Source organism: Streptopelia decaocto, assembly GCF_964273445.1.
Source record: "Streptopelia decaocto genome assembly, chromosome: 7".
NCBI lineage: Eukaryota > Metazoa > Chordata > Aves > Columbiformes > Columbidae > Streptopelia > Streptopelia decaocto.
Window position 1 is genome coordinate 15,670,665 of NC_138661.1, and position 72,089 is coordinate 15,742,753.

The 72,089-nt window shown below is 40.5% G+C and overlaps 1 protein-coding gene across 1 annotated transcript; it reads right to left on the reverse strand.

Moving 5' to 3' along the window:
• Positions 1-29,640: 29,640 nt before the first annotated feature.
• On the reverse strand, positions 29,641-58,182 carry TUNAR (transmembrane neural differentiation associated intracellular calcium regulator). The gene is made up of 2 exons (XM_082058128.1): positions 58,065-58,182; positions 29,641-30,371 (listed from the first exon to the last, which is right to left on the reverse strand). Exons 1-2 carry the CDS (start codon positions 58,101-58,103, stop codon positions 30,186-30,188), a joined length of 225 nt encoding a protein of 74 aa, XP_081914254.1. The 5' UTR covers positions 58,104-58,182; the 3' UTR covers positions 29,641-30,185.
• Between the last annotated feature and the right edge of the window lie 13,907 nt (positions 58,183-72,089).

Here is a 72,089-nt window from a genome sequence, read left to right on the forward strand (position 1 = left end):
GCACAGAACTCTAAATTAAAGAGTTATTGTCTAGTGCAGAAGTTCTGGATCAGTTTGGAATGGCTGTATCCAGTCCAAGGGGGCCTGTGCTGGCTCCTCCACTCTGTTGGAAGCCACCAGCCAGCAGAGCAGGAGCTCAGAAGCCCATGGCTACATGGCACTGGGGGGATGCTGTGTACCCACCAGATCCAGAGCTACCAGCAGGAAGGACCAGGGTCTGATTTGGATTTCAGCTTAAAACCCACAAATTTATATAACTTGATGCAAAATTTCATGATGCTTCTTTGAAGTAATTTGAAATTATTTTTGAGCTAACTTTTTTGTACAAAGCTGTACCGAGGACTTCCGGCTATACAAGCTCAGGTGTTATCTGTACATTAGAAGATTACACTATAGGTCCATGATCCTGAAAAATCTTGTATCTTTGCTCTACTCTTATGGCTTCACTGGACTTAGTAAGGATATTGATATAGTTAGAGTTGAATGCATGCAAGTAACCTCTTGATATCAGACCCAAAAGATGAACGTACAAAGGGAGACAAGGGGAGATAATGATGTTTTAGGTGTAATGCACCCAAGGAAGTTAGTATATTTTCTGCATTTTCTCTAGTGACAGAACATGTCTTGCCACTGTGTTTTAAGAGAGCAGTGAGAGAGTGAGTAAGGATGCTGTTAGAAACCTGGTGCCTCTGAAGACACTTGTTCCCAAGATTCAGCTCCCAAGAAAGCTGATCTCTTCATCGGACTATAAAGAAAAATCTTTTCAGACTTTGTTTGTGTGTTTGTTTCAGGACTGAGCTAATAATACAGCTGGGCATAACTGTATTAATTTGTGTGCTTACATTTTTGTTCAAAGAGGATTTTATGATTTTGAATGTAAAATAAAGAATCCAGGGTAGGGGAAGCAGCCTTTGGGCAGCAGACCTTATCTTGGGCTGCTTCTGCCCCCTTGCGACCACTGTGACATGCATCTCTTTTCTGTGCGAATGTATCAAATTAATTCTCCTCAGCCCTTCTCAATGTGCCAGGAGGTGACCGTGGCTACACAAGCTGATACTCCCCACTGCCTGGGCTCTCTGCCCAGAGTTAGGCGGAACACTTCGGCCCTTTAGTTCTGCTTACAGAGGAAGGGGATAAAAAGCAAAGCAAAACAAAACAAACCACCACATAAAACAGATTTCTGACTTAACCTGAAAATCTTTTTCGCCAGCTGCAAAATGGAGGTTTTGCAGTATAGTAAAGAAAATAATAATGGACAGTTTGTAATTTAATGTAATATAATAAAATACAATCTAATAACTCTCTCCACAGACACTCTGGGAACAGGGTGCTGCACAAAGTCTCATTTCTAATGTTGCTCATATTTATAGCAACTTTGAAAATCAGTAAAGTTTAACAGACATGCCCTTAAATACCACAAAGCTTGCATAAAAACAGAGCCCAGCTAACCCACCCTGTTGTGACTCATTCCAGAGAGCTTCCATTACCATTTTTGAATGTGTGACTGCTCAACAAACGTCAGGGAGCTCCTGCTTACACCATCTTTCTCCCCAGGACTTCTAGGGTAAGGCTATTTTCCTCCTCGGGCTCCGGGCCAAAGCCCTCAGGCTCCATATGGAGATGCTGAAGGGAGCCAGACTGCAGGGCTATGCCATAACAGCAGCAGAACATTGTATACACACACACACACACACACACACACACACACACACACATCAGTTTTCCTCCCTTCTACAGCTGCTTTCACATATGTAAATATACACCAAAACTCAGACTATTTAAAAAAATATCAGTGATTCCCTCTGCACAGAAAGTGGGAAACTAAAAAGTGGGCATTTTTTCTCCAGTAGAATTTAATAATTTTTTCTTGATTACTGTTGGAGATGAGTATCATTTCTCTTGCCCTAATTTATGATGGTATAGATTTTAAAATGCAAGAAAGGCTTTTGAAGTTGAAAGTTAGTATTCTCAGGGTCCTTAGGTAAGCTGATTCCCTCCAAGCCCCCATTCAAATTTTAAATACATGGTCCAAAAATCAATAATGGTAATATTTCACAATAATTGTTTTATTATAATATAATCTTCTCCAGAGCCACTGCAAACATGGAACTAGTTATTGCTATGCAAGTCCTATTACCGAAATCCCTTCTGCTTGATAAAACCCCAGAGAGTGAGGATGGAGATAGGGAAGAGGAAAGCTCAGCCACCCCAGCACCATAACCAGCAACATTCAGCAGTGTGAAAATCCTTCACAGGGACCATTTAAAAAGCTGTGTTTGGCAAGAACAGATACTGTGATGTGCATTAGACATGCTCATCGCATATGGCAAACAGCCATCCTTTTGGGACTCCTGCAGGTACCTGAACACTAATCTTGTTCCATTTTTCCTCCTACTGTAATTAATCATAACAGACATTAATGCAAACTATTTTGCTTTGAGGCTGAAATACCAGCATTATTGTCCTGACTGTCCATACAAGTATTGTGTACTGATTTTATTATTCACATAGCATAATACATTCCAGCTGGATAAGTGTACAATTTATATCCTGGTGCTGCCTTAAAACAAGTAGGATTATGGATTTCTAGTGAGATTTCTTAATGAATAAAATTTTAAATTCATCTTCCTAACAAATTGTACTCCAAAGTAGAATTATTATGCCTCTCTGCAAACAAAGAGAGGGCAGCAGAGAGGCTGGACATCAGCTCCCTGTCATTTGTGTCCCTTCTTTCCAGCACCCCAGGGTGACTCTGGGGTAGGGCTGGGTGCTCTGCAGGATGACTGTGGCACCAGCAGATGTCCCTGCCACGTAAGAAATCACCATCTGGAATATCACCTTGGAGTAAAAAGAATACTTTTTTGGATCAGTTTGAGCACTTTTTCCAGAATAGGCACTAATATGAAGAGCATCCTTCATCCCCTCCTCCTCCCTCCTCCACCCCCCCGCCCCGAGTACAACCTGTAACAGAACCAAGATATTTTGTGTGCACAAGAGCATAGGTTTCCAGAATTTATGTACTACAGCTTACTACCACTGTTTTCGTCATGTGTATTTGAACAGAAATATATGGGAAAATACTCTGACAGGATCTTAGAATATGACAGTGACTGCGAGATACTTTTCAAAGTGGAGTAACCTGTCTCTCATCTGCCAACCTTCCACGGTGGCTCTGGAAGCATGTGTTGCTGGTCCACTGGGAATTCCCATGGCAGCACCCGGCACAGCATTTTCCCTTGGTCCTTGTCCTTGGTAATATACCTTCCAGCCCAGACACATGAGAGCAGAGCAGAGGTCCCTCCAGCCCTGTGGCTTCTCTCGGAGTGGTAGCTTAAGGAACGAATATAGTAACAGAGAAATACAAAGTAATATTTTCTTCTTCCTATCCTCCTAGCTTCCAGTTCCCAGGCAAGTTTTTCCCATACATTCAGAGGTGCCCTTTCTGTGCCCTTTTATGCTTTTCTGTGAAACAAAGAAACAAACAAAAACAACAGCAACTAACCAAACAAAAACCCAGAAACCTGCTGTCTTTAACTGACCTGCACAGTGCTACACCAGAGAAAGCAACAGATTTTGTGAAATAACATATATTCACTTCACGATTTATTAAGTTTCCTGTTCTCAGTTCTGCTCCTCTTTTCCATTCCTTGTGAGAGCATGTGACACGTACATCCAGCACAACACAGTTCAGGTAAAAGCCTCCAGAACAGGGTGAAAAGAAAACAGTGGGAACAACCAGGATTCTCCTACCTGGAACAGGTGCTGCATCAAACAGTGACTCTCTGTCAGAGGTGGATTTTCCTCCCACCCGCCCATCTCCCAGCATCCAGCCCAGACCCCTCCTGCTTATCCCCTCTCCCTCCTGGAGGACTGTGGCTCAACTGTTAAAATGGCCACATTCTAAGTGATAGTGCAGAAACATCAGCCTTTTCTAGCACTAAAAAAAAGCAGACTGTTGAAGCAGTAAGATGTCTGTTAATAGGAGTTCTTGTGCAGGTTCCTTCAAATGTTAATCTCTCTATTGCTGATTTCCTTATTAATTTATTTCTAGATGCCTATCTTACAGCCTTTCTTTCAAAACCATTGATATAACTCATTGCTAACACACCCTATACATCCACAGAGATACGTTTTAAAATTTGGATGTAATTTAGCCCCTCATGTTGTGAAAATAAATATTACTATTATTAAATTAATATTTTATTACAAGAGCTTTCTTTAGTGTATATACCAAAATATTTATAGTTGGAAAGACCCTTGTGCAGAATTGCTGTTAATAGATCCTGTTTCAATTTTTATAGATGTGAAAGATGCATTAGATCACTGAATCTAGCAGCAAAAATGTAGCTTCACTCATGAGAGCTTAGAAGGAAAGCCATTTCTAACAACAGCACACAAGTGAAGCAGAGATGTTTAGAATTAAATAATAATAAAAAATTGTATTATCTGAAATGATAATTCAAATTTCTATATCATTTTGTGCCTGAGGATTTCATAGTGAAGAACAGCCATAGCTCTGTGCAAATTCTGACCAATGTCAACTAGAGGCATCTCTTGGTGCTGCACACTCTGTTTCCTTTCTTTGTCAAACAAGTCAAGAGGCAAATGGATGTGCACAGCCTATGGATGCACTTATCATCATGTGGCCATCTGAATGTCACCCAGCTGTCCCCCCCCCCCCCCCGGTAAGCAGGCAATAATTCATTGGCCAAACGACATGCCTTATGGTAAGCACAGCATTGCTTCCCTTGACTAAGCCAGAGTCACTCTGAGAGATGAAACTGGGCCATGAACTCCTCAAGAGCACCTCATCTTGTTTGCAGCCCTTTGCACAGCTCCAAGAGAAGAATGAGTCAATCAAGTTTAAAATTCAGTTGGAACTCATGTCCCAGTGGTAAACGTTTGAAAAAAGAGACAGAAAAGAAAGAGAGAATGGGGAATGCATTCATTAATTCCTACCTCGTCAAGATCTAACATATTTCTTCTGTCGTTAGGCTTTTAGAAGGGCTTTCAGGCCATAATATTCCTTTGAGTGCTGTAATGGCATTTATGGAGGCCAGAAGGAAGCTCCAATGTATAAAACTTTCAGCAAGGGTGTTTTAAAACACAGAGTAATTTCATGCTGTTTGAAAACAGTATCATAGGAAAGATCAAGACATTTCACTAAGCAGGACTAAACTGGTATATCAGAAAATGTCAGCTTTGTTTCTTTACATCTATATATTGCAAAACATCACCAGAATCAAAGTATCTGTAAACTGGCTTTTCCAATAATTCCAAGATACAGTTGCTGTTTAGTATTAATTTCGACACGTAGCAAATCCCCAGACAGAGAAAGCCTCAGCAACGAGACACTTTGGAAACGACATTCCCTTAAATGTTTTAAGCATGTCCTCAATATCCACTCTATAAAGGAATCAGACAGGCATGTTTGTGCTCCAATAATGCAGCTAAGCTGGTATCCAGAATTTTTTCTTTTTGTAGCTGATTTGATAGCATGCCACTTAGGCAGGAAAATTAAAAAGCATCACAAGGAGCAAACATGAAAACAAGGGGCTTTTTAGCTGAAATCATTTCAGAAAAAAATTCCCTGCAGATTCCCCCGGTAGACACACAGAAAAATGCACACAACAGCATGTGAATCACAGCAGCACCAGGAAGGCAAGTCATATAACAGAAAAAGCCCTCCACTCACATCAAAGGGAATGGAGATGTTAGGAATTCTTGCTGAGCAAGTAACAGCCTTTTGCGAAGTCTTTCAAATTTAGTTAAATTTTTAGTTATGGTAATTTGGTTATATAGCACCAAATCTTGCTCTTAATCACAGGCAGGCACCTCAGTGAAACTTGGAGATCCCTCAAACACAAATGCAAATTTTAAAAAAATATTTTTTTAAAAAAAAGGTGATGTGTTTAAAATATATATTAATACATCATAAAGACAAGTTTTGCAAGGGCAGTCTACCAAATGAAGGTCCCCACTGTAGTAAGATCTTGGCCATAGAAGAAGTAAAGAGAATCCACGTGAGAGAGACATTATTAATGCCATAGCTACAGGAAATGTTTCTGTCAGAGAGGGCATCTTGTTAGGTATCCCTAATCCTATCATGAAACAGGAATCCATAGTGTTCATGCAACTACTTGTTTTGTGTTGCTGTGGCTAAGGGAAAAGGGAAAGCGTGGGTGGATTGCCTGGTGGATGCATAAGCGCAAGCGATATAAAAATTCTGATTAAATATTTAGACTTAGGGAAAACAAAGGTGATTTGGGACATAAACTGAGCTGTGTTCATGATTAACAAGAAAGTGCTGATGCTTCCTTCAACGAGTAGATGGCAGCAGTACCACTCTGCATAAATATTCTCCTGTAGACTATGCTTTTGTAATGAGTGGACAAAGAAGAATGGAAGGAAGTCCTGTTCTGAAACAGGCAGCTGGAGGCAAAGGAAAGAAGAAAAGAAAACAAGTGTAGTTCCTCTAGCAAATTCAGCCTGAGGAACTCAGAATATTGCCATCCAGTATGTAATCAAACATCCATAAAAAACCTGTTGTTTTTTCTTCCAGATAGGACTTCATTATTTTCTGGGCATGAAAAGAATGAATTTTGCCTCAGGTCTGTTAAAAATATTCTCACCATTAAGAATCCAGTCAAGAAGAACACATACAATGTTTGCATATAATGTAGAGGCAATAATCAGGCTGCAGTGCATGTGGTCTTTCATTTCCATTACTGTGCATAGTTTTTCTTACCAGGGATAAGCATACTGCTGGCAAGCATGAGTCTGTGCATGGCACAGCAACATTTCTTCAGGTTTCTGTGGAATTATATTTATTCATTTGATATTTAACCAGATTTGAGAATTTGTCCTGCCATTCTGTCCCCAAAAGTTGGCCCTGCTCTCTGTATGTGAATGTCTTTTCTGCTTTAACAATCAGGAAATTAGTAGCCTTCAGGGGCTGGAAGCCTGATTGAATTTGGAGAACTGAAGCCCTGACTCCTGTCCCCAGCTGTCATCCCTGTTACACACAGCAGAGAGGAACAGATGATAGCCAAGAACTCAGAACAGCCAAATAACAACTGGAAGGATCTGCCTGTATTAATCTGGCAGAAAGCAGTGAGTTTTTTGGTTGTATAGCAAGCTTGGGTAACATGGTTTATAAAATGCATCTGGATGCAATAACACAATGGCTCAATATTGAGGCTAACTATATTTACTGCCACCTACAAAGCAGCAAAGGTTGGAAACTCTATGCCAAAGAGGGCCTTCCCATTGAAAAGGTACTTCGGTGAGTTACCAACACACAGCAGCTCAGTTTGCTTTCTCCCACTGTGTGTAAAAATACTGGTGTGGAGGCAAATGGAGATGTGACACAATTTCCAAAGCTCACATGGGAGGTTCAAGATCATGGAACTCCATGACTGTAGCTTACCTTTGATACCTCGTCTATGGGGTCAAATATAGCTAATCATTTCCTTCCTTTAATGTACATCACGAGCAACTTCCTGGAACACAGACACAACAGCTTTTGGGAAAACTGCTTGGGAGAGAGAGCCATCTGGAAGAGTAGGAGCTGAATGTGGAAGGAGAAATAGTCATATATTGGGAGGTGAGGAACATGCAGCTGCTTGCCAGCCAGCTAACCCAGGACAAAAATATATGGACGTGCATTTCACAAGGGAAGAGATGTGTACTGGAAAACAGTGAGGCGTGGAGGAGAACAAGAGTTTTTGAGGAAACCTGCAGAGGTAACTGGAGGGAAGGCATTATTACAATTGCCACAAGAAGAGTATGGTTGTATACCAGCCTTAATGTGCTTTAACAATAAGAATTTTGCTCAAGAGAGCATGCATTTCATTTGAAGATGAATCAATATTGTTTTGGGTGACTCATTTCTGCCTGTGCTGGTTTGGGTTTGACAGGAGACATTTTCAGCAAGTTTTGTATTTAATTCTCCCAACAGAAAGACGAAGAAAACTGTAATTGCAAAAAGTGGCATTTTCTTATAGAGAATCTGGTGAGTGAGAAAATGCCCAGGCCAAGCCCTTGACTGAGCACACCTGCCTGTTTTCTTTACCTAGAGCAACTGAAAGCAAACCAAGGACTACTTTGACTACTTTGGACTGTGTAAGGCTTAGGAAAAGGCTTCTGTGGTTCTTTCACTTGAAGCTCTTATATCCCACACCTCATTTTGCATCCTTAAATACAAAATCAGGCAACTTTTAACCTCTATTATCCAGACAGAGACAAGAAAATTTCCATGACGTTAATGTTGCTGATATCTTGAATATTTAGCTAAAGAAATAAGTGCTACAAGAAGTGTCCTTTGAAAAATAAGAATAAATTGAAAGGCAGAAAGCCAAGATAAAGCACAAAGACTGGAAGACTGCTTGAACAGACTGAGGTGGAATGGTATGTATGAGAGAAAATCAGGAAGGAGAGCTGCAGACTGCCTGGATTCCTTTTCATTTTTTAAAAGGTATTTACTGTTGCATCTTTTGACTCAGCTACTCTAATGTATGTGCACCAAGTCTTTATATAGGTTGATATACTGCTAGAGGCTTATAGGTCACCTAGAGTTAGCCAATATGAGTATATGGACAGGCTGTGGGTTGGCTGAGTGGAGAACGATACTGATACACCCACTGAGAACAAGAATGACTCGCTATACGAACAGGGGGATAAGGGGATTTGAGGCAGAAGGCACTTCACACTTGTTTCCTTTCTTTTTTTATCTAGTAAAGAAGGACTAAGTGTGGTTAATCAGGACTGTTCTGAGATTAGCATATGGCATTTTCCTACATTAACACTATGTCATCCCCATTAAATTTTTCTCCACATTTTTCTTGAGAAATTTCTGCTGAGTGAAACTAAGTTTCCCGAAGGCTTAGCACGTGGACAGCCCAGACACACCAAAGCATAGAATTGGGTGGTTTGTTCATAAATAAGTAGGAAGATTCCCATTCTTTTTTTTTCATATTTTGCGTATCTTTTTCCTTCCTATGTCTGTAAAGTATGTGGGGAAATACCCACCACTACTTGAATTAAGCCACTGCCTTAGAACACATGAGCATGGTCAATTTTATCAGTCATGTATATGTATAACCTGAGTCATACACAAGGTAGGTAGTTGGCCCAGGATGAACACAGGATATCATATTTGAGCTGGACAGAGTTCTTTCCTAATACTAGAATACTAAACTAGAATTTATGTTGTAGGCGTAGCAGTGACAACTGCAAGAACTGCAGTCATTTATGGCTGACCAATGTCTTGTGGTAATCATTTGGTCGTAAACTTCTGGACTGTATGGTGTTATTTAAGTCACAGAGATTTTAGTGGATTAAGGAAGATAACAACAGTCAAAAGGGTAAGAGACTCACAGCTTCCCTCCTACTCACAACTTTGACATCAGATCAGAAATCACAAAGACGGAAGTTTTCTGTCATTACATCTTTCCCAGAATTTTAATTTCTGTTTGAATAACCTCACTGCATCATTTATCTCATTTCAGTAGAAAAAACAACAGCAATGCATGACATGCTTACAAACTGGAGCCATGCATTTGGCAGGGCATGAAGAGATTAAACATATGCTAAGTTAAATTAATGCTGAAAGGATACCTACCATGTTTACAGAACAGCCTGATCACTGCAGGCATCACTATGACCTTCAAGAAAACAGAGAAATAAATGGAAAGATGCTCAGTGAGTTTCAGATGAGTGCCACTGAAAACAAATGGGTGCAGCAGAAGAGGTATATGTTAGGGAGGGGAAGAGCATGGCTTCTGGAGGGAGCATTACTTGATATTCAGAAATGCAAACTGTTGGAAAATTTGCTACAGTCTTTAAGTTCATAACCGTCCACTTAACAAACACGTAATAAAGACAGATCCTGCAGGCCTGCCTGAAGCATTACAGCTCTTTGGTACCAGCCATCTGTAAATTATCACCTCCTCTTTAGGTGTAGAAGATACTTCTGTTCCTTTCAACCTCTGCCCCTAAACCCCAGGTGTGCTCACTCCTTCCTCCCCTCTTCCACACACTCTTTATATATCTGTATTTACTTCCCTCTGCATTAACCCATAGTATTTAAGTACTATTTGCAGTACTCAGAGATTTGAAACACAATGATGGTAAATTATTTAGCAAACAATTAGAGGAAGAAGTGCAAACAAAACCACTAATTTCCAAAAGTATCTTTAATCATTTGGTGCAGGCTCAGAACCCCAAGCAAATATTAAGATAATTAATTGCTGTCAACATGTCAGTCACATGAAAAGCACCTTCAGTCAATTATGCAAGGTGTGAGCACAGCTACCTGCTGTTTCTGTCAAGGTCACACTTTGAATTCTCAATGCTCTTTCCACAGTGTAGAAGTTCAAATCTATTCTGATGGTTCCTTTAGGATTTTCAAGCCTTTGTTCAGCAACCATTACCAATGAATGAAATGTTCGCTTTGTATCTCAAATGAGTACTTCAAATATAACCTTTTAATAACCTCCGGTAATTGGTTGACAGATGACATACATATGAGGTTGGATGTAAAAATTGTTCTAACAAAATCCAGACAAGCACAGAGATGCAGAAATCCATGATCAAAAAGGCAAACCAAGGCACCATTCCAGAAGCCAGCTGTTCACGTTTTGTTTTGCAGAAGAGATTTTAGCATATAGAATTTAAGAGTACCTCATCACATGATGACAACATATTCATGCCTTCAATAACTACTTAAGGTATTAAATATAATAGTAATGTAATACTTAAGGTATTAAATATAATTGCAAATTGCTAGTCTTAAGGGATTCCTAACATCCACATATAAATATATATATGAGACAACCTTAAGGGTTGTTGCTGGAGGTACATCAACACTCCCACCAAGAGAGCATTCTCTGGGAGGAATGCAACTCCACAGACCCATATTTGTTTTGGTAGATCCTTATAAACCTTCTAGGGGTCAGCAAGTATCTAAACCTTCTTGTCCCATTACTGTCTGTCTTACTAACTTAAAGCTATAACCCCACTGCAGTTCTTTTGCTGTTGAGCATCACAAATTTTTAGTCATCTATTACAGAATCATAGAATGTCCTGAGTTGGAAAGGACCCACAGGGATCATTGAGTTCAACTCCTGTCCCTGCATATGAAAACTCCACAGTTCACACCATGTGTCTGAGGGTGTTGTCCAGTCTCTTCTTGAACACTGTCAGGCTTGGGGCTGTGACACCTCCCTGGGGAGCCTGTTCCAGGGCTCCACCACCCTCTGGGTGAAGAACCTTTTCCTAATGTCCAACCTGAACCTCCCCTGGCACATCTTCCTGCCATTCCCTGGGGTTCTGTCATTGGTCACGAAAGAGAAGAAAGGTTCATGAGGGTTTTAAAAAAGTTTCAACATCATAGGGCCCGTGTACAATACCCTCTTTGAATGCTTATTTTTGAGAGTCTTGCTAGATTACTTTGTGGTTGCATCCTCAGAGTCTGGAGGCCACTCAAACGAAACCAGCATTTAACCTAAATGCATATTGGACTCCGGAGCTGATACTACATTTCAGGAGCTAGATCATGCCATATGCAATGAATGGCAATTTTATGCCCCAGAGCAGATTTTCTGCAGGATCCCTTTCTTAGAGTGAAAACTATCCATGGTTTTAACAAGGGAACACAGCTTTCCAGCATCTGTATGCTTGTAACTTCAAGAATTGTGAGGGCTCTCTAGAGACAGGTTTCACTGTACATTAACTTCTGCATTGTGTCAGCTTTCCATTCTAGCTGGAGAAATCCTTATCAGAGCTCATCGTATTAGGATAAAGCACAATAATAAGACAATAAAATTCTCTAACTAACTAATGTGAGACAGAAATGTTTCTGGTTGATTCTTTTCTGCTAAAGCCATTCTCCTTCTTCACAGTTCACAACAACTTAAAAGGGGTTGGTGACCACTCACACAGGCATGAAAAGCACATTTGGCACAGAGGCAAGTGGGCAGCTCCCTGTGGAAGTTCACCACTGGGCAGCAGCAGAGGCAGCAGCTGGTACAGATGGGAAGCCATGCTATGAGGTCAGTGCTGATCTGTGAGAAATTATTTTGTACATACTACAGCATAATGAAGTACTTTTTAAACTTTGTAAGGGATCAGAGAAGAGACCAAGAAAAAATCTGAGTCTCCAACACAGGATCGACGGTGGTCTTGCTTCAGATGCTCAATGAAGAGATCTGCTTCACTCTCCTATGTAACAACAGCACGCAGTTTTGGAAACAGTGGTTTTTCCACACTGAAACTGCACATCTAGCCTACAAGTTATTCAATACAAAGCAGGCAACCCTCTCATTGCTGGTAGGGAAGGACTAAACAGGAGCTTCAAGAGAGAAAGACCCTGAGCCAAGTCCTGCTACTTAAAGAACAGATACCGCAGGAAAGGAGCTCAACTGCCTGAAAAGCTAAAGTGGAAGCAGCATTTCCCAAATGATCACAGAAAACAGAAAAAAGGGACTTGAGGCTTCCTGTGACTGGTACAGCAAGGAGGTGATCTTTTAGTTCCTTAGCCTTTGTAGAAGCAAGAAAGCTGTTACCACTGTAGAACCAGGCTACAGACTTGGAGTCTCACCATTCTAGCAGATAAAGAGCATTATAAGCTAAACATTGTATAATCTGTTCCACTAGTAGAAAGATGACCTCCAGTGAGAAGGAGTTATTGCCAGATCACAGTTTAGTAAGACTTCATTCTTTATATGTGCTCTAAGATGTCTTTTCTATTCACTATGAAAGTTGCTGCAGTAGGATATGTGCTGGGAAAAAAAAAAAGAAAAAGTCTTCATGTCTTTCATTGTCCAGAGAAGTGGACATCTTTAAAACAAATGGAAGTCAGAAGGTGTTTAACATAGGCCATTACTCTCCAACAGTGCACATGCATCACTATGTGGTATTGAAGTGACTACTTACCACTCTTGCACACAGACTTCAACACTCATTTGTGTTTAGGTCTTGCACTTAAATTACATTTACATCATCCTTCTGAGGAGAAGGGACTTCATAAGGGAACTAGTCTCTGCTTGTGCCTGCTCTTACTTCCCTAATGCAGCCAGAACGGTATAAAGAACATCAGTGTACACTAAGTTTAATCTGTGTTAAGATGTCCATCTTTCTCAGAGGGGAAGATAGATTACTCTAATATGCAAGGTTTTGTAATAACAAAATGTCTCACACAAAATTGCAGCTTAGTTGGTAGATTGGGTAGAAAGAATGATTCCCATGTAGATTCTAACGTTGTATTTTAATAAATGTTTTAAATAAAGGGAAGGCTACTTCCCATGCAGTTTTTCTTTGTTCTAATGAAATATTTACCATGGTGTAATTGCAGACCATCCCTCAGGCAGAAGGATACTGACAGCCGTGTAATAAATATTCTACTATGTCTCATCTGGGCTTTTTGAAAAGGAAACTTCTCTTGGTAAGTAATAGTTGTTTGATAATGACCTGTTCTGAGATGACCACTAGGGTTTTTGTTCACTAAATGGATTTTAGAAACAGCAGTGGTGTAAGATGCAGCACATATCATCACATTTTGCTAATCATTTATACATTCAAAAACCATTACTAACAGAGGGAAAAAAAAAGCCACATCAGTCAAGTCATCAAGTTACTTCTCAACTGTAAAAGCACTTCATAAAACTATTTAAAAAAAAAAAATCCCACAAGAAACTCTTTTGAAATTAAACAGGAAAGCTAGAGACAGGTAACTAGCAAGAGCAATGTGCAGAACTAGATCTTCCCCCACTGCCATAGCTCTGCTGTTCCACTTAAATAAACTGTGAGCCTCGATCTTCCTTCAGGCAGAGTGCTTTTTCTTTCCTTTCAAATCTCTTTGAAAGGCACAAAATTCAATCATAGAAAAGGACATCCAAACAGGCCTGGATTTATTTTTGCACTTGAAAGCCTGTAGTCAATGTCCAACGACACCTACAGCACATTTTTTCTTTAATCACTTCCACAGGTCATTCTCTTCCACTACTGCTGATATGGGCCTAACATCTTTAGGCTCATGTCAACTGTCACTCTCAGTTTCCACAAACTAACTGTGAGTATTCCTGCAAAACCAAATTACTTAGAATGGTGGAAGTTCATGTAATGCTCTAGAGAAGACAGAAAACCTCAAAGGAACTCCCGTACTGTTTTCTATCTCCATTACTGATCACAGCTTCTCTGTCATGGGAAAGAATGTGGTGGGGATATCAGGGAGAGAATGAGAAGCAACAGCAAGAGCATAGTTATTCAATTTCTCAGTTCCCTCATTCAGTCCCTGCCTTTCTTTACTGGGCTTTCATCTAATACTTCCATCTGAGAAATGGAAAAAAAAAACAGAGGATAGCCAGGAGGCAGCAATAAATATGCAGCAGTACTTTTCTGCCTTTAGTTTCCACCTTCATTCATAGCAGCAAAATTGCCTCAACATATTCCTCCTTACAGAATGGGGAGGAGGACACTTTATGCCAAACAGAGATGTATTTCTTTCCTCTTAAAAGAAAAGATCAGACTCTCACTTCTGCATTCAGAACCACATATTTACAGAGTTGTTACATTGCCTACAACCAGGCTTTAAATATTTATTACTTGTGTGGTTGAAAAATAATGCAATCGGATGACAAGCAATCCTCCACGGATTCTCCCTCTGACAATATTTCAAGCCATGGGGGAAAGCACACTATGACTGGCTGGCACGTCACTCCACAAATAGCTCTATGGGGACAGATCCTGCTTGGATACTGCATTCCTCCATGTTTGGGCAGAGGAACACAGACATGAGGAAGGAGTTCAGTGTTTCACATCTCACAGAAAAGACCCACAGGATCCCAGGCCAAAGCAGTGAGAAAGGAAGGAGCAACACAATAGTAATTTCAACTTTTGAATACTCTCTATGAGCCCCACAGAGGGCTATGTTGGCTGGGTCTAGTAGGGCTCTTTGACTGTGGAGTCTGTACCAGCCAGTCTGCCAGCCTAGGACCAGGCCTCCCTCCTCTGCATTGTCTCCATTAAGGAGATGTCCTGACCAACAGTGAAGACAGAGGCAAAAACAATGGGAAACATTCAGCTGGTCTGACTCATCCCACAACTTGACAAACATTTTTCTGTCCAGGAACAACCATCAGTGTTGCTGAAATAGGAAGCAACACCACAGGAAGTAGGAGAAGGTCTCAAAAGGGCCATACAACATTTTCAAATGATGTCATCAGTGCTCACTATACCACCTCTGAGAAACCACTGATGTATTCATTTGAATTAGAAGAACCACTGCCATAAACAGACTGAGTTTAAAGGACTAGTCAAACCTTTCCTCATTAAACATAAGCTGGCTGTGCAGTGTGGGGTCCCTCCACGGTCAAGTATGTTCTGGGAACTGTGGAACAATTTCTGCTCGTTTGGTTAAATGTATGGAAATGGAGTCAAATGCAAAATGTGACACCTTAACTTCCCCTCTTCCACCATTTGGGGTGATTCAGATACACGCCAAGCTTAGCTCTATAAGGTTGTCCAGTCTCCGCTGAACTGTCTACTGTGCATGATGCATTGTACAAGCATCTTATAGAAATGGGGGCTCTGAACCAAAGACTGTTAAACACAGGAAATTTATCTTTTTTTTAAAAGATACCTGGAGAAAAGTGCAGATGCATAAGTAACATCTTAATACATATGACAAGTCAGGAAGCTTTCCTGGTACTAAGTTGATAATTTCTCTTGTGGTTATAGGAAGGAGACGATTTTTTAATTTTTTGTTTTATATCTTGGCAAGTTCAACACTATTTCCAATATTTCTTGTCTGGGTCCTGCAGTTATGAAACTCCGGATTTACTTTCATGTAGGGTGAGAGTAAGGATCTTTTTGTGCAGAGCACAGGGTGCCAGAGGCTTATTGGCTTCTTCTAGGAAAGATGAAGTCATTACCTTTGATACTCTGTAAATACAAAGAGATGGGATCCAAGCACACCATTCGTCTCACAAATAAGTGGAGATGGGCCAGCTGAAGTCACTATGAAAAGAGTATAAATAGCTCTGTTAGCAGTGATGCAGCACCCACAACTCGGCTCCCTAGCTGTACAGGAATACTGAAATAAGTGATAGAATTGCTCCATGCTTCTCCTGCCCTGTCACAGGACAGGAAAAATGAATTTTCCTGATGCATTTTTACTCTGAGAAAATATACAAGAAGGCAGAAGTGTTATTTCTGGCTTTTAAAAGGCTAGAATAAGCAAAATGTTGGCAAGGGCTTTACACATAAAGGGTCAAACCCATGTTATGAGATAGCCATAGAGAATGGAAATAAAGGTGTCATGGGTAAAGAAAGGTACAATACCTAAACTTCTTAACTTCCTGCATATTGCAAAAGAAAAAATCATAGAAGAAAAACTTAATATGCCCCCAAGCACATAGTTGAAATACACACCAAAATCAAGAAAACTCAATAGGAAGGCAAATTTTCACATTAGTTGTAAATAAAAGGTTACATCAGCCAGCAAACAGAGGTTGAGAACAGCAAAGGAAAACTTGAAATGAGACCAGTTTGATGGCAGAGAGAGAGGACAAAAGGAGGTGACCAGTGGTGAGCATCCTATGCTCAGAAAACATGCTGGGAAAATGCCAGAAACAAGTGGCAGACAGGAGTTTGCTTCTGCTTAAACTAGCTTCTTTCCTTGAGACTCTGCTCTGCTTAACTGGGTTATTTCAGTTTTACTCCTGAGAGCAGAGGCATTCTCAAAGTATTTTTGTACATCTGACAGAAAGCTGGTGTTACTTAACTCTTTTTTTTTTTTTTCCCAGATTTTTTACTTGTTTAATGCCGCTGGGTTGAACTATATTATCCAGGTGAGCTGGGGGGTTTCATACACTTGGTGGGAGATGCACTCATGCCCAGGTATCCTAACCTGGGCAGAGCAGTCCCCTTCCATTTGCCACCTACCACATGCTTGCGGGGCAGCAGCCAGAGGATACTCCAGGGGCACATGCTCATTTAAATGAGAAAAAGACACAGATTTTCATAAGTTAAGCTCAAATGCAACAGCAGTAAGTATATTAACAGCTGAAAGTAATGCTGTGTTTTACTGCAGGAAGATTTCCTCACTCCGTTGTGTCCCAGGCTCTACTACACAGGACAGCTGTGGGCTGCTTTCACCTTGCGTAAGCAAACCACAGCTTCAGGAAACAGCTTTAACAACTTACCTTTCCAGAAGAGTCAGAGGCCTCTTCTGATGAGTAAAGGGGAAAAACAAACCCAACGAATAATCCAGTGGCCCAAGATACGACATTTCTCCTCATGACAAAGGTAAATTCTGTCAACTTTTTCTTCTCCTTGGAAAAATACTTCGCTTTCTTCCTAACCCAAACAGCTTGATAGTCCTTCATCTCAGGTTTACCTCTGTGGAGTTAGAAGAGCAAGGAAATTGCCTTTGCCCCATCCTCAGCTGCCACCAGGGACCTCCAGCTGCAAACCCCACACCACACTTCCAACCCTGCTGCTCTGAGACCACTTCTCTGTGTTTGTACATTGTAGAAGCTGGCTTTGTACACCTTGTTTTCCCCAGAACTCCTTGCTACCTCAGTGTACGGCTTTCAACAGCACCTTAGCTCTGCCCCAAACATAACAACTTTTTCCTGGGAGCCCCTTTCCAGGCAGGGTGTCTATGGGGACAGGCTCCCATTTCAGCAGGTGTCTTTCAGCAGCTAGGAGAGGGCCAGAACCAGCACAGCAGGTCTCAAAGCTGAAACATCTCTGCCCTGAGCAGGAGCTTTGGCCTCAGATATGGGCACAGGAGGAAGCTATGTTATGGGACATATCATTTTCATTGCAGAAAACCTTCAGACTGTTGCCTCCAACTCAGACCACTTTTCAGAGCAGCCGTATTGCTGCAGTGTTCTTCAAAGTCCTCCCACTGCTAAACCAGTCATTGACGTTACAACAGCGTGACACTATACCCAGCAAGGAGAATGAGAAACAAACATAGCCCCAGATGAAATACAAAGAAAAATTAATTAAACATGTGTATAAAAGTAATTACTTAGTGCTTAAAGACACATGCAAACTGACATTCTACAGATGACTCATACTTGCCTGCTTTTTTATAGCATTTCTTTGAAGCCTGCTCTTAGTCATGTTGAGGAGAGTGTATTTGCTCACAGAACCTCACTGCCTTCATTAAAAGGACTCACCCTGATCACAAATCCCTTTCACCACTGGCATGGCCACATCGACTGTGATGCAGTATGTAAGATCTCAAGATCAGCTCATTGGATCTCTCTGCATCTTCCAGAGCTTTTCCAATATCCTGGAACATAAAACAGAATCACAAATAGTCAGATTTACTGGACATCAGCTTTTTTTACAGACTACTGAAAATGTTCCATTAGACTAGCTGTGACCTTGAAAACATTATATCAGCTTGATCACCATCACTAGTTCTGCACATGAAGACTAACGCCGTGGGAAGAATAGGATCATACTAGAAAATAAGCTCAATGGATTTCTTTTTTCTAAACAGCTATATCAAGAACCTCAGAGACCTCTTTATAATAGATACTGACAACCCCATCCCTCAGCCCTTTCTCTGTTGATCGAAGAACACAAAAAAAAGGAATTTTAGACAGTCCTTACATTGCAACGCTCATTACAGTCACAAATCCGCATACGCTGCCCTTCCTTTAGGGCTCATAGCATTTCACTCAGGGGCTCTGATGGTTGCACTTCGTTCCAAGAAGTCCTGGTAGCTCATACCACCCTGCAAAGAGCCCCCTCTATAGCTGACCTGTACTAAGTATCCCTCACTAGCCTTTTTTTTTTGTTCCCAGGCAGGAAAGAGGTGCCAATGAGTAGCAGTATTATCACTGTGTGATGTGGATGTATTTCTGGCAAGCTTCAAATAAGGGAAAGAGTGGGGCTGATAGAAAGGGAAAGACACACCAGATATGCAATAGAAAACACCCCACAGCTGCTTTGGCTGTGAGAAATTATGATGGTCAACAGCTGGTGCCATTGGGGGCTAAAATTGGATCAGAAGATAAAATAGGACCCTGGGCAAGGAAGAGGTTTTCCATTTAAACCTGAGATACATAAAGCAGGGAGAGCTAGCAGTGTTAAGCAAGAGTTTTTAGCAGTGATGTTTTATAAGGAATTGATAGTGCTGATGTTATGAGCCAGGAAACCAAGAGTAGAGAGTTGCAGAAAGGAGGAAAGGGACTTAGAGGGAAATGAATGTGTGCTCTGGGACATTTGTTCCCCTTTTCCCTTTGAGGGAAATGCTTCTTTCAAGCAGTAATAACCTCTCTGAAAAGCAAATTGGACTGAATGCTTTAGTGCGGCTACAGGACACTGCCCTGCTCCAGCGAAGCACTGAAGAACATGCTTACTTTCAGGCTTATCATCGGCCCAGAAAGCCAAGATGACCACACACTTTCTTGGATGGAAATACAAATATAAATGCTCTGCTGGATTCAGACCTAGGAGCTAGATTCTGCCTTCAGCTCCAGTCACGCAACTTTAGTATGGGCTGGAGTGACAGCTGGGAAACTCCACCCTACGTGGGCATCAATGTAATAAAAAGAATCGTACCAAAGAAAAGCCACTGAAGTGAACTGATGCATTTAACTTTTAAATAATAAATATTTTTTTTCCAAGATAATTTTCAGTGGTACATGCTGTATATCCTTTCATCTCCACCACTCCTTAGGAAACCTCAGTTTCTAAAAAGTGCTTATTGCTTACAGGGTTCTACACATTTAGTTCCATGTAGCTTGAATTGATTGATATAAACTGACATATATTTTACTTTTATGTCTGGACTATTTAATTTCTTAAAACTGTTTCTCTGCAATGACATATCAACAACAATATTATCGTGTAGAACTTGATGAATAAAATGCACAGATGCACAGAAGGAAGAAACTATCTGGTTGAAAAGAAGAATATCTATCTTCTGTATACAAGACAGGAACTATAAATAAAAAGTTACTGATCTGAAAGGATATTGTGAAGTACTAGTCAGACTGTTTTACTGTTAGCCACACTTCAGTACATCCTCCTGCAAATACAGCATGGGCTGATGGAGAAACAACCTGCATGCTTATTGATTTCTTTATTTAGTTTCCAGGCAGTGGAATTACAGCACAAGGATCATTGTTTTTGGATCCTTTGCTATGTTCTGCAAAGGGACAATCAGTTATAAGGAAATTTTGAGCTCATTTGGTAACTGCAGATATGTCTGTCTCTGAAACAGAATTATTAGCTGCATCCCTGATTTTCAAAGTCAGAAAAATTGTGGTATTTTAATAACATGGCATTTTGATTCTCTTCAGGTTTTGTGGCATCAAAGCAACCCTACTTTTGCCATTGATTATGCTGGGACCTTCTGTTTTCATTACAAGCAACAATATTTAAATCAATTTAATGACTAATCTCTTCTATTCTGATTCCTCTTTTCATATCTCATTATGTGTCTGAGATGAGGGGAGTATTCTAGCATTTACACCAAGGATTTGTGAGCACTCCTGGCACTGTGGATGAAACACACTACTATAAAATTCTTATAATACCATGTCATTAAAGTGCTCAGAAGTCAAATAAGGCTCATATAAGTGACTCATAAAAGCTGACTTGGATTTACAAATTATCCCTAAATGATCTGAGAACCCAAAGCCAGACAGAAACAAATTTCTCAGCTGGATTCCCAGACCTTCCCCCCATGGTCCTTCCACCCGCCCTGCCACACAGAGGTGACAGGAGTCTGGGGAACACAGGGATGCAGAAACCTGTTCCCTTTTCAAACTCTACCAAGGAGAGAAACAACATGTGTAGGAAAATATACCTACACGAAAATATAAAGAGTGGGGGATTGCAGCATCATTCAGCATCCTCAGAGAGACAGGCATAGTCCTGTTCAGGAAGACACCATTTCCACTTGATTCAGAGCAGCGGTGGCTGCTGGGGATAAGGGTGACACCAGATGCTGCCAAGGGCCCTTAAAAGCTCCTTAGAGCCACTTCTCAAAAAAAAAGGGGAGGGACATTCAGGGGCACCTTAGCACTCTCTGGCTTTTTTTCTGTTTTATATTAGGCATTGGGGTTTCTTTGCTTCTTTAGTGTAGCATTTAAAAACCACTGACAAAGAAAGATGTCACACCCTTTCCCTCTGAAATCATAACCTGCACAGCATGAAATGTGGGCCTCTGGTACCAATGGCTGTCAGATAAGCTCTACAGAAGTATGAGGCGGCCACTGATCACGGCAGGACCTTGATGCTGAACAGAAACCTTTTGAAGACCAGAGACACCCCAGCTGTGGTCCCCCAATGTCCTGGCCTTTGCCATCGTCACTCTCACCACAGCAAAGCCAGCAGAGCACATAACTGGATTTGGATGGGAAAAATGTGCACACTCCCCCCGCTCCCCTGAGAGCACGAGGAACAATGAGGCCAAGAGCCAGGCGCGGGGAGGAGGCAGCTGCAGGCTTGCAGGCTGAATTTCGGACCTCTGAAGAATTGTCACAGGGTTGTCAACAACAAGCAGGCACCTCACCACCTCTCGCTTTCCACCTCACTTTAGTGCTCCTGAACTCGTGGGAGAAGCAGTCTGACGCACAAGAGTTATGCAGTGAGGGGTGGTCTCAGCTTATGAAATATTTATGAGTGGAAGGAAAAAAAAAATGACATTCCAGGCTGAATACTCTGCAAATTTTATAAGCTGAGTCTCTGCCTCCTGCAGCCAGTGCTCCCTCTTGCTGAGTAGTTTTGTTTGTTGGTGGGACGGCATCCCCAGGGAGGGTGGCAGGGCTGGGGGCTCCAGCTGCCTGGACACAGGCTCTGGTTTGGGCTCCGTATGCAGGAGACAGCCGCGTCATGGGTGAAACCATGATGCTGAGGTTAAAGCACAAGAGTTGCAGGGTTTGTTGCTGGTGCCGAGAGGTATTGTCTATCTTTGTGAAAGTAAGTGGAGAAATGCGAAAACAGAAGTGAAGAAATGAAAGAATGTCAGGAATCTTTATTTGATACCTTCTACCACATACACAAGGACTACTGACAACTGAGAGAATGAGTCCGAACAGTGTAATCCAGGTAGTTTTCAGTGAGAAGGTGATAACTCAACAAAAAGTTTGCATTTTTTTTCCTCCACAGTATTTCATTTCCAATGAAAATTTATGCAGGAAAAAATGTGGGCAAAGTATTATAGCTTTTTGGAACCTTCAGTTTTTATTTTAATCTGAAACAAATTTTCAGTTTGAAATTATTTTTCTATTAAGAAAAAGAAAACATCCAAAACAAAATATGTTTAAAACAAATAAAAACAAATTTCAACAAATTTCAACAAACAATTGTTTCTGAATCCCATTCTGTGACAATCTGCAAATTACTGAAGGTTTTGCTTCAGCTCAGGTCAAAAACTATTTCAAAAAATAGCTAATATTCAATAGGTAGAAAAAGCATTTTCTCAGCATCTCTGATGATGAGAGGTCATCACAGAGGGAGGAAAGCCCCAAGTTTGGGCGTTTTAACACCCAAACAGAACAGTAAGGGTTCTGTGTTGAGTCATGCTAGTGTTTGGCTACTGCCTTGGTAATAGCTGTGGTGTTATTTTATGTCTTTGCACCAATGGAACCAGGCACATTAGTAATGGTGATATTTCAAATTTTGGAAAGTTATTTGCTGACTATGGTTGCCTTTCATCAAGTATAAAGGGCACCGGGCACTTGGTCTGTCAGGGTGCACCGAGGGCTGCTGCACCATGGGGGAAGGTCAGCCAGGAGCTGAGCACCATCTACGGTCATCAGATTTTTTGGCTTGCTCTGTAAATCACAAAGATGGTGCAATGCACCGCTTCAAGGAGTTTGACAGCTAAACTCTCTTTTCTAAAATTGGAAGAACATAATCTTGTAGGACTGTCATACTCAGCACAGTATTAGGGTCACTTGGGGCTGGCCATGTGAAGAGGCTCAAGAAATAAGACCCCCTGTTTTGTGTAAAAGGCCATATATTTTCTACCTAAACTTGTAGTGAGGTGTGCAAAATTGTATGTTGCTCTAAGGATGTGGTTATATTTCTCTTCCTGACCTTTAAAACAGGAGATCAGTATGTATGAGAAAGTGAAAAAGGATGCAAAATCCATTTGCTAGTGTTTGCACAGCTCAGTGAAAACTATACATAAATATTATCACACAATCAAATAGAAATATGATAAAACCACTAATGAGTTAGTGAGTTGGTTGGTGGTGATTCATAGAAAGGAATGTAAATGTAAAATATTCAGCACTAGTTTCTAGTGGAAGATGTAGATTGAATATTCCATTGTCTTGATTCTTTCATTGGTTATGTTAGACAGGCTTTAGCATCATTCTCATCAACGATATAGACTCAAACAGATCAACTGAAAATAAGGTAAATGAGGCAAAGAGAAATAGCTCATTTGACAGGAAATGTAGTATTTTTCCCTGTCTGATTACTTGCCTTGTTTCTATAGCTGAATTATCAGCTAATGCCCCAAACCTGTAAATACCTGTTCATATGCGTATTGACTGTAAAGGAACTTAGTACTTTAGTCTGAGTTATGTACATGCATAGTCTCAGCAGAGTGAGCATCTAAATTATGTCCTGGTGTGTATTATGCAATGTCAGCAGCAGTGTAAGAATGATAGTTTTGTGATCTCAGTTTTGAGTTTGAATCTACTAAAAATACGTATGTCTGACATTGTCTTCTTTTAGCTAACGCAAACACTTCATATTCTTCTCTGTTTGCTGACATTTGTTTGAAAATGCACAGCTCTAAATGCTGAATCGTTGTCCCACAGAATTCCTTTAGGCTCCAGAAATAATGGTATCAAATTGTTATAAAAATACTGCTGACAGTGTGCACTGGATGCAAAGAAAACCACTGACTATCTTTTCTTGCCCACAATATCAAATTAACAAAACATCTACAACACTGTCTTCATTCTTTCCTTATGGATCCAATACCAACATTTTTGCATTAGCCATCATTATTACAGAAATAAGAATAGCACCTGCAAAACTAAAATTGAATGGATTAGTAGCAGGAAAAAAAGGCAGCACATTAAAATTTGAAAACATATATAGTAAATTTTAATTCATATCTTAAATTGACAAAGCCAGAATTATTTATAAATCTTTTCTCATTAAGTTTGCTGCACAAACATTTTATTACATTTACCCACCACCAATATCAATCCACCATAATACCATTGCTCCTCAAGAAGGTAAGTAAGTAGTGTGGAAAGCTTACTCTGCATGAATCCTGCCATGGTGGTTCCCATCTGGTGTCCCAAGGTCATGCTGGTCCATTGACACTGCTGTCGGAGACTGACAATGTCTGAGGCTCTTTTTATTGTGAGAGCTTCATGGTATCAAGGCCAGATTAAGATATCTGGGCCTTTAATCTATTCCTGGAGACCTGGCTCCAGAAGACATTTGAGTATAACAAAGTCTAAGCATCATAAAACAAGTCCGCCTGAGTCTAACTGGTGACTGAGCCTGCGGAGAACCCAGAGACCACATAATAAACTTGCATTTCCCAGGCTGTGTAGGATGATAGTAGGAAAAAGTGTCTCTGCCAGCACTCCAGGCAAATGACCTAATTTTTGTCACCAAACAATGGATACTCCTGCTGCTATCTCTTGTGGGAGGGACTTTGTTCCTTATTCTAGGAAATTAGGGAAGTCCAAAGCTGTTTCCCTCACCCACATGGAAGGAAGCTCTGCTGCTCTCAAGGAGTGAGCCAGGGTGGTGCATGGATCATCTTAAACTGAACTTGTACTGGTTGCAGAAGAAGGGACCTCAGTGCTGTGAACAAAGCTAAGTAGCTTCTATGGTGGGATATCCTTTCGCTGTACAGAGCTTGACTTGGCATCCAGGCTTTGGTACAAAATCCTGCTGTAGGGGCCAGTTACAGCCCAAATCTACACCCTTTGCAATCATGGACACTCTGTCAGTGAGAGGCTACACATGGAGGACTGTGTGCCACGTACATGACAACAGGCATATTTCAGGATGAGCAGGCACCTTTCTAGGCAACAGCTGGATTATGTAAAGTTGTATCACTGGGAACAGTTGGGTGCTTTCAACCCTACAAATCGCCTTTCACAGAGTCCCCTGGTGAAATGAAAACAAGCAAACATAATGCTTAAGACAAGGAGGGTCTTATTGGATACCAGATGGTTCATGTGTAGATAAATATGTACGGATGCATCTGGGATTTCAGCCTGGCATGGAGGTTTCCATGGTGAACAGGTTTTGTTTCTCATGGATCGGTGGTGGGGAAGGAAATCTATACTGAGTTTGTAAGAACCTTTGGAAAGAGCCTCCAAAATGCACAATCAGGCACAGAAGCAATGCTGGTTCTGCAGGGTGTCCACAGGGGATCTGCTGGAAATAAGGGTGAACAGCTTTTTTGTGTTGTGTTGTGTTTTGTTTTGTTTTGTTTTTCCTTTTTTTAAGACTGCATAATGTACTATTCCTTATATTTGTTAATTTTTGTAGACCTCTGCATTCTGCTCCAAAGAAGAAAAAGCCTCTCAGTAAACTAGAAGTGATTACATATATGTGCAGTGTGTTCCTGGGCTGCCAGAAGTACTCTTGGGAACAGAGCCAGAGCCACTTGGAGGCCTGGTTGGTGTTTTCTTTGGGAGGTTGTTGCTGGAAATTGCTGCTGAAACATTTTCAATGAGGTTCTTTCTTTCAGTTAGACATATTTCTTTCAGAAACTTTCCAAGGAACAATATTTTTTTTCTTCCTCCAAAATACTGGCTAGCCAGAAACAAAGTACTCCAGCCAAGCTTCAAACTATTTAATTAGCAAATTCTGCAGTGCTGCCTCTCTGGGGGTTTAACTCAGTTACTTCTGATCCCTGTTCCCCTCTCTGGGCCAAGTTCTCTGCTTTTACCACAATGCACTCTCAAACGCCAATTCTCACTCAGAAACTATGAGACCTCCTGACATGCATGGATTAAAAGGAAATGTAAGACACTTGGACTTAAGCAATGCTTCTTACTAAAGTTTCATTATGAAGTAACTGAAGCTTTTTAATTTGATGTCTACTGAATCAAAATTTTACCTGTGGTCCAGGGGAGGGATGGGTCTGGGAATTCAACCAGTAGAGCATGCCCTAGTTATCAGACAATAATGCGAAGATGATTACTGACTATCCTTAAAATAATAAAACTCTGCCCCATAGAAGACATTTATGCCACAGTAAATCAAATCAGCAGTTTCCAGAGTCTTCCAGAGGCTCCCAAGCTGCGTATGCATAAAAACTGTCCTAAGGTGCGAAGAGCTGCGCACTGCTGGAGATACAGGCAGAAGGAGCAAAAGACTGCCCTGTTGGCTGGTACATAAGAAGATATATTCCTGTATGAAAACATGACTCCTGAAATTATGAATTTTCAGTGGCAGTTTTAGGAACCAGAGATGACGGAGGTAGTCTTTCTTCTTTCTCTTCACTTTGTTGTGTGCATAATGTGACTTAAATAGTTATATCTTCTTCTTTCTTAAAGTATTCTGTATCCACCAGACAACACACCAGGCACTAGTGGGGAGAATGTCACCTTCCTGTCACCTCAGGAAAAATTTTTCCTTCCGATAACACAAACAGTCAAACTACGTAGGATAATTTAAAAATGAAATGGTATTCTTAGTTGACAGAAACAAAAGGTGATTTTTTCGTATCTTATTAAGATATTGGATATTAATTTCCTTCTACTCAAATGCAAACATGAAAGTTCCTGTCACTATTGGACTAATATTTTATTTTTAAAAATGTACTTTGGAAACTATCTCCATTACCCACAAGTCAAGCCAAAAATGAGACTATTGGCTTTTTCCTTGCCAAAGCAGATTTACCATTCAGCATCTGAAATAAGAAGTTTTATTCAACTATTTATACTGTAGTTACTGACTATAAGGTATATATGATATATATGTTACCTAGTTGAATATTACTTATAGGTGCATGCTGAAAATGGCTCATATAAAAAGCACAAGGGTAATTTAGGTAATTTGGCTCCAGCTGGTATTCAGGCCTGCGTGTGGCTGCCTGGGTAGGTATACTTCAGATCTTTGTATGAAGCATTTTCCTCCCACAGTCATTCTTGCAAACACACTTTTCTCATATCATGAATACCAAATAAAAGGTAAAGGAATTGCCCTCGAAAGAAACTATTCATTTTTAGTTAAATGAATACTTAATGAATCTACTTAAGAGGTACTTGCCCCAGGATATTTCTAGAACTATCTGTGAAGAGAAGCCTGTAAAACTAAAATATTAAGTGTTAAACTTTTAATGGAATGGGATAAAGCTTTCTTCCTATTTCAGGGTGCAACAAAAACCCTGTGGCAAAGCGTGGAGCACACGGCTGCTGACGGTGCAGGGTGGTAGACGCCTGTACACGCTGCCTACGCTAACAAAGTACAGCACACCCACAGCTGGAACCTCCTCCACTAATGGGTCTATTTGGAAACTCAGAGTGAACACAGAGTCCTTGGTCTTTGTGACACACCAGTTCAGCTTAAACATGTTTGGGTATTTCCAGTGCCCGTCTTGGTGAAGATGCTGGCCCATGTCTGAAGGAACACAACTGTGATGAGCAGCAAAAGTTTCTACATTACTTTGGGGGAGGGTGGGGTGGTGAGGGGTGTTCTATGTTGTTTTACAATGCAGAGCTTTAATTTATAATAGTAATAGAAGTACTTAATTACATTTCATTCATTAAGCATCTTCATGCTCAGAAGAAGGTGACAAGTATGGTCATTTGATGCAGACAGAGGTAAGGAAACATCAAGCATGAGAGCTCATCTCTTGCCTTGGACACTGCTCTTTCCCATGCTTCTCCTCTAGAAGATGAGTATAAGCCACCCACAGAGTGATTCGGTGTTTGCTGGAAAAGGAGGCAGAGAAGGTCAAGAGAAACACCTGCAGAGAGGATCCCACCAGCGGCAGTGGCAGGCTGGGGATTGCCAGGTGCCTGCAGCATGTGCAGGTGTGCTTTGGGACATGAGCACCAGGGCCATTGCCACATACCCTGATCAGCAGTAGTTTAACCACAAGGAAAATGTAAAGTGGAGGCAAATATATTTTAGCCATTTTTTTTCATTCAGGATGATCAAAAAGCAGAGCTTGCTAATTCCGTAGAATTACCAATAAATAACTATAAGTTAAAAACCAGCCTCAGCTTAATTGGCTCCATGGAACTGTGCCACTAATGTTTCTCACCCTCTCCAAATCTGCAGCTCTCCCAGTATCAAGGAGGCACAAATGTTTCCTCAACTACCCCGGCATGCTCAGCACCTTCTTTCTGTGCCATTCTCTGCTTGTTCAAATCTCTGCTCATTTTCTCACCTCTCTCACCCTGTCCTGTTTTCATTAACAAGAGATTATGTTTGCTCTTTTTTCCTTCAGTCTTCATCTTGGATTTCATTTTAATTCATTTACTGACCTTTTCCCTTCTCCTAATGGTTTTCTTATTGAATGTGCGACACCACAAGAGACCCGTGTTTATGAGAGGTGCCCCTCAGGGTTTTCCAAGCTTGCTCTTATTTCCCACAATGAAGTTCTGTATTTTTGAGACCAGTCCTAGTCCCTGGAAATCAGTGAAAAGCTGATTACTGATTCCAGAGGGACAGGACTGATCACTGAAATCAATGAGTCTTCGATCAAACTTTTTACAGCTCAAGCTGCTTCAATAGCAATCCCCCTTGTGCATGTGAAGATGCAATCACAGTAGTAAACAATTAATTGACCTATTTTTTAAGAGACTATGTCAGAGTTAATGGGCAATGTACTTAGGCAGCTTGAGGCAGAATTGAGGTCTCATATTTTTAATGCTTCATATATTTATAGGTATTGAACTCTGAAGAAAAATTGTAATCATCATCATTGTACATTCCTGCCAAAAACACAAGTCAGAGAATTTCACTGCACCAACCTCAATTAAAGCACATCAGAGAAGTGTAAAGGGTTAATCATCCTCACATTTAAAATATACTCTGTATTTACAATCTGGATTTCACTTAAGCCCCTCACTACAAGCTCTCTAAACTTCTCTTTTCAACTGCATAAACCTCTGCTCACTTCTCGCAATATAAGTACTTCAAGAGCATGACCAGACTTTGAAAGCCACAAATTCTGTGAATTTCGTAATATTTTGTGAGACACTTCAATATTTCTTCCATTTGCCTTTTTTTTTTAAACTATAAATAGAGCCTTCTTTCTGCAACCAGTCTCCAAAGGTCACCTTACAATGTTTTGCTATTTCCCGTATTAAGCAGCAATGTTTTTCAGCTGACATTCCAACTTCAAGTCATGCATATGAGCATGATATGAGCTTGCTTCAGACTACAGTGAGAGGGCTGCAAACAAGACTGCTGTATAATTGCTGAGAAAAATAACATCCATTGTCAAAAAGGGCACTTCATCAAACAAAATTTAGCTGCATGAATACGAGTGTCTTCAAATATTTGGTTCATGCTAAAAATATAGCACATTTATTAAAAATATATATTTATAAACATTGGTATGAACAGACACAGATGTTAAGCAAATGAGAAAGGAAAAATAACCATGTAATGTATTTCTCCCAACATTTTATCAGGTTTAGGCAGACCTTGCTCAATGGAATTGTTTTTTCATGATTGCACCATATGTTCATTCTAAATAAAAAGCTTGTCAGATTCAATGTAAGTAAAAGCAAAAACCATGAGAAAAAAATCATTTGCCCTAACAGACACGTGATCTGTGCTATGAAGCTATCTTGGAGTTCAATCTCTGCGAGTATACAGTATACATTTCTAATTATATATAGTGTACAGTTTCTTTCTGGTTTTGTTTTTGTTTTGTTTCCTTTGAATTGTGTTAAAACAACATATCCTTGGTGGATTTCTTCAAAGCTACAACTTACATAATTGCAGTCATTTTCCCCCAAACCGAAAACCAAACTGAAAGGAAGAGGGCAGGACAGAAGAGTTGAGCTTGTTACTGTGTGAAGAAGTCTTGTTAAATTAGTTGTGCTTCAGCCTTCGCTGCCTGCAGGCAGTGCTTTTATGATGTGTTAATATAATACAGAGTCAATTCTGATTAAACAACTTGTCAATAGTTAGCAATGTTTGTCGTCACTCTTAATGGCTGTTTTATCTGGTCTATTTGCATGCCTCCTAGTTTACAACGTTGTGTAAATATACACAAAAATGATCACAATGAGGTTCAGAATTGTCCCAATAATTCCAAGCATCGCCAAGATAGTTTCTTCTTTGCTTTCCTTTTCTTGACTGCCTTTATCTTCTTCATTTCCACTAGTGATTACCATCTTGGTGGCCAGTTTCTTTATCGTCCCCTTCAGGATAACCTAGATTTAGGCAGAAAAACATCAAAATGGGATGTTAGTTTGAGTTTCCAAGCTCATATTAACAGTGGACCCAGCTGCAGAACTTTTGCCCCATAATGTGTTATATTAAGGATTCACTTTAAAAGGATTAATATTTTTACTAGCTAGTTAGTAAATGCTTCATTAAAATGATAGTTCAGCTAACCTGTAGATTACTTATAACCCTCAATAACACTCTCTGCTTTTGTGTCAGCAATCATTCATAACGCATATAACTCATCAGCAATGTCGTTATAAACTTGATTAGAAATGTACCATTGAGGTGACTCCTACTGGAATCAGTGGGGACTTTATCTGTGTTGGGACTTCAGGAGACCATCTTGTCAAGTTGCAGAGACACTAGTTTTATACGTCAGTGCTGAGAAGCAAGTGGATGAGAGAAATAAAACTGGGAAGATCTTGTTTCTTTTTAATAGGAAAAACCAGCACGGACAAAGACATTTTGTCTCCTGACGAGAAGGAAGATAGCAGTGACTTCTAATAAATAATTCAAAATAAAAGCAAAACCAAAATAACATCCATCTTGGCTTTTATTTTCCTCATTCTTAATGTATGATGAAAAGTTACTTGCAGTGCAGTGAGCTGAAATGTATTGATCTGCCTGCAGGGAGGATACAGCCATTTCCCAAGCAGCCTCAGCCCCTGAACTGCTTAAAAAAAAAGAAGATTCTTCAAGTGCAGGACTAACCCTGACTCCCAGCACTGATGGAGCCACAGACAAAGAAGCTTCCTTGGTCTTCCAGCCAGGTGCTGAGACCTGGGTAAACATTTGATTGTTCAAATTAGAAATGGATAATTCCCATCTATCTGTGTTTATCTAATGCTGCAAATTCTAATCTCATGAACAAACCAGAGCGCCCCAGAAAACTGAAAAAGTTTGGCTGATGTCCCAGTGCAAACTGATCTGCCAACAGCTGGGTTCAGCTGATGCCGTGCTGTTGCCTCCCAAGCCGTAAACCATATCTTGTGGTGTTTCTGCTGCAGTAAGCACTGGTAGGATGTAGCAAAAAGTGCACCCCAGCAGCTCTTGCCTATAAGAGGGGTTTGGTTGGAAGAGGAAGGGGACACAGGCACCCCCCTCATTCCTCCCTCCACTAACCCGTGAAGCAAAACCACTAGATCCCATGCAGCATGGATGTTCAGGGTGGTGAGGGCTCCCCAAGAACCAGTCACCATCTGCATGGCCACACAGGTGTCACCAGAGGAGAGCTCTGACCTGCAGCTCCACTGAGCTCCTGGCCTGCACAGCCACAGAGCAGCAACCAGAGCACCAAAAGGCTGGAAAGGAGTGGGAGAGGTGAGGAAATCCTCCAACGGAGGGACTGAAAGGAAAAACAGAGAATCCAGACAAAACAACCTGTATTTTGTCACATCTGCAAGTTGTTCATATATAGGACAACAAGTATCTGCTGGCAACTTCCTAGAGCAGGTGTCATGGTTGAATCCCAGCAGGTACAAGTGATTAGTGGTGAATAAGGCAGAAGCAGGGGCCTGCGGACGTGCCACTGGCCTTTATACTTATGCTTGCATTAGCATTTATGTGTTTTGACTTAGCGTCACCAAATGATTCAGAGGAAAACAAGAACAAGGCAGTCAGTAACCTGAAGGTACACACGGCAGGTGCAAGTCAGCAGGAGCAGGGGCTGCCAGGCAGAGGGGAGCTGCATCAGACTTCAGAACATGTTCATCCAGCAGGTCTTTGGGTAACTTGCCCCACAACAGCAAAGCTTCAGAGGCACCAAGCACCTCCCAGGGACACTGGCTTCTGCTGCCCCCCCTCCAGGTTCCCTTCCAGCCCTCAGAAACTCCCTGGTCCCCACAGTTCCTCCAGCCACAGCCACCTACAGCTCTTTCTGCACAATCTGCTTCTCCTAGTGGCTGAAGGTCTTTGTCATATTCACCCCCAGCTGGTGTCCAGAGGAGGGTTTGGTTTCATGTGGTGGGTGCCCTCCCTATCTTATCAATTGCTGCCATGCAGTCAATGTTAGCTTAACGAGAAAATTGGTTCTGGGAAGTCACAGGAGAATTCCTACCAAAGCCATTTACATTAACCTCACAGCCCAAGTACATCCACTCCATGTGGCATCGGACCACAAACCCATATCCCAAGCTATGACACACAGCCGTTACTTCACTCACAAAGCCGTGAGTCATTTGGATATCATGTTCTTTTCCCCTTCAGTAACTGAGAGTTTTTCCCTCTGGCCAAATGTTTGCATTTCACTGTTTATTTGAAAAATCAAGTGGGAACACAAATACCATCTGATAAAATCTCAGGCCTAGATACGAGGATTTGAGGGGAGGGTGAAGTCTGCTGGCTGGTTCCCACAAAAGCCAAGCACTCTTGATTCAGCACTCTGGCTCCCACAGCATTATGGCCATACCCAAGCATCTTATGGGTAGCCCTTCTGGCTCTGAAAAAAGCCAGAGATGGTACAATAGGTCTCTCTGCATCCCATGGTTTGGGAAGAGTTTCCCATTCACATCAACCTAAAGCCACACAGAGCAGCACAGAGCCCCAGCTGCGGTGGGTTTGCCCATGCACTGTATCCACCAGCATTCTTGGGTATGGTGACTCTGCACCACAGGTGCTAGGCAATACTGTTTCTAGGATTAATGTGATCAGGGGCAGCATGGGGGCTTCTGAACCCCTCTTACGAACATCTCTAGTCTTTTCTTAATAAAATCAAACTGTGTGGCATGAAGTTAGTGTCAAAATCTTTCCTACAGGACACTGTAGATCCTAAAATTAACATAAATGTAAAAAGTAGCTAAATAATTCACAAAAGAAAAAAAATACCTAAAGCTATTAGATATAAAGACAAAGCCACTGGCTTAGGAAATCCTTGAGCTGTGAATTTTTTGGAAGCTAAAAAAGTATTCCAGGGAAGTGCTACCACATCCTTGCTTTGTTACCGAAGTCTTTCCCAGGCACCCATTGCTGGTCACGGTGAGAGGGGTGGTTCCCAGGCTGCATGATCTTTGATCTGATGTTGTACAATCACTTTTTTCTTCTTTGCAAGTTTTAATTATTAGAGAGGAGATACTGAGCGGTTTGAGATCCAAACTCTGCCAACACATCTCAGGTTGCCAGATTATTTCTGTCCCACTGAGGAGCCTTAACTGAGGGAGAAGGTCCCCAGTGTGATGCAGCAAAATATGCACACTGGTGACTGGGGTAATGATGAGCATGAAAGAACAACAAGGAGGCAACAGCAGTTAAGAGTTTATACACGGGCTGATGCAAAGTGTGATTTGTTGGAGGCCATCTCTGTTGCTCCAGCCATGCCTGTGTGCTGTATTTGGCTCACAGTATGATGCAGCATGGGACTGAATGAAGTGCATCCTTTTTGGTTGAAATTGCACCCAAAGGTGTGCTCCATGAGCTCTTCAATAAAAGAAATTTCAGTCCATGGGAGCAGGAGTCCTGACAAAAGCTATGAGAGAGACAGGGCACAATGGGCTTGATATTAAGAGCCCTTTAACATTCAAACAGGACATGATCAGGACAAAACACAATTATATTAGTACTTTGCCAAATACAGCACTGTTGATATCAGGGTGAGTGTTGACTTCAAACTGTGAGGAGACCAGAATCAAAATTACTTCTCCACTTTTAAGGACTGACCTTGGGAGAAAAGGAGTACTCGCCTAATGGCAGACTCGAGCCTTTAACCTTCACAGATCTCATGCTCAGAGCGGTATTTTGGCTGGCTGGAGTTTGTGGGTGTTTTTTGCTACTGGGAAAATATTTGCTGTCAGTTTTAGTATAATTGCACCAATTAAGAAAACAGAAAAGTCTTCTGGCTTTCTGGGTACCTTTTTTCAGCCTTTATTATTCTCCTCTGGAAACTGATTTCATTTATTTGACATTGTTTCATAATTTTAAGATCCTTATGACACATTGCTCCTTTTATATATATCTGGTGGGACTTCATACTTGTCAGAAACACTACTTTTCCTTACCCAAAACTGCTGATGGAAATGCTGAGATAAGAGGGCTAGAGAGCACTAGATTTACCAGTTGTTTAATAACTGTACTTATTCAATTACTACTTCATTAGGAAAGCACTTTCCTGCTACTTCAAAATTAATGTTTCCTACTTCATTTTGCAAGATTCATCATCAAGCTAACATCAGCGTTTTGAAAAGATATGTATTCCAAAAAGCTATCAATGGAAATATATGTATTCCGTGTATTCTGCATGGCATAGGGGAGAAAAGTACAGTTCAGTGGTTAGAATGCTTTTGCACTATTTATCTTGTAGCACTACTGCTGACTCCTGATATATCTACAGGAAATTCACTTAGTGTCTCTCTGCCTCAGTTTCTCATCTGTGGGATTCTTTGAAGGACTACCCAGACTACTTCAGAAAATGATTCCTAATAAAAGTGAGGCCTCACAAATACTTTAAAAAGGGGGAGCTGTTAACATGAAAAATTTCAAATCCAGCAGTGCCATTACAATGTCCCCAAATCTATGGGACCTATTGCACATCACCGTCATTGCAAACAGTCCAGTGAACTATGTGAAGCATTTCTAGCAAGATGAAATAAACCTTACTCATCCCTTCACTCTCAGTGGGAGCAGTGACTGAGCTACACATGAGGGTTTAGTGGCAGGGCTTTGCAAAAGGCAGCAGCAAGTATACCTTTGTAAATTTACTAGACTATGTTTGTCACATCCTCTCAAAGTACCTACCTGCCATATCTGTCAGCTTTTGAATATGTCAGTACCTTGACTTGGTCTTTAAAAAGTTTTGTAATCTAAAATAATTTATCTTCTAAACCATTATTTACGAGGTCCCTAAGGAGGCTGGAGGGGAGGACGCAGCCAGCAGAAGCAGAAGCAGAGCTCCTGGGAAGTCGGAGGAGGGGAGGATGGTCCAGGCTCTGCTGGGGCCCTCAGTGCTCATCCCGATCAGCCCCAGCTGTCCTGTGTTATCTGGCACTTAGAAAAACAACAACAAAAATTTCTGAAAAGCTCCCAGGGTCAGATGCTCAGCTAGTACAAAGCAGCCTTCCTCTCCTGAGTTCAGCTGAGCTACCTCTGTTTACTCCAGTTGAGGATCTGACTCCTTATTCAATCTAGCATGAATATCAGTGAGCACAAATTTTCTATTCTTAATCCATAATCACAGACAATCACCAGCCAAATTGTTTTGATATTTAAACTTGTTTACAGTCCCCAGGCTATTAGTTGTGATGACACATTAAGAGATAAGAGAGCTTTAATTTTCTGAGGATAGTTCCACCCCCTGGGTATAAGAAACACACCGTAGAAACTTGTTTTGATTAGCAAACGGAAGAGTGCACAGAAATCGTACAAAGCAGAGTGTGAGTTCAGCTGCTGCTGGAACTGATATCTTCCCTTATCTCACGAAGAAATGCTAGAATTCCCGAGCAGGGAGGAGACAGTCCTTAAGGATTTAACCACACTTGAACATCACAACCAAGCAGAGTTTTGTTCCTTTACTCCTAACAAGTTCTTTTAACCTCACTTTCTTTCAAGGGCAGACTTGTGAAAGCTGGGTGCTCAGCTCAAGTCCTGCACAGCCCCAGGCAAGGTGCTGAGCAGGGCAGTGAAGTGGGTACCACAACTGCTGCCAGTGACTTGTAGGAGGAAGGCAAAGTTTTCAAACATGTTTGTGCTCATTAGCACTCTTTATGCTAGGGATTACACTGGCATATTCTCACTTCTGCGATGACTTTGTATCCACTTACCATCCTCGTGCTATATTGACTGGAGAAGTCCTTTCCTAAACTCCACTAATAAAATGTGCTGTCAGCTATCAGTCAAGGCCCTGCTCAGAGAAACACTGGTGGGTGTAGGGACATATATTTGTATTTAGAGTTGTACTTCATGGAACTCAAAGGCACTATGTAAGTGCAAGATGAGGCCAAAAGAAGCTCTGGAGCCATAAGAAGCTTCACTAAAAGCTCATTCGGACACAGCAGTTTGCACAGGCAGTGTGCAGTACATATGACAAGCTGATTAATCGACATGACATGAGCAGAAACTCACGGTAGAAATCAGAACACCTGAGAAAGGCAGAGACCTGCCATAAGAGAAGGGAGAGGGGAGACAAGGAAAAGTGCCCAGGGAGTGGGGTTTCATTAGAAAAACAAGATCAGAAAGAGCATGAACGTAAGCCAGGTTCAATAACACTCCCCAACAGCGAGACGGATGCCTGAAGCCATGAGATGTCTCAGCGGAGAGAGGACACAAGCACTTACGTAGTCCTCAAGCAGGAAAGTAAATGCACGTCAGGCTGCTGCTGTGCTGGAGGGTTTTAGTCAGTGGGAAATACACGCTATTTATAGCACCACAGCCAGGATATTTCCCAAGGTCTCAGCAATGAGAGACCTCCTCTAGAATAAAGGGAAGCACTCAGCAGCAAAGAGGCTATTCTGAGAGGGCAGAATTCAAATCAGTAATGCACTACAGGGCTCATCCTGGCCTCCACCATGAGTGATCCAGTTTGTTCTGGCAGCTGTTTTTGCCTCCCCCCGGCAGCTCAGTACTTAAAAGAGGTAAACGACTTGCAGCCAGTTTTACAGTTTAACTTTGTCCTCATTTATGTCTCTGGGACCATGCACAACCCTGAAATGCTCAGGATATCTAAGCTCTATTATAAAGAGACCAAATATTTTGAAAACAAGTATCCCTATCTTAGAAACAAAGCTGTGATCTGTAGCAGAATAATGATCCTTAAATACCAGGCTGTTGTTAATAGTGCAGACTTTCCTTCACCTGCCTTTGTGCAGACTGTGCTACCCATAAACTCCCAAACAGCTTTTGGCTTCTCCACCTACAGCCAGGTCTCCCATACCAGGATTCATGAGGCTTCATGAGTCCTAGTTTGTGAAAGAAACCAACTTGACTGAAATGACAGTAAGCCACCCTTTACCTATAGCCCTCTCTCCTTTGTTATGAGATGCACTATGAAGAATGAGTTGTTATTGATCAAAACTAACAGTCTATTTACAACACAACTGGAAGTGATTTTTATAATTAAAAGTCCAAATTTCATACATCCAAAGAGGATTCATTTTCTCACTGGGCCCAAACAGTGGTGAAATTTCACTATAATTCTGGTTGCTTTAGTCTGGCCTATTCTGTGTTCACAATCCATTTTCCTGATACAAAGCACTGAGCTTGATTGCTTGGTGCTAATTCAGAAGCAGAAGCGTTTGATTCTCAATTGGTGCTGGAACACACATTTACCATTTTCCTCCTTTTAAAGACTCCATATTTCTTTTCAGGCCTTTTGAATCAAAAGAGTATTTCCTCCCTCCCATTCTTCCTGGCATTAACTCCTGATACCGTCTCTGTCAACAAGAAGAGAGGAAAAATGACATGGTCCTTGTTTATTTTGTTCACGTGAATCCCTCTGCAATGTTATTTGAACATGTTACTGCATTCCTCATTGTGTAATTTGGGAAACAGTGAGAAAATTGCTTTTATTCTGCAGGCCACCTAAAATGCTGTAAGTCTCTTACCATATCCCTGTAGTCATCTATTTTCAAAACTGAAAAATCCTGGTCTGTCTAGTTGATCGTCATCAAGAAGCCATTCCATGCTTTTGGTTATCTTTCTTGTCTTTCTCTGTCTTTTCTAGTTACATGAGGGAGTTTGGAGGCAACAATGGAAAAAATTCTTCTGGGCTTCTGGTATTAACGTGGAGCCTGTGCGCTACACCCTCTGAAGATGTATTGTCCTTATTCCAAAGAGTTTATAACTTACACAGTTTGTAGAAGAGATGCTTCTCATTCAAAGAAAAAAAAAAAAAGCTAACATCTCTCCCTCCCACACCCCAGAAATTATGAGAGAATGAAGATTTGAAGTCAGAGTTCTCTCTCCTAGTCCTTTGCCCATCTTTCCTGAGCTTAAAAAGCAGAACAACAAAAAAACCTACAGTGAGCACACCTGGATGCTGGTATATTCAGTTAAAAATAGCCCTGATAAAAGCCATAAAATTTGCATTTTTGCCCAGATAAAAGTAGCATTAACACATAAGCTGACCTAGCTATATGAAAGAATGAGATGTTAAAGTATCTCTTTCCATCATTCAAGATCTCCGCACCTGATTTTCTATTTCAAGGACATCTCCAGGGTTCTCTTTTAGGATCAAAAATACATTGAAGCCCTGTAAAGGAAAAAACACAATACCCAAGTCTCAGTGAAAGACAGGTCTCTGTCATCTGCCAGAAGGCACACAACCTCTGTCATAAGCAATTTGAAGATCTGCCCTCACCATTGCACGTTGGAATGGAAACTGAGCTGCTTCAGAAGAGATTCAAGAAGTATTAAGAGATAGAAAAGAGATACAAACTCGTATTTATTTTTTACTATATAATGTCTCTAAGTTTGGCCAAGGCCAGAAGATACTTTGGCCTATAATGGATCTACCTTTACCTCAGAATTGACCTCTGCTTACAAAACAAACATGCATCAGAAGAACATCAATAAGCCTGAGGAATATAACACTAGAGCTTCTCTAGAAAAGAGCCGTGAGTTTGTGGGTAAAACAGCAATCTAGAGCCTTTTACTTCCAACTATATTCCAATAATTAATTACAGCTACATTAAGGAACACTGCAAATAGTTCTAGCCAACTGACACTTCGTGATTTAGAAAAGTTGTGTTCAAGTTTTTTTATAGCTTTTAAAAAATATTTTAGTTGAAATGATGCATGCCAGCTGTTTGTCTCAGGGTTAGTATTTTCTGCAAAAAAATCAGTTTTGCTGTTTACAGGAATAATGCTTGGAAACTAACCATTGTTTTATCCATATAGAAACCTGTCAACTTTTCCTGTTAAATACTCAAGTGTATTCACTGCACTGGAAATTTTATTGTAGCTGAGATGGCCTGATATAAGTGCTGAAGAAAGTCTTGTGCATCTGAGAATGTGTCTGTTTTTAAGTGATCAGTTTTACAAAAGACATTTCTTCTGTTGTAATTTTTTCTTCCTGTTTGATTACTTTCTCAGCTAAAAGCATCTTTGCAGAACTTCAGTAGGTTGAGATGACAGTTGTCAAAATGAAAATTTGAATAGCAAAAGGTTTTCAGTTTGCTTTTCAAAAAAAAGAATTATTTGTTTATTTTTTCTGTAATTGATTTGCAAAGACCAGCCAAAAATGCCACAATTAAAGGTGATCCAGGATGAATTAACCCTCCTTCTCTTCATGTGTCTTCAGGTAGGTTTTAGGCTAAGTACTATTCTGTCCACCAGATTCCAGCTTCAGTCAGAGAACAGTGCATTTGTCATAGAAGAGGAAAGAAAAAAGCTTTTTCTTGTAGGATTCTTCATTTTTTTTTATATTTTTTTTTCAGAATTTAAAAAGTGGCAAGAAGGTCCGAGAAGAGGAGCATCAGTCTTTTGTCTGCAGGTGTGAGATGTTGCCCTGAGGAATGGGACAAGTCATTCACACCACGCTTGTCAAAGCTGGTCCCTCATTCTGTGTTTCTGGGAGTCTGCCTTGGGCCTGGGGGTTTGAATGTCTGAAAGTGGTGAGCACTGGCCATTGCAGGAGAAGCCAGTGGGAGCTGCAGTACGTGCTGCCAGGCACTCTCAAAACAATTACATCAGGCATACACAATTATGACTACCTGTAATCTTACTCTTTTTTACCGTAGGTTACCAGCTGTAGTAGGAAGCCGTGATACCCAGAATTGCTATTCAGGTGCTGCAAATGGAGATAAGTCAGTGTCTGCACATGGCAAGGACCTGCATGGTGGAACACCCTGGAATGCCCCACTGGGAAGTAATTTTGCCTTCGCAGCAGAGTCTGAGCTATGCATTGAACAGTGAAAAGAAAATCAAGTATTGAACTCACAAACTGTGTCATCTATTATGCGCACCAAGCGAGACTCGGTTCCTGGGCAAAAATAGTCTGTGACTGATGCACCTGTGCAAGGTGGCAAATTAATGGAGTAGAGACAATTTTACTTGCAGCATTTCTTAGCTTCAAGTGCTGAGCTGTGCAACCTTGATAATGTTCTTTTCACATACTGTTTTGTGTGTAATTATTACCTATATCAGCTCAAATTTAAAAATAGAGTACGTCCCTATTGAATGCCTCTTTTAGGACACAGTTGCAGCTGACAAAGGTGCCAATAACCTGCAATTCCTGCTGAAGGCTACTGGCACCGTCACAGCAACACCATCCAAACTCTGAAAGTTTCAAAGCTTCTTTCAAAGCCCTGGGATGAGCCCTCCAAAATGAAGGCAGCCAAAAATCTCTTTCCACTTTCAAAATGTTAAACCTGATGAGATAAAATAACAGATAATTTGAGGAAGGAGCTAGTTTCTAAAACAAAGTTATCAAAGTAGGATAACACTCCAGGCAACCAGCTCCCACACCTTTTATCATCATCATTAGTCATTTATATTGCAGCAGCATGCAGCATCCCCTGCTGACGTCTGGGCTAGAAACCAGCCACAGATAGTGAGAATGACACCCAGCCCAAGCAACTTACAAAATTACGACAGTATGAAGTATGTGAAGGTGAGAGGGGAAGGACAGAAGGTTGAAGTGAGTTGCTGGAGGTTGATTTGCACAAACCTGGCACAGCCAGAAGAGCCAGGCCCTCGATCCACAGGAGCAGCTGCCCCTTTGGCTTGGGCTCAGAGCAAGCATGGCATAGGGGAGAGGCGGCAGGTTGAGTTGCACCAGCCCCACGCTCCCAAGGAAACAAACTGGCTGTGTAGAGAGAAACACAGCCGGGAAACACGAGAGTGAGGTAACACATCTCCTCTACAGGGGTCAGGGTAGAGCCCTGTGGAACAGCAGAGAAGTGGTATTTGGGAGTGAAAAGGTCACAATTAACTCACCAAATGCTCGGGCAAGACCACCGGGATGGGCAGTGAAGAAAGGAGTATGGGAAGAGCTGGATTTCCTAAGCCCCCTGCACCGGCACACTGCTATAACTAGTGCTTGCTGTTGGGAGTTGTGGATATCACAGTCACAGAACAGTTGAGGTTGGAAGGGACCTCTGGAGATCACCTTGTCCAACCCCCCTGCTCAAACAAGGCCACCTACAGCCAGCTGCCCAGGACCATGCCCAGACAGCTTTTCAATACCTTCAGGAATGGACACTCTACAACCTCCCTGTACAGCCTGTTCCAGCACTCAGTCGCCCTGACAGCTACATGTTTCTTGCTCTTCAGAGGTTTTTTGTTTTTCACCTTGCATCTGGAGCAATGCCCTTTAGATTCACTTTTTAGAAAAATAGAATCATAGAATCATTTCAGTTGGAAGAGACCCTCAGGATCATTGAGTCCAACCATAATGTAACTCTAGCTCTAAACCATGTCCCTAAGAACTTTGTCTAAATGTCTTTTAAACACCTCCAGGGGTGGTGACTCCACCACTTCCCTGGGCAGCCTGTTCCAATGCCTGACAACCCTCTCAGTGAAAAAGTTTTCCTAATATCCAATCTAAACCTACCCTGGTGCAACTTGAGCCCATTTCCCCTTGTCCTATCTCTTGCTGCTTGGGAGAAGAGACCAACACTATCCATGCTGCAACCTCCTTTCAGGTAGTTGTAGAGAGCTATAAGGTCTACCCTCAGCCTCCTTTTCTCCAGGCTAAACAGTCCCAGTTCCCTCAGCCGCTCCTCATTAGACTTGTGCTCCAGACCCCTCACCAGCTTTGTCACCCTCCTTGGAACTCTCTCCAGCACCTCAATGTCCTTCGTATGAAGAGGGGCCCAAAACTGAACACAGTATTCAAGGTGGGGCCTCACCAGTGCCAAGTACAATGGCATGATTACTTCTCTAGTCCTGCTGGCCACACTACTCCTGATACAAGCCAAGATGCTTTTGGCCTTTTTGGCCACCAGGGCACACTGCTGGCTCATGTTCAGCTGGCTGTCAGTCAACACCCTCAGATCCCTTTCCACCAGGCAGCTTTCCAGCCACTCTGCCTCGAGCCTGTAGCGCTGCCTGGGGTTGTTGTGACCCAAGTGCAGGACCCTACAGCTTATTCCTATTCTCTTTAAAAAGATACAAATGTTGTGGCTATAGATCTGGAGAGATTATTTGCATATGTCTCCCAACTCTGTACAATGTGCCTAACAACCTATGTTCTTTCTCTGTCTGCAGTGGGTACTGTACTATATAAGGAACATATTTTGAAAGCTAATGTAATGCAACATACACATCATGTTGCCTCAAGGTCATGCTAAATTGTGTCTGTTTATATGATGCATCTTGACATACTGTAATGTAGTGCCAGCAATTTAAAACAATGTCAACATAAAATATGAAGAAGACCAAGAACATAGCCACAGAAACTGAAAATATTTTACAGATTTCTTATATTAAGAGTATTCAGTAGCACACTGGTCATTCTTCTTAAGGATTTAGGGACAGGAATGTATATTTTGCTACATTTTTCTTCAATGAACACCAAGAAAAATTCCATCCACAAAACCTTGAGTAAAACTACTGTTAAAAGGAAAGCTAATCTGGATTTATGTCCCCAGAACAGAGGCAAATTTAACTCTGATTTTTTTAAAACATAAAATGGATTCTTAAAAAATATTGCTTACAATAAAGAGGCTGCTAATAATAAATAAAATATTCATAGTGTCTGAATTATGCAAAATCAGTCATTGGAAATGACTGTAAGTCCCAGGGTCCTAATAACACACAGGAAGAGCACCAAGTCCCACTGAACTGGTGTGATAAGTAAATCAATAAAAACATACCTAGAAACAATAGGTTCATAATGTTTCATTCAACTTAATTTTCAAAAGAAATTGTTTATCTATTAAGATCACACAGACCTGTTTTCTATTCTAGCAGCAGTCACAGCATCCCTATAGGGTTGATGTTTTCTCAGTTCAGATATTTTTCTCACGTTTGTTAAGTATCCATTTGGCTCTACCCATATTTTTAAGGCCAAATGGTTCTCTAGGGAGATATTTATCCATTTCTTCCCTTTTCATGCTGTAAGGTAGCATCAGGGAGTGCTGGGGTGAGGTGACTGGTAGAAACGAGCATATCAGTAACAAAAAAAACTTGTGATCACAGACTATCTAAACCCACAGAAGATGGTAGTCTTGCAGTGCAACAATATTCTTCAGGCTCTAGTGACAGAAAGAACTTTCTTCATGAAGCAAAATTGGGAAATGAGCAGTAATCATAGAAGAAATATTCAGATATTACCTGTTCATGACTTAAGGAAATTCGAATAGATATTAAAAAAAATGAAGATCCTGCACGAGTGGCATTTCTGAGATCAAAAAATTAAAAAAAAAATAATAAAAAAATAAAGACACAAAAGGCACTTGGGCCAAACTTCTCCAAAGGCCATCTGAGGGCAAATTCAAAAGTCTGAACTAAATATTAGTTAACCTGGAAATTCTGACCAGAATCATTCGTACGCTAAGAAAACTTCTGGATTTACTTTACTATGTAGTAAAGAAATGCAGGGCTGCTTGGCAGGTAAAACTCAATGCTGGTTCAATTCTGGATTGAGAAATGTTACCTTCTAGAGAATACTCACAGACACTGGTAAACACAATTAATCTAATCAGTGACACTACAAGATTCCTAGGTATTATTATTTCAAAACCTATCTGTAATGTAAATTAAAGACGCAGTTGTCCTGATTAATGTTAGATGTGAAAGGAATACGACTACATGATTGAAAAATTGAATGTGCAAAGTGCTTTAGAATACAGCATCACTCTATCACCCATCCAGAAAACGTGAGACAGAGCAAGATGAAAAATTTTATCTACATTCATGAAGGTGCTCACTGAAGCTCCGGAGAACCAAACTCTTTTTCTTGGTTTCCAGATCAGTACCTTACTCTTTACACCACATTGTCTCTCTGGATCATCTGGTTTAAACTGATGCAGCTCAGCTTCAGTTTATACCAGTTGAAGTCTTGCAGCGTAAGCTTTTTAACAAGTCACTTTGCAGCACCAATAATTTAATTCAGCTTAACAGAAATATAGAAATAGAAACAGTAAAATGTCTTTTGACCTTTGCTGTTGGCTACAATCAAAACTGTGCAAAAAAAAAGAGCAGAGAGAAAATGTAGGACATACGCTTAAGATGATGAAAAAAATGTTTGGGCATGTAACGCAGTACATTGGCAAAAACATTCAGGAACAATTCATCCTGCTGAAAATATTATTCCCAAAAGGCTTCAAGGGTCAGTGTCATCTTCTATTATGCACCACACAAGTGCCAGCCATAGAAGACCCACCCACAGGCCCTACACTCTTGGGCAGGAGGTCACTAAACACCAGCAATTGATCTATGGCTCTAGATGGCTCTAGAGACTCCAAGGATTGACACCAAAAAAAAAAAAAAAAAAGAAAAAAAAAGTGCACCTTTCCTTTTTTTTTCTACTATACATACTATTTTGCTAATGAAGAAGATTAATAAAGCACTAATAATGACACTGCCCTGTCAATTCAGTGTTAATCAATGCCGATGATAAATGAAAATAAATCAACACAACACAGAAAAACATCCTTAAACTAAATTTCTTTCCGTTTCCTCCTGATACAGAAGTAGCCTTCCAAAGATCTCCATTTGCTTGAAGTAAGTTTTCTCCAAAGACTTCCCAGCTGTTTAAATGCATTCACAAAAGCCTGTATAACTTAAGAATTCAAGGTAAGTTCTATTTTTCTTGTCTTGTCTGTCCTTAGGTTCTCCCAAACATCACTGACACAGGTAATGCATGTGACCTTTGTTCTCCCCTTAGGGTTGGCATTTTGTGGCACCCTCTACACCACTCTATTTTACGCTGAAGCTGGAAGCCGTGTTGCGCACGCCACAGGTCCAGCAAGGGCCATCCTTCTGTCACCCAGAGACTTTTTTTGTTGAGTTTGGCATGGGCATTGCCTCAGTCAGACCACAGACCTGGCTCTGCATCTCCGGAAGCCTTTCAAGTTGCAGTCCGACATTTGAACCATACTTTTCAGTTCCTTAGATCTCCGGATGCCAAGCACACTTCAATAATTCACACAGAAACTCAGCACAGTGACTGGTGACTGAAATGCAGCCAGCTCTCGAATGAAGTGCAGGCAGTTACAAAGGAAAGAGCTGTGCCAAATGGTCCAGAGGAGAGGAAGGGATGAAGATTTTTTTTCTGAAGAGAAAGCGTATGGCAAATTTATACAGGGAAATGTCTTATTCCATGAATCAAAAGACATAACCTTTATTTGCCAAAAACTGAAGGGCCTAAAAGCTCATAACTCTACCTTAGTATAGCAATTATATTATCTTTCCTGTATTTTAAAAACCCAACACAAAAGTTTAATGTTTCTGACAGTACTTTTCAAATAGAAAGTGAGAGTTACAGTAGACAAACTCCAATTTAAAATCCCAGTGGGGCTGACGGCTGCGTTGAAGAAGAAAGCTTTTTCACAAGTGCAAGCTTGTGGGTTGATTTTAATAACGGACATTTTCCTTTCACAGATCCAATATTTATATTCTTTTTGTTATTCGAAAACCTGTCTGGGGACACTTAAATCTTCCTGCATCATAATTACACTTGTCCACATTTCATGCCTATAAGCAGACTAGGACCTATGGCAGCAGCCATAGGAAAACTGGACAATCTATTCTGCACGAGTTAGTAAGAAAGACTCCAGTTATTTTTCCAAAAGGATAATCTGTTTTATGGAGAAGTTAATTTTGTCAAATTTTCTGGAAGCTAAGGTTTAGCCAAGAGCATTTTTTGTCTTATTTCTGAAAGAAAAAATCCAGAGGACTCCTGAGTCTGTCTTCCCAAGTTCATGACTCTCTTTCTTCCAGTTGTTCTCAATTTCTCCTTCCTTTCTCCAGCCCTTTCTTCACTGGAGCTTGCTTGGAGTGTGCAAGCCAAAGCAGGAGCTGCTCACTGGCAGGGAGCAGTTGCAGGTAGCTTGCAGAGCAAAGCAGCGTTGCTGCGGCTCACTGTGCTTGAAGGGAAAGAAAGACAGATGTAGGTTGGTAGAGTCCTTCCAAGAGAAAGCTTAGGGTTGTACAACTCATAGCTACATTCAAACCCCCACGAATAATCCAAGAATCAGGCTTTTTATGGAAACCCACTGGCGGTGTTTTACTTTTAATCCCGCTGCGTCTTGGTCTACAAATGTCAAAGGCGTATCTGTAGCGATGCGCTGCTGCAGGCTGGCCTTGGGAAACCCTTCATAAAAATCTGTCAGCGAGGCTGGGTAACTTCCCTCCTCTGACGAAGTTATCCGCTCTGGTCACGGCTGCACTCTCTGCGCTCTCCCTGGGGCTACAGTAAACATTACTGAGGAGGAAACCTGCGTGGCTTACAAATGCACAGCACTTCACTGCATGTAGATATTTGCAAATTATTAAGGAATAAAATATCTTTGTTACAGATACCTGCATGTACACCATGCTCCACCAGCATGAGGACCATGCCACCCTCCGTACATTTCACATCCAGTTAAGAACAAACTCTTCCACAGTACACTTGCAATAACATTTTTGCTGTATGCTGCTGCCTCTTACAGGAAGGATGGCTGAGTGGCCACAGCACCAGGTGGGAACTGGGGAGTCAGGGCCTCTGGAATCCTGGGTGCATCTCCATGAGCTTGGTGACACCCTTTTTAGGTGTGAAATTGGTCAGTGTGAACGTCCCTGGCTCTGAGAAGCTTAATCTCTGTCCTCCCTGCTCATTAGCATCCCCAGGTATCTGCTGCCAGGAGGATGCTGTGCAGAGCTACCAAACATTCATTGAAGCACCAGATTTCCATCTTGTCAAGCATGGTACAGGCTGCTTCTCCCTCACTGTTGCCAGGTAGTAATTGCTAACCAGGAAAACAAGGTTTTGCAAAAATGACTGCTCTTCATAGATGGCACATTTCCCTCTCTCAAGAGCCATAAACCCTCTGTCAGGACAAATCTCTGCTGCCTTCCTTCTGTTTTCTCATTCGTGACCTCTTGTAAATGCTAATTTGGGGTTTTTTTTCTGTGTAATTCTGTTGTCCAAACTGTAAACACTAGAATGTTGCTAGTCATCTCATCAAAGGAAGATTTACAGATGTTTCATCTTCATTATTTTATTATAAATTTACACTTCTTTTTTGTTGTTGTTGTTGTTTTTTAATACAGCATAGTAAATAAGGTATTCAAGACCTCCCAAACATGGGTTATAAATCCTGTTCCAACTCGCAGTTATTTATAACAGACATCACCTATATCTCTGCTGCAGTCATAGGACTGCTGCGCACATATCCATGCCCAAGGCAGCTCCAACATAGCCAGGAGGGAGCAGAAATTTCCCAGAAAGTACAAGGGGCTTCCACCCACGTGAAGAGCAGCTACCTGCAACTACAACCACAGTCCTGCTACCTTCATTAGATGCACCTCAAATCCCCTGCCCTACCATCTTCCGTCTGCATTTTGCTTAAACCAGCTAGATCAATGTGAGCTGGGTACATTAATGCTGGCAGTTTAGTATGAGTGTAAACAAACACCCTAAATGGAGATATGTAGTAATTTTATGAGGAGGAAGAAGAAATCAGTTCCTTTCATTGTCGATCATTTTCACAGAGTTTTGTGGCTGACAAACAGGCTCTTTGAGTGATACTAAACAAGACGTGTGCTAAATCTCTGAGACACTCAGTTGCAGAGCAGCTCTGATAATACCAGTGGATATCTGCATGCAGAGGCGTTGTGCAGACACCGAGATATGCCCTGAACATTTGCTGAAGCTCTAAGTATGTGGCAGATAAATATCTGAAGCAGGAAAATAATTGAAAGATTCAGGCAAAGAAATAAAGTGCAAAGATATGGTCCATTCGTATTTCCTACCACAGCAACTTGTGATGAAACCAGCTAGTGGTGTGATCCAGATGTGGAAGAAATCAGTGGCACAAATCTCACTGACTCCACCAGGTACTGGGTTAGGCTTTGAAAGCAAAAGGTGCCCAGACAAGCAATACTGGCAGAAACAAACAACACTTTTTCATAATTTAGCCACCCAAATCGCTAGTGTTATATATTGGCCCCTTATCCCTGCCTTAGTCCCTGAAAATGGCCCATATGGGAAGTTATCAGCTCCAGTAGCCTCAAAAAAGAGGACCATGTGACAAAAAACATTCACAGAAAGCCCCTTTCTTTTGGCTGTCCTACTCTCGATAGTAACAGCTTGTACTGAGAACAGTCCCTGCCTCATGCTGCAGCTTTGCTTTCTAGCTTAGGTATTTAAGGAAAAGTATAGATACACCCACAGAAACATTAATGGAGGTCAGTGGCAAATTAATGATCTTCACTGCAAAAAGAATTAAAGATAATGAAAGTATTAATAATTCATGCCAAAAATCAACATGAAGATCCACATGTGATGCTGATAACTAGGACTGTGTATGTGGTAAAACAGGCGGTGAAACTAGTTACTTGCCTTTTGGCCACCTTTTGTTGTTCTGTGTGCTTGTGGAGTTAGTTATGGGAGTTGTATTCACTGCTAATAGCTGCATTCTATTTCATAAGCACAGGACAAAAAGGCTCCCAAATTCCAAGCACACCCTCCTCTTGGGTAAGGTGGGGAGGGGGTCATGTCAAGCCTCGCAGCCATTCTGAGCACCTGCAGCTCCTGTGGGTGCAGCAGGGCCAAATCCTGCCAGCGGCTCACAGAAGCACCTGCTGCTGCCTCTTGTCCACAGCCAAGCAGAGCACTGAGCTCCACACAGCCTTGTTTTCCAGCCTTCAGGACCTGAATTGCACATGTGCTGTAATAGATCCAAGAGGTTCCTTTTGAGCTCACGGTCCTGCACAAGCATAAATCGATGTATTTATTGTATTCTAGGTTATGTGAAAAAGCATCAGTCTTGCCTATTTGTGCTGTATCACCCAATCAGTAAGCTAGAAGAAGTAGGGCCAAATCCCGAGAGGGTTAAGCCAGTCAAGCTACATCAATGAACACTGTCTGAAAAAGGTAGACATTGTTTGGCATATATCTTAAACTGTCAGGAGGAGCAGCCAGCGAGCAATGCAGTACTTGACCTGTCAGCATGATACAGATCATTTACATAGCTTTTTACAAACATTAACAGATTAATCCTCAACTTGGGACACACAAGCAAGGTTCAGTAGCCCTGATGAACAGATCTGGAAGCTGACGCACACAGTGGTTGTAACCTGATTTCCAGGAGAACCCAGCATCTCTATAAAAGTACAAGAGGGGACAGGACTTCATAGCTCCAGACTAGGGGAAAAAGTCTGAAACAGACAGCAGCTTTGGCCTGGCCATTTGTGTCCATGGGGAACTGAGGTTATGGCAACTTTCTTAAGTGCAGATTTTCTGGCTCCTCATCAGTTCACACTGGCTGTAGGATGGGAGCTCTCACCCCAGCACAGAGGACACAGGCACGTTCATGTGCAAAGCACTGCATTTCTCACCCCAGTGCAAATCAAGCAGCTGAAGCAGAAAAGTCCTACCAGATTGCAATCTCCTTACCCAAACAGCTATCCAAAGCATTGCAGCTCACAGCATTTCAGTGGGATCTGGTTCTAAAAACAGTAGCAGTCATCATATACTAACACATGGGTGAAAGTTGTGCCAAAGGCTTGGGCTTTGCAATGAGGAGCCGTAAGGACCTGTGGTGGGTATGGCCCACAAGATCACACTGACAGAGCTCATAGACTAACAGAGAAAGTGGGACATGGCCATGGCCCATGAGGCCATGCTGGCCCTTTCATTGAATCACCTGGGAGCCATCATTTGTGCACACAGCTGAAGGGTCTGTTCTTAGCGGTATCACCAAGGGCTGAGGAGTTGCCCATAGTCCACAGGGGACTGGGAGATCAGGTCCTTGGAGAGACACGACAGGGAGCGATCCCACAGAGATGTCCCTTTGCAGGAGGGGCATGCGTGTGTGTAACGAAGGAGTGAGAGGCTCAGTTCAGATGCACACACACCAGGATAGATGTACCCAGAGACACTGTCATGGGTGTTACTGATGTGTCTTCACACAGACTGGGATAGACACAAAAAGGGACAAAGGAGAACGTGTCTGTACAGGCATCTACTAGAGACATGTGGGCAAGGAGGACACACCAGCAGATTCTTAAGATACATAGTAATTCATGTGTTTTAACTTGGTAAAAATATTTGGGATTTATCCCTGAAGAACTGATGTCAGGAAGGTCTCCTCTGTTTTATGAAGGAAATTGCTTATTGATCCTGTCTGTTTGCATCACATTCACTCTGTACTACTCCCATGCTCAACCTGCAGGGAGATCCAGAAAGGTTGTTTCTCTCTTCACGCGCGACTTGACTTCTGCAGGGAGATGCTGCACCTCCACGTGAGGCTCCAGAGAAGGACTGTGGGTAGGAACAGGTTGTAAGGTAGGGAGAACTAGTGTTTCTGATGTTAAAATCGCTGTGATGCCCACTTGGTGTCCCTGCTTCATGTACTCATAAATCTACAGAAAGCCAGATGAGAGATCACAAATGAATTTTGAGACAGATTCAGCAAAACTATTATAGGATTCTCTCTGTAAGATTAGGTATGCCCTGCTTTATTTATTTATTCATTTTTCAAAGCAATATAAGCCTTTAGCGATGCTTTCGATCCATCTCCTCTCGTGAAACGTTGCAGATGTGACTTGTGGTCTTTTACTAGCTTACTAAAATTCATTAAGGAGGACTGGGATTATCCTGTGTTGATCGAGCACGGATGGAGCAGATGATCTGTGGGTCCTTCTGTACTAAATATCCATTGCTTGGTTTTCAAGGTGGGAACAATGACTAGACCCAAAGATACTAGTGATCCCTTACAATTCCATTAGAAAGCACATGAACAAATGCTGAATTTGAGGGATAACAATTAAGAGCATAAGTAACAGACCAACCCTTCCTCAACCAGCTCTGATTTGCTAGTGATGTTAAAACAATATTAAAAGGTACATCGCAGTGCACTCTCAGGGTGTTTCCAGGGACATGACACATGGAAACACTCTGAACATTATACTAAATCATGTCAAAGATGCTGTTCCCTTTATACTGAGTTAATAATATCCCAGAGTGGCTCTGAAGATGCAGGTACAAGGTGGATTGTCACACATTTTCACAACAGCTTTCCGAGAGTGCACCCAGCTCGGCCAAGATCCAGAAGATTTTGGTCCAACACAGAGCATTTGTTCTGGAATGAAAACACAGGAGCCCAAAACAAATGGATATGACATCAGTGAAATGGATGACTCTTCCTAAGGAAAGCTTTGTTTTTGAGCTTTGATTAATATGGACAGAGAAAAAATACTATGTTCAGCAGCACAGAAAAAATACTATCCTAAGGGTCACTGTGGTCACCCATTAAGAGCCACTTTCAAGAATGCTTTAAAAGCCATTTCAAAATCCTACCTTCTTCTGCTAAGTAATATGTGATGCTTCTATATTCATTGAATACCTGAACAAAATCATCTCAACCAGTTTTTGGTTTAGGCACAAACTAAAATAGAAATTCCAATAACACACAGGTCACAGGTCCTAATAAACAGGCTTTCTATCTGCTTTCTCATCGAAAAAGTTAAATGGTTTTGTTTTCAAGCATCAGACTTGTCTTCCTTAAAGGAAAGTTGCTTTAATTCTTAACATAGCTCAATAACATCTCACTTTACAGACAGTATTGCTAGGTTTTGGGATGTGACAAAGTAAAGTCCTAATTTTTCTCACCAAATATATCACAGTTTTGCATGGAGGAGAAAGTGATGCTTTTCAATATCAGAAGATATATGCATAAAATTATAAGGCACCATTTTTCAGAGGTTAAGAATATGCATTGCATTAATATCCTTAACAAATGGGCAACAAGCTATCAAGGCATGATTTATATTCACAAACACCACATTGTTTTCTCCTCTCACCACTCCTTTCTAGCTTGGTTGAAAACTGGAACAGGCATTCCTCCACCCTGTTTTCTCATGAAGAGATGCACGAGATATCCTTTACCCTTTTTGCAATCTCTTATTTCTTCAAAGCTTACTGATCTCTTTGGCTCATCAACTTTTCTCCAGGCATTTTGCTTCTGAGGCTTTATTTATGTTCATGGACTTCAGTAGTTCTCCAGTGCTTCTTAGCCAACTAAAAACCACCTTACCTGTCAAAGTTCAATAATTACCCTACCGTAATAATTAGATTTTATTCCTGATCTGTTAATGTTATGGGAAATATACAAATATTACAAACCCCATGCTCAGATCCTCAAAGGCATTTAGATCCCTTAGGCCCCCTATTTTAAAAAAGAACTAGGGGTCATATGGTATGTTAAGCTCTTAAACACCAGCATGTGCTTGAACTTAAATGCTTTTATGTATTCTAATATCCAAGGTTCCATGGAAAAATTGCCAACTTAACTGGAAAAGCCTTTCAGAACCACTTTTATGATATTTACAGGTAACATTAGGTCTGGTTTAGGACAGAGGGCTGAGGTAGGCCTGGGATGACTCTGTGCACCACCACTGCTGATAAAAGTAGAATGTAAGTGGCTGCCCTGAGCTCTGTGCATTGGAGAAGAGTATTTTGAAGCAAGTTATGTAATTGCTTACTTTAATGGAGCATGTACTGACTAAGGCAATCCTTTCTAACCATTTTTCATTGTAAGCCAGTAAAAAGTTCATGTCAGAAAAAATGTAAGTGTGTACTTAATGCACTAGGGTGCACTTTAAGTTATCTTCTTTACACTTCTCAGGAATAAAACACAAATGAGATAAAGTTTCCAGTGGAAGTATTGCTTTTAATCAGACTTTCATACCCTTCTGTGTTAGTATGTCATTGGGTAATGGGTAAGTACAATACCTGTCAGCATCCAGAGGTGTGTCACACCTGGAGCTGGATAAGTAGACCAGAGTGAGCAGACACCTCTGAAGCTTCTGGGAGAGTTTGCTGCGGAGCTCATTCCAAAACTCTGGCACGTTTACAAAAAGCTTTTTTTTCTAATTTTAGCAGCTACGTAGTTTTTGTACAAACTGTCTGTTGTTTTTTTCATAAAGAGGATAAAAAGCTGAAAGATTACTTTGGACAGAGGAGACATACCAGGGTTAATAAACATCAGTGTTAGGTAACATATTCTCTGTGTCATCTTTTTTGCACACAAGTGCTGGATTTATAATGACCTGTGTGAATTCTTGATAGAAAAGCATCAGTCTTTTTACATTTTAACTGGATTTTTTTCTATGTTGGAATTTGATTCATTTACCAAGAGCCCTCAAAACTATTACATACCCACACAACTATCCCTAAACCCTGACAGCTTAAACAGAGACACATATACAACCTCCAGAACCTGTGTGGCACATTTAGGATATTTCTGTTTATTAATTTTCCATTTAATCTAAGATATGCTTCCCCTGTGTAGTAAAGCAATTACATAATTAATGGTTACATTCAAAGAGAACGGCTTGGGAGAGAAAAAAGAATTTTTAGGACAACCGTGTGAGACTGGAAAGGAAGTATGCATCAATAATTCCCTTTCACATTTGATACTTCAACTAGTATTAACGTAAAGGTCCAAATGCAAGTCATTAAGAAAAAAAAAAAGAACATAATTAAGAAAAACTTTGCAGGGACAGTGATGAACTGAGAATAAGGACATTTGTGTTCAATTCTGAGCTCTTCCCTTGCCAGTATAGCTTTGGGCAGTTTCTTTGTTCCTCAGTTCCTTATCTATTTAATAAGGATATTAACACTCAATTAATTCTACTCTTAGCCTGCCTGTCTTTTGAAGGCCTCCCAAAGATTTTTGTAGTAGAAACTACTTCTTGTGGTATCTGCAAAACTCTCAGCAAAAAAGAGGCCTCCTTTTTGTTGAAGACACAAGAAGAATTAAAGGAGGGGATCACAATCAGAGCTTATGTCCACCACAGACCTGATAAAAACAGCTGCTTAGCATCAGTAATATGGGGCTATACAATATGTACTGCTAAAGGTGGCACTTCAGAGAGCTTTTAATTAAAGAGCTGACCTGTGAAGGCAAATAAATATTGGGACAGCTGTGGCAGATGTAGTTAAAAATATGTAACATTTCCCTCTCTCTCTTTCTCTCTCTCTCTATATATATATATTAAAGTTTTGCAAATTTTCACTGAGAAGAACAGATAAACAGATATCAGTACAATTTCTTGTAATAAATGGAAATCTGATTAAAAATGTTAAAAGGAAATGTGCCATTTTGAAGTAATTATTTCCATACAAGCGGATTTTTAGAGCTTTTCATTTTTAAAAAACATTATGTCATTTAAATTTCATATCCTGGTTTATGAAAAACACATATGCTGATCTACTAAAATTTCTTGTCAGATAAGTATTCTTTCTATAGTTGTTTATGCTTAAGCAACAAATGTTTAAGACTCATTTGGTTTTGTTTTGGATTTTTTTGTAGGCCTTTAAAACATTGGGTTTTTGCTGGATCTTGAATCGAAACAGCTCAAGGCATTCCAAGTACAGGAACTGCTTAGGTATTGTGTTATTAAAGTATGTTTTTCTTGACTAGAAATAGTTGCTGCAAGTGTGGAAAGTATTTCCACTGTTCAGTATAACTTCCCTGAAAATGCAGATGGTTCAAGCTCTAATTCACATAGTTTATCTAAAGAAACAGTTCACTAGACTGAAATGAAATACATGTGTTTTCAGCATCAGACCTTTATTGAGTAGTATCTTAAAAGAAAAGGAAATTGCTAATTTAATTTGCTTTATAATTGACAAAGCCAAATACAGCAAATGTTTAAAGTAAATAATTGAAAATGTCCCTAAATAAAGAGTTCTAAATCACAGTAAATCATTGACAGAAATGTCTACTAAAGACAACAAAGATCCTGTACTGTGCAAAACTCTCCTAAAATCACACACTCTTCAGAAAATAATCCACTATTCTTGCTATGTATATGTTGCTATTATGGGGATAAAATAAACAAAACCATTGCTGCATTAGTGTACTGGATACATTTTAAAGGTTGCTATGCTTGCTTTCTGCAATATTTTTCATTCCTCCATAGTGCATAATCTAGCACCAAAAAAAATCTTATGTACTGTATTCTGAAAAGGAACTGTTCTTTACAAATTATAGTGAAGGAAATATTACTTGTTATGTAACATATATCTTAATAATATAGACATTTATAAGCATGCAAAATTGCATAGAGAAGGAAAACCTAGATGATTTTATGCTTCATATTTCAACATATATCTACATTCTGTAGGAAGTTTACTATAATTATGACTTCATATTGTGCTTCTATACCCTAAAGATAAATATGTTCCTGGATCAAGTAAAGAGCTAAACATCATGTATTAACTAGAAAAATGGAAATATTTAATGTAGTAGAAAGCTTGCTAAGTACCCTTGAACCTAATAATAGTGAGTACTTTTGTAAGATCAGTGATATTTTAAAGGAATTATTTTTGTTATTATTGTTTTTGATGAGTTGCCAGAAGAATTGAAAATACCTAGCAGCAATGTTAATACTGTCACAAAAATAAATAAGGCAATGAATGATTCCAATAAGAATACCCTTCTCTCAGATTTGGAGACAACTAATAAAAGTAAACTTCTGCATACTCTGATAGTTCTTCGCTAACAACGTATCTGTACAGCTGCATGATTTTTAAGAATGCAATTAACCTATTTTTCTTGTCCTAATTACAAGGCAAAAGGATTCAGATGGGTAAAAGGAAAAATGATTTTGTTTAGAAGAGAAACATGAATTATGCCTGAAGCCTAATAAAACTGTTTCCATGACAATCAAAGACTCTGATCTTATAAAACCTTTCATAATTTATTCACATGAGTAGTTCTTACTCATATGAGTTGTCCCATTGATTGAAATAGAACTGCTGATGTGAGGAGAGATTTGCAATGGGAAACTTGAATTTAGGATGCAGCCCTTGTTGACAGAAAGAGCTGAGGGGGCTACTCCCACAAATAAGAGCTTCTTTCAACAGTGAAGATTGGAAGAAAACATTTATGGGTTGTGTTGTCCTTTCTCAGCTTTCCATATTGGTTTAGTCACACATTTTAGATGGTAAAATACACAAAAATATCTACTTCAATGCACATGTATGCATATTTTGAACCTTTATTCCTAAAATCAAGGTTGGTTCCTCTGAATCCTACTGAAAAGGAATGTGAAAAGGAATCGTCTGTTTCTTCCTACTGCAGTGATTTGAAAAAGCTGCATTACCATTCTCTCCCTAAAAACTGTCTTATGGAGTCCTTCATCATACAAGGAGATGTATTAGGAAGTACCACAGAATTTCATCTTCTGAATAGGATTTAAACTCTGATTCTTGTTCATGAGTCCTCATGTGGCCTTTTTGTTTTGGCTCTTTGCATCCTTCTCACTCTGAAAAACAGCTGCCAGGAACCTGTCACCTCTACACCCAGCTGGACAGCCTGTGACAACCACCACGCAAACCCGCTCCTGGTCCATTTCTAACCCCACCAAAAGCAGAGGGATCGCAAGGGATGACCCTCAGAGCGGGGGCAGGCCTTTACCGCAGTTTGCTCCTCAAGATGCACTCAACTTGCCCTCTTCCAAACTCAGTGATCAACCAGAATGTATATGTATATTTCACATCACTACTTTTTCATTTTTCAATTCTACCCTAATTTCTGAATCAGAGATCCAAGTAAACCAGGCTTTCTGCAGAACTAACCTGTTCTTCCATCTCAGTGTAATCACTATATAATTCCCGATGTGCTTGGCAATTTCCTGATAATGACCCTAAATTTTGTTAAGTCAAGTAGTTAGTTAGTAATATCACCCTGTACTCCCCTAGCACCCTTCATCCCAAAGATGAAAGCACATTACAGCTGTTAATGAAAAATATCTTGCAACATCCACTGAAGCCATTTGTAAGAATTCTCAACACCCTGCTAATACATGACAAAAATTACTTGATATGAGAACATCTCGTACTGGGTTTGCTTATTTTATGACATGGATCATCAAGAGTAACGTTGTCATAATTCACAGTTGTCATTTTTTGGCTTTCTGGCATGTGTAAAAGGATCTGCCTCCCACTGTACCTAAAACACAGCATCCAAGTCTGCATTTGATATTTGTTTCCCATGGGAAACAAAACAAAGTAAATCTTTTGTACCTGCAGATCTTGCAGTCATTCAAAAATGTAGTTTTTATTTACTCAGATAATACTTATTTAGAACTATTCTTACATTGATAGAGGATTTCTTTTACCTTCTATTTTTGCTATCTAGCAGTCAGTGCACGACTGAGGTGCAGGGCAGGTATAGGACCATGACCCCAGAGAGACAGACAGCAAGAGAAAGAGGAGGCAGCAGGGGAGTAGAGGGAGGGAGGGAAAGAGAGAAATATCAAAGCAAATTCTTAACCATCCTCTTTAGCATGGGAATATGTACAATACAGCTACTGATGTTCCAGTCCAACTGCAAATGACAGCACAGGTGTGCACAAACACCCACACGTACATACACACTGTCACAAAGCAAGGGAGAAAGACAGAAATGATCTTACAAAGCTGCTGCAGTAATCAGAACACTTGCTCCTGGAGACAACCATACAAACAAACATTCTTTTTTTAGCTGTCTACATTTTTTCAATTTTCATTTGATTATTGCTATTATTTTTACCTCTCACTATAACAGAAATATGGTTGTTATTATTAAAAGGAAGGAGAAAGGCCTTACCATGCAGTGCATCAGGAAGAGATGAGAATCACAGAGCATGCTGCAGAGATTAAGCTCAGCATGGCATTCAGATATCCTTTGGAACTGAAGAAAATTGTCCAACCCATTCTTCCTAACAAAGCGGACAAGTTTTCTCTAGGCTTGAATTTTTCACCAGAAGTCAGATCCTTACTGTGCATTATATTTTCTTCTTCAGGAGATATATTTCCTCCAGTTAAGTTTCAGCTCCGCAATGCCATTTCCAATCAGCTCTGAGAAGTTCTTCACTCCCAGATTCGTGGTGTCATCAGAGGGACTCCAAAGAAAATCAAAGAAAGAAAGAAAAGAAGAAAAGAATACCTTACCAAAGACCTGAAATTACTATGCAGAAAAAGAGAAGAAAAAAACACAACCCCTCATTTAGTCTATTATGTGTTTACAACAATCAGTTCTACCTCTTTGGTCTCATATATGCAATGCTGATTACCTGTAATAAAGGAAGAGGCGAGAACTTTCCCAGTTCACACATGATGCATTTTCATTACTGCTGCTCAGCTGTGCACTACCAAACAACCCTTCTCATCCTGAGGTATCTTTAAAACCATCTGACAAAAACATCAGCTGTCCCTTTCCAAAAAGCATTATTAGAATTTCTAGAAAAGTGTTGGAGAAAGCTTGACAAATAAGCCAAAAATACAAATTAGACCTAAAAGCAAAACCCTCAAAGCAGGAGAGCTCTTGAGCAAAGCAATACCTTGCCTGAGGGATTTGGGGACACACGCACTAAGTCATCACAGGTAAGTCATCTGTAGGGAGGGAGAAAGGGATAAAGATAACAGGGGTCTGGAGGGGATGGGGTGGAACCGAAGGAATGTCAGGTGGGAGTGGGATCCTGAGTCACCCTCAGCCTCCTCAGCCTCCTGCCTTCTCGCTGACAGCAGCTCGGGTTTCCCCTGCACTTTCTGCAAAGCATATTAATTGATTCTGGTTGCTGAGCAACTAACTCTGGGGAGCCACATCGACGGCTCCGGCTCCGGCACAGCTTCTGCAACAGCAGCGGGGAGAGGGTTCGGTCTCCCCCGCCTCCCTCCCCTTCCTCCCGGGGCTCTCTCACCCTCCCCACGATGCCCTCGGCTGCCCTGCTCGGAAGCTGTGTAAGCAAAAGGAAGAAGCCCCAGTTGGTGCAGCGGGGAGAGGAGGTGGGGTGCTCCCCCCAGGATGTGCGGCACCAGCAGCGCTCCCGCGAGCAGCTCCGCTCGGCGCTGCCGGTGCCAATGCAGCCCCCAAGGGGGGACCGGGCCAGGGATGCCCAGGCAGGGGGGCTGGCATGGCCCTGGGAGAGATGGACGAAGCAGAGTGGTGGGGTTCCCCCGTGAAAAAAACAGCTGGGTTAACCCTTGGTTTCTCCAGGCATGCTGCGAAGATGTTAAAATGACAACCACCTCCCATGGTTATACCAGCTCATGGGGTCAAAAGTGGGTTTCCAGTCGAAGCTGTGGCCACTTAAGCTCTCTCCCTACAAAAACAGAGTAGATTTTTGACTTATTTCTGACCTCTTTACCATGTTGCGCTTCAGACAGAGCAGACACTTCACCGTAAACCAAAGCCACCATCCAGAGGAATTGCTGGGGTGTCTTTGTCTGCAAAACTGAGCTCTCTGACATAACCTTGTCATTGCTTTAACAGATGTTGTGTTTAAGTTCCTCATAGGAGAGAGGCAGTAGTGAGGCCATTTGGTTTTGGTCCGTAAAATAAATGGGATAATTGGATCTGGCTCCAGAGGGCTTCTCCTAGAGCACCTCGACCAATGGCCCCATAGGAATGACATGGACAATTTCTGCAAGGCTGATGCAGAGTGGATGGACCCTGAATAGGGCCTGACCCCTGCAATTTGTGACAGGGCTTCCACTGACTGCTGTGACTCCAGAGCCTGGAAACAGAACAACAGAATGTCTGAAGCAAGACATGGTGCTTGAGCTCTCATTTTGGATAAATCCTTAGTCAGATCGTGTCATTTGTTCAGCATTGACTAAACTGTCTTTCCATTGCACAGGTAAGATGTAAGAAATGAAGACCTCAAGATTTCTCTCCCTATGAACTGGCAGTAAGTGCAATATCATATCTTGGCCAAACCGCTCACGCGTGATTACCGTCAAAGACCTGAGCTAGATCAGCTCTTTATTTCTGTTATAGTGATAGGACAAGTTAAAGGACAAGGCCCTGAGAACTACCTTAGCTTGCAGTCACATAAATAAACTGAATTCTCTAATTCTTCTTTTGGAAAACTCCAACTTTCAGCTTGTGTGTGCTATCTAAATGGCAAATACAGGGTCTTTGTGAAAAGGGGACAGGTTATCTTAAGTAAAAGAGTAACTTTTCTGACAGCAGCTTAGCCCCACCACACTCTGCTTTCATGGTGTATAAACAAAGATTTACAGTTTAGCCTCATTTTCTTAGCAAATCCAGATGTTTCACGTATACACAAAGCTCAAGAAACCCATTAAATCAGGTTAGCAGAGCTGCTATATGAAACGGAAGAACATATTCAATTCATCTGATATGTCTACTGATATAAGCATATACCGGGTATTCCTAATCCCCCAAGCAGAGCATACAGAGAAATATTGGAACTTCAAAATTGATTTAGAAAATGAAACTCATTTAGCCTCCTACCAACAGCAGAATACAGCAGGGTATTTCTAAGGAAGAAATCCTTTAGTTCACCTACTCCATGAAAATGTAACTCCTGAGGTCTTCTAACATACTAAACATAGGTTAAACACACTAAAACATACCAAAACCACACATAATAAACTGTTCTTGATTTATATGGTCACCAATTTATATAATTAATCTTTGATTATTCCTTTATATCTTCTTCTGAGTCTTTGGACATCTCTTTTTAGTATCTCTCCTAGTACCTCACCTTTGTCCCTGGATAGGAATAAATCCAACAAGGTTATCTCTCGCAGTAGTTGATTCAAACAGTGTATTTTGTTGTGGGTCACTGCTCATATATGACACTGCTTCCTTTAGCCCACAAGTTTACTTGCTTGCAACAAAGTGTTGAAGAATGAGAAAAAAAAATTTAAAAAGGGTTGAAAGGGTGCTAACCCACCTGTTTCACAGCAGGATCAATCACACACATGCTAGTCCTGGGAAATGGCTTTCTAACCAGTGCTTACAAGTCTCCTTTCTGGAGACTCCATGCTTTTAAAAGGTAATTTATTCCAGTGCCTCACTACTATAACTGAAAAAGTGTATTTCTAGGTTCCATTGCTGCAAAGTTAAACACACTATTTCTTGTCATATTCACAATGATCAAGAAAAAAATCCCTGCCATTCCTTGTTGCAATGACCTTTTATGTATATAAAATTCATTGTATTTCCTCTCAGTCTCTTCCCCTTCTAGATCAAAAACTTATCTGTGCCTTTACTCCTCTGTCACTTTTTAGGGAATTATCACACACTGACCTCTGCATCATAAGACTACAGAAAACTGAGTGTGAAATTACACATGAATAGGGATGCACATTAATGCATGCAAAAGTAAAAGGTACCAAAGATACAGTGTCTGGCTTAGGAATTGTGTCATGTAACATAGGAACTGGGAAACAAGGGGCAGCTGCCTCATCTATCTGTGATAATAAGGTTAAACAGTGTTCCAATATTCCTGTCTTCTTTTCTGAATGAAATGGGGTGACAAAAAGGAGGAAATTAAATACAGCTGAGTCGTGTTTGTCTGTCAATGAGTCTTTCCAACCTGTGGAGGAAGATGGTTCCATTTAAGTGCATGAGGGGAAAAAAGACTACTTTTTGCTTTGAATTTGTATAATGATTTATGAAATACTAAATAGAAGAGGTACTAAATACTAAACAGAAGAGGGAAGCTAGCACAAGATCTCAGGCAAGTAAAACATGAAAACCAGAGAAAATAGAGACAAGATTGGGGGAGAGGAAGTGCTTGAGAGTGATGAAAGGCTGGAAAACGTACGAACATTGAGACTAAGGGAGCAAAGAGAGGTGGAGATATTTCCCAAATTCTTACAAAGAAATTATTAAGTCTACATGAATATGTTTCACCATACACATAGTAAAGAAAGGTTTGTTTCAACATGATAAGTTGTAGTTATTTGGCTTTTTCCGATTTTACCCCTTTACGTTCATGCTGGTGCCTGTTTTTGTCCTCAACAATACAATCTTTAAAAAGTGTGACAGCAAATTATTAATATTTTAATGTGCCTTGTTTTGTACTTTGCTTTTATAAAGAGGAGTACCAAGCAGTGTTGAAGATCTTTGTATTAGACAAAATATAATAAAAAGTACTAGGGAAGGGCAGCTGAAGGGCAAAGCAATAAAATAACTATAGAAAGGAAACAAGTCAACAACTGGTGATTTCAAAAGGAAAGTAAACTGTTTGGTGTGTCAGAAGGAACCATCAGATTATTAAAAGAAATTGTAGGAGACGTAGGGGTTTTCTTTAGAAAGTTCAAAGCCGCTTAGGTAAAATTCAGCCTCTTACAGAAAGCAAGTACAGCGTCTCTCACTTACATTGAATTTAATCTCATATAAATGCTTTTTATTATGCATTGAAAAGGCTGACTAATGCATGTGTTCTATTTCTATTCCATTTTCTATTCATCTTTTCTCTTCCCACCTTTCTATCTGTTCAATAGTAGTGTTATCCTCTTTGAGAAAATGAATATCCTGTGAGCCTAAGGACCAGAGAAAGCTGGGACCCAGTCAGCCCTTGTCCCTCAGGGGAGTGGTACAACTGATATCCCACCAAAACCCTGTCGGTTACTGCAGCTGAATCAGACCAGCAGCATCCCTCCATGTTCAAGCCCTGTAGCCAGAGAGGGCCCACACTGCAAAACCTTGGGCATCAATATAACAGGGAGATGCAACAAGCTATGGCAACTGAGCAGAAGCCCATTTCAGATCTTACACTGGCTCCTCTGTGTGGCTGAGACCTGATAAGAAGAGAAAGTCCTCAGGGAGACAAATGGGAAGAAAAAAAGACCCTTCTGTCACTGTGATCTAGTCCAGGATGTAGGAAAGGACCAAGTGGAAGGATGACATTTGAAGAAGGTGCATGAGGGCTGCAGCAAGCGCGACGAGGTGGCTGAGGATGGGGAAACGGTGTCTTTCTTTGTCTGTGTGGGGCCGCCTGTGCTGCGGGAGGGATGGCAGTGAGAGCGGATGGGCTCCCTTCTGTGCTGGGCCACTACTGTCCCCTACTGAGCCTGCAGCAGAGCAGAGGCCCCTGCAGACTTAGATGTGGGCACAAGCTGTCAGGCTTTAAGAAGCTGAAGCAGAAAAATCTCCCAGGATTCTCCCTGCAAGTGTCAGGAGCAGGGAAGACAAGGGACCTGGCAGCAGAGGTGTGCCAACATCGCTCTTCAGCAGCCACTGTCACCAGGAGATGTCCTCGCACAGGGCAGTACAGAGGGACACCCATGCAAGCTCTGAACTGAGTGCTGCAGGGGGGAAACCTCCTCCCCAGTTCACCCACCTGCCTGCCACAGTACCCCCTGGCCACCAGGAGCAAACGAAATAGCTTGTTTACCAAAACATTGGCCTTCATCCCAATTGTAGTTTAATACTTGACAGAGACCATCACTTGATTTCTTGCAAAATGCACCTTTTCCAGTAGCTGCCATTAGAGAACTGAATGAGATTTTTAAAAGCAGTATTGCCTGTAATGGATACAGTAATATTTACATAAATACAAAGATATGCACAGATCATGGAAAATACTTAAAGTACGAAATAAAAGGTATAATGCTGTTATGAAGCAACCACACGCATGTGGAAATAGTTTGCAAAGAAGTTTTCTGGATATATTTCTCATGTTGACCTTTCAATATCCTGTGTCTCAATTACTATTCAGTCAATTGCAGCACAAACAACTGAATTGATTTCTTGCCTATTTAGTTTAAATGCCATAAGACATGCATGAGAGTCTGAGCTTCAGCGAGTGCATTTCCAGATCATCAGCAAGCAATTAATTGGAAAAATCTAACCATAAGAAAGAGATCTTCATTCAAAACAAATATCCAAAAACATGACAGAGGATGTACCCATAGTTCCATCTATATGCAGTATATTTAGAGTCCCTAAAAACCATTTCTAACATACTTTAAATATAATATTACTGTAATAATTATTTTCAAAATTCTATATGGCAACTGGTCTCATTCTTTTCTAGTTCCCATCAGTGCAAATGAGACTAGGATATCATAGCTCTCAAAAACCTGCAACGGTACAAAAATAGTACAACCAATGGTAAGTAAAGACAATAAAATGCAAAACATTTTAGATTTGTTGTTCTCCTTCTTTTTAAATAAATGCTGCTTTACTACAACTGAACCACTAACTGACTAAGGAATGATAAAAGGTTACAGCTTGTGGTTACTAATTGTTGGGCTTGCTCATATTTTCACAAATTAGTCTGAAATAAATTTTAATGGATCTGATTCAGATTTAATTTATAGAAAAGTAAACCTCCTACATTCACTGATTTAAATGAAATCATCCTGAATTTAAATCAGTGTAGCTACTAATAATAGATACACAATAACGTGTCCATTGTAGATTTATCTTCAGCTTAAATTCACTGTGTATAGGTAACATAGCACTGCTTCCCTTACATCACCCTAACAGTAAAAATAGCATTTCAATATAGCTGTATCAAATATGTATGCACAAAAATGTGACCACCTGGCTAGTAGCACAGCCATATTCTCTGCAGAAAATACATACACTAAGTATCTTTTTTTCTTAAGAAATAGAAAATCTGGCTTCAAATGAACTTCTTAGTACACAAATTGAACATAAAGGAATTATCTCAACTTGTTTTAAAAAAGGATATCTTGACCTAAAATACCATTTTGTATAAGCAAGATGCAGCGTTAGTTGCATTTTTTGGGGGTCATCAACAATGAACACAGGTTACACAGCAAAAAGAGTGGTCTGATCCTACTTGTCTGACCTGGGTAGCAAAATGCTCCCTGATTTCTATGGGAAGAGGACTGGGCTCTGTTCTTCAGAGAATTAGCACAGTCTCAGGTAAAAAACTGATTAGCCTGTTGCGCCAAATGGAGACAGACTTGCACCTCTAATGCTGCTTAAATAAACTAGTTCCACATGTACATTAAACCACTCCAGAAGACAGGTACTATTTTCTAAGAGCCAGTGATGTGTTTGCAGTGTTTGCGTTTGAACTGGAATCTCATCAGAAAAACCATAATCTTGCTGTAGAGCCATGTAGTTAAGATAGGACATGCAACGCATGAATTCATTGAATCCCAAGGGTGATCATCTGCCTGAAATCCTTTTCTAGATAAGCATGTTCACACACAGTAAAAAAGCTCTCAAGCAGCAACAGTTATTGCTGCTGAATAAATATTCACATTATTTCTCAACAGGCAATATACCCACCAGGCAAAAAAAATAATAGTATGCTAATGGAGGATTAGACAAGCACTGGCTAAATTAGTCCTACTACAGCTCTGTTAAGCTCTCGGGTGTGTATTACATGACAATACTATTTAATACCATAGAACAGAAATTTCTTTCTCCCTTGTTTTTTTTTGTTTGTTTGTTTTTTTTTTTTCCTTTTCATAGAAGGTGGAAATTTCCTTTTCTGGGTTAAATTCCAAGCATTAAGAAAAGTAACATAACCTGAATATTCATATGATTCACAACTAGAGCTTTTAATTACTGCACTACACACAGGACACTGCTAGACAAATACTGCACAGTGGCCAAAGTAGTCCTACACATTATTAAATACTGTAAGATGCAGAGTATGAGTGTTGGCATGATATTGCACAGTACTTGAATAAATGCACTTAGAGGAATTTGACAGAAGTCAGATTTAAGTAACTGCTGGCATTTCTACTCTGAATACCATCATTCTTCAGAATCCCAGTATTATTTTGACTGGTAAAGCCTTTCAAAACCTTCCTCTTAATTCTTCGCTTCCCAAAAGACTCATCAGCCGGTTTCACTTTGTTTTCTGTTTCCCACTAGCAGAGGGATCTTTGTAAGCAGCTTTCTGGTGAAAGTCTCTGGGAACAGCTCTGCAAGTCCCTGAAGTTTGACAGAGAATGTCCCTTGATGGGGGGGAAAGCAAAGTCCATCAGCCATCCTTTGTCAGGCTCTTTTACATCCTTCCTAAGTAATTACTCACTCCATTGATTAACATTTTGAAAACTTTACGAATGAATAATGTGCAGGTGTTCAGAAGGTTTCATCAGAGCCAAAAGACAGAAGCAATATACACAAATATAGATCTACAAGTTATTCTGAGGTATCCTTTAAAAAAAAATCCAAACCAAAGCCAGTCTAAATACGTTAACCTTTTACAATAGATTTATTTCTTAAGTTTCCATTTGTTTTAGGCTTTTTCTTGGTGCTGGTCTCTTTTTAATTAATTAATCACAGTGTTTGCACACCTTGAGTGCTTCGTTTTAATTTCTCACTCCCTTTTGTGGATTGATCTGCTGTGAGATTTTAATGAGAGCTATTTCTCTTGTTTTTATGCAAAATTATTGTATGGTGAAGGAAGTGATAATAACTCAGTCTTCTGTTAATTACACATCTAATTATTTTAGAAGTTTATTTATAATTATGTCTGCCAGCAGGCTTTGTTTCAATTATCATAGCCAGATTGAAAATGGAGATTAAATTTATTGCTTTCTGTAAATAACCATATTTTAAAGCAAAAAAAATTTATGAATATTTGTATTTTATCACCAAATACTCTCTTCTCTGATAGTCATTCTTGTAAACAAAAATCTTAGAGAAACATGTAAAATCTTTGCCCTTCAACAATAATAATAATAATAATAATAATAATAATAATAATAATAATAATAATAATAGCTAGCAAATTTTCTCAGAGGACAACAAAAAAACTTCATTAAAACAAAAACTCTTTATGGTCAAAGGGTCTTGTCTTTTTTTTTTTTTTTTTTCCTAAATGATAATCAGGGCTTTTATGTTAAAAGTCTTCATATAGGAAGCTTCACCTCTAGAGGCACAGCAGTACCATTACTCAAAGAGAATAAGTGTTCTTTCAAGGGTGAAAGGGAAAGAAATATCTATTTTTGATGCTGTTAGATTCACACTTGCAAGCAGGAAACCCCTTGTTTACCACAGTGTTTCCACAATGATGCAGAACTCATCTGAAACGTAAGCTGCCCAAAGATCTCAGTTCAGGAAATCATGTTTTCAGGAAAAAAAACCCAAACCCTCTTCAACAAAAATCACCTTTGTAAAGTACAATCCTATAAATATTATTGCATTTATCATATAGAATAACGTTGTTTTAACCAGACTAATCAATCTACAAGTAATCATAGGATGACAGAAAGAGATTTAGTCACAGATATTGCACGATGTACAGATGACTGACATGCAGATCCCCTTTCAATAATATATAAAAGCATATGTTAGGGATTAATTTGGAATGCAATTCAGATCCCAGCTATGGAAAGCGATAATGTTTCACAGAAACATTTCAGCTTATATGTAGTGGATTTGTAACCTGCCAGACAGAAAATGACAACGTGCAATACTGCGTGTTTAAAATTTAAGAAATACAGTTTGCCTTCATACTGAACATATTTTCCTTCGACACCAGTCCCCTGCAAGCCTGTGCTCCCTTACCAAAATGAACACTGGAAGAGAACCCGAGAGACTTACCTGCTTGCCTTACAAGAGACAAAGAAGTTTAAAGCATCGAAGTTCTCATGACAATCAGCCACTAGCATTCAGCTTACATGGAAATAATTACATTCTTCCATCTTTTAGCTTTCTCAGTAAGTGAAAGCTGGTGATGGATGCCAGAAGCCTTGTTAAAATATCACTGTAATCCGTTCAAGCTCTGGAGATTGCTTAGAAAACCAAGTCATAAACATGCAGTGTCTATAGCTTCACAAGCAGCTCAGGATTTTTCAAGCGTGTACACATCTTCCTTTTTCAATGCTGTACTTTACAGAGCGCTCTACATATCTTGATTTGAGTAGAAAGAACACAGCTGCTGAAAGTAAATTCTATGGGAACAAGAGTGTTTTACATGTTTAATCTTGCTCACATCAAATAGTTATGATTTTAGGAAAGGAGGCAGCCTTTAGGTTTTTTCGGTTGCTGCTCTTTCCTCCTAACAAAAATAGAGAAGCAAGAAGCAAAGAAGATATAACAATTCAAGAAGCAGCAGGCAAGGATGGGTGTCTTGTGATTGCTTTGAGTTAATGCTCCTCAGGGGGAGATGAAAAAAACACAAATACAGCAAAATCTGTCTTACAGAGTAAAAATCTGTTGTATAAGCCAGTTTCTGGCAAAGTAAACAGCATGTGCATTTACTCCATTAATTTCTAGCATGCCAGAGTGCAAAGAAAATTAGAAGTTTTCTGTTTATTAGAGGCAAACAGGTAAGAAGAAAGAAAGAAAATCCAGTATATGTAACTACTGTAATTGCTTCTGCTCTCCTGAGAAACCTATCAGATAGTTCAAAAATCTATTGGAGATGTGTATGTGAAAGCAGCATTTATCAGTACCACAGATCATTTTATCCTTACCAATATTGTCTTGAGCATATGTGAATAATGAACATTTAATAATGCTGCAACCCCTAGATACAAATAAACATATTAGTGACAGCTCTTTCTATAACCTAAACACATCACGTCTTTGGACTCTCTGGAAAATATGACTATGAAGGCTGTTAGAAGAATCATAAGCGCTGAACACTTTGGAATAACTGACCCAATTACTGGCACCAAGAAACAGTAACTTCAGCCTAAAAACCCTAATTCAAATCCCACAGAAGCCTGTAAAAATAGATTTTGAGAGGCTATGGATGAGAACCTTTGCCAGCTGGCTCCTGTATCCCTGGGCATCACTACACAGTCACCAAAAAAATCTTGGAAGGAGCTGGTTGAAACTCTGCTGTGACCTGAAGCTCTTCTGGATGTAACAGTATGATGCCGGGTCTGAATTTGCTCAGATAATGTATGCAGCACAAACACACGCCTGTTTGCTTCAGGGCCAAAAAGAAAACATTCCGTTTATTTGTATGATGAGCCCAGTCACAGACCAAAATGCCACCAAGCCAAATGCTGTTGAAGCACAAAACAAAGGAACTGCCCAGCTGCACGAATTTACAGTCCAGCTGTCACCTTTCCTACTTTCCACGCACACTGACCACCTGCAGTGCCACCAAATCTTGGAGAACACAAGGTCCTGGAATTTAAACACTTCTAATTACTAACACTGTCATACCTTTTTTCTTTTTCCTTTTTTCTTTTTCTTTTTCTTTTTTCTTTTTCTTTTTCTTTTTCTTTTTCTTTTTCTTTTTCTTTTTCTTTTTCTTTTTCTTTTTCTTTTTCTTTTTCTTTTTCTTTTTCTTTTTCTTTTTCTTTTTCTTTTTCTTTTTCTCTTTTTCTTTTTCTTTTTCTTTTTCTCTTTTTCTTTTTCTTTTTTCTGTTTCTTTTTCCTGTTTCTGTTTCTTTTTTTTTTTCCCACAGCAGATCTTGATCTAGCCCTTTCTAGTCAGTGAAAGCATCACATCTTGAAAAAAAATTAAAATTAACTTCTGTTTCCATTACCCCAGAGGACAGAAAGGCTACAGCCAATGTGCATCTGTGTGATACAGTCCATGTTTCACATCTAAGTTCTGACAAACTGCACACACCAAATACATCAAATTCCACATCCTTGGCACAGAAGAAATCAGTGATAGTGATTGGCTTTGCCTGAAACAGCTGCAGCACTAAGTTTAATTCAGTTTGCATATTCCACTATTTGCCATATTCATAATTCTGTATTTTGCTGCAACACAAGTACCCTAAGCTTATGAGTGCATGGAAAAACATCTGCCCTTTGATAATGCTTGGGCTACTGATTTTCTTGTAAGGAAAGCATTTGCTCATATGTCCCTAAGCATTAGATACGCTGCCAACTCCCTCTCTGTATCTGATGCCCAGGTGGAAGGCAAATACTCTTCCTGGATGCTCAGCAGCTCCACTGCTTTTAGAAAAGCTGCAGATAGGAAGGTGGGAACAAAGGTTTTGAGCATTGCAGGGGAACTCCCAGCCTACCACTCAGTCCAGCAACTTTCAGTGACATCTTGTGCCGCATCAACTCTACTCAGACCCTTCTGGGTCCATAAGAAAATTTCCCTCTTCCTCCTCAACTCTGCAATTTGGCCGGGTGTTGGCTCCTGTCAGGAGTCTCCCCACTAGCACAGCGCTGCTCTCTAGCCAAGCCTTTGACAGAGCATCACGTGCAGCATTCTTGCAGTAAAAGGCAGTAGAAGAACTGCACCATCTATCACAGCAGAAGCAGCCCTTCCACCCCAAAAGAAACTGCTGTTGCCATTGATGAGGCATGCAGTGCTTTTGGCACACTAATTGTATTTCCCAGTGTGGTAGAGTGAAACCACAGATGAAGGGTTACCCCCAGCACTGTCACTGCAGCAATGCCGCTGGTGTTATATGCCAGAAATCTCAATGCCCATCCTGATTTCAACTCACATTTGACTTCTAAATATGCTTATCTTGCATTCTGTCTTTTTAGCCTGCCCAGGTATTTTGCGTTCCCAACCTGAGAAATCTTTGGAGTTGTCTGATGTTGAATGGACTTAAGGCTGGACCATGTCAACATTGGGCAGCAGGAGAAAAAAACCATAGAGATACAAGATATCAGTAGCTTCTTTCAGAAATAGAGGCCAGTGACTGTGAAATTTGTCACTAGCTTGTTAAGCATCAGGAACTTCAATATACTACAAAGAGCACCTGCCTCTAGAAATTATTTTGAATGACTGAATTACCCCTCTTCCACCATGTCCGATAGTCCTTGTGTAAAAAATGCTTGTCTTATATTTTGTACAAAATACTTCCAGCACTCAAAGGTACATTTTGGGAATAGAGGTCAATGTGTGTATGTCCCAAAGCTAGGATATTAATAACACTAGAGGATCTATAGTTTGCCATGAGACATGGCATTTCAGCTACTGACTGTAAAGAACTGAATTTGTTCCAAGGGTTGCTTTCACATAGGAAGGTGACATTACCCTTGCAGAGGGCTTATGGGTATCTCACTCTCCTTCTTTGAGGGTCTGAGTGTCCCAGGAAGGACTCTGAGCATCTTCACCTCCTGTTGAAAGTCAGCAGGAACTGAGTGAGGGTGTACAGCCCCTCAAGGAGCCAGGATCCTGGCAAGCACAATATAAAGTTGCATTGTGTTATTTGGATTTTTTCCACAGACTATTCTAGCATGAGAAAAGCCTTTGACAGGCTGGGATCAATTTGTTTTAGATAATACATGCATGTCCCCAAACACCAAAGTCCTCCAAATATACTTTTTCCCTGTATCCTGCTCAGAGAATGCTCGTAAAAGCAATTCTTTCTATACATTGTGGTAAGTTATTTTCACAAAATAATACATCTTGGACAATTTCCTTGGTGAAATGTAATCAGATGGCAAAATAGTCCCAAGACCTAAAAGAAAATTATAAAAAACCCCATCACAATTACTAAAAGTTAACACTGTCCAGGGTGCAGAGTCTTGTAAGAAGAAACAATAAACAAACACAGATAAACAGCAGTGGGAACTGGTGTCTTTAATGACTGTTACTTTTGTTTCTAACCAGAAACATAAATCCTGATGCACTCTGTGCATATCCATATTCATATCTGGAATAAATTTATTTGTGCTTAAACAACAATTCCCTATACACAAGAATGAGGAAGCTGAGTCAGCATGGTTAAGATTCTGTTTTGGCTTAAGTTCAGCCATATTTTAAAATAACAGTTTGAGATCGCTTCCACTTGTAGCAACACCAACAAGAAATTCAAGAACTGTGATTAAGCTCAAACATTTCCTCTATGTTAGATGCAAAATGAGTTCTAACACTGCAGAGCTGGACAGACTGCAATTGGGCTATCTTGAGACAGTTCCCTAGAGATCAAAGCATATTATGTTCCCTTTGAAAGAGTAGAATGTGTATGTAAACGTATCTAGAGCATGCCAGTG

Coding starts and splice junctions, on each gene's coding strand:
- TUNAR (XM_082058128.1), bottom strand. CDS start 58,103: ATGCTCTGTGATTCTCATCTCTTCCTGATGCACTGCATG. Junction 30,372..58,064: donor TCTTCCTGATGCACTGCATG/GTAAGGCCTTTC, acceptor GCCTAAATCTAG/GTTATCCTGAAGGGGACGAT.